A 72,089-nucleotide genomic window follows, 5' to 3' on the forward strand; every position below is an offset into this window, starting at 1 on the left:
AAATTGCTTGATCAGGGGACTGTAGAGTGCGTACACTCGTACCGGGGGCATGTGGCTTCCCTACTCACCTTCCCCATTAACGGCCATACCTTTTCCAAACCCCCCCCCCCGTCCCTCTAATAAGACTCAGACACTTGGGTTGGATAAATTTGGCCACAGCAGCCATTTTATTTACAAACAAACATCAAGAACAACAATTTACAAATAATAACAATGGAAGGGGAGTCCTTGGAGTTACAAAAGTCTGTCACGAAACAGCCCACCTGCATAGTATTTTACTCCCAGCCATCACCCTACTGGCTCAGGGGCACCGTTATACCTGCAGTTGGCTGACCTCAACCGCAACCACTCCCCGGGACACCACCCAGCAGGAGCCCAAATTGACCACTCCCCGGGACACCACCCAGCAGGAGCCCAAATTGACCAGACTACCAACCATAATAAATTGGGGAGGGACCATACCCCCTATGAATCCCCCCCCCCACAGTAATTTACCACCAACTCCAAGGACCCCCAATCCGCCACACGAACATACTTAGACACCTTTAAGTATGTGAGCCCCCACCCAACGAGAGGGCCCTTTCGATACCTTCCTGCAGGCGCAGAGTCCACAGGTCGATCCCCACGGCCGACAGGTGCACACCATCCCCTAGCCAATAATTACCCTGGCCATCCTCGAAGTCATAATGACGCACGAGGACCCCCCGTTTCTCACCACGAAACCCGAAACTGCCCGATTAACCTTAACCCTGGCTTTATTTAACCGCTGCACCGATCTTGCATGCCGCCAAACCTTCCGCGGGACAATCTCTGACCACACCACCTTAATACCCGGGAAAACGGACCATAACCTGAGTAGATCGTATTTTATATCCCTGATCAATTCCCGAAAAGGACGACTACCCAAATCGTTACCCCCGACATGTAACACCAAGACATCCGGGGCCCTGTCCATCAACGCAAACCGATGCACGTCCGGCAACACCCGACTCCACAGCATCCCCCTACTCCCCAGCCACCGCACGACTACATCCTCCCGCCGAAAACCCAACTGCCGCCCGTCCGAACGAACATCCGCCCGCTCCACCCCCCAATGAACGTAGGAATGCCCGACGATCCACACCAATCGGCCCGCGGGTCCTGAAAAATAAAACCACTGATTAACAAAACGAGTAATGATGCAAGCGAAACATGGAGGACGAGAGAAAAAACGACGAGGGGAGAGGAGGGAGTGTAGAGAAGGAGGGATTACGACTGGACTATCATATAAACTGAGGGCGCACATACAGCTGGAAGCGGCGGGAATCCCATCGACCTATCTGCTTTACCACTTCCTCACCCAACCCCCATGCCACCGCCTCCGTCGCTGCCCCAATCTGAAAAGAATGGGGGGAAAACAAAGCCTCCTCCAATCCCAACTGCCGCAGACACCTACGAAAAACCCACGTAAACTGATACCGGGACATAAAGGACCCATCCTCATGACACAACAACTGTCCCCTACGCACCGTTGAAACCTCTCTGAACCCCGCAAAGCAGGCGACCGGGCACATCCTGACCCCCTTGGCCACCCCCAACACCACTCTCTTACCCCGACCCCCTTGATCCGTCTTATACCACCGGATCCAGAATTCCACACTCCGATCCGTTACCAACACATCTTCCATTCTCAACCCCCCAGGTCTCCTTGTGCTGGGAGCCACCAGCTCCCCGACCCTCAGGGCCCCAAAAAATGCCCACGAGAACGCCAACCTATACAGGGTCACCTCGTAGCTGGAAAAACAAATGTCACACAACACCCCCCACAACTGTTCCAACAACATAAACGACACTGGGCGCCGCCGATCCGGCAACGTCCTCCCTCTCCTGTACCCCCTCAGGGCCTGGCCAACCAAAAAACATCCGTGTACCCCCGGACCTTAAAACCAAAAGCCAGGGCTGCCACAAAACGATTTACCTTGGACACTGACCAGCCCACGATAGAGACTTGCCCCAGAAAAACTAACAACGCCACCACCCGATCATCATCCGTCACGACACCCTCCAGAACTGCCAACCAACTCTCCCACTCCCACTCCCGCCACACCGAATCATAAGCAGCCAAAGTACCCTGAGCAAGCGAAGCCTGAATCAAACCTCCTGCGGCTTGTAACCCAGCCCCCATAACCATTCCGGGCAAGCGATCCCGTCCTCCTCCGTGTCCGGAGCCACCATCCTGAACCGCTCCCACTGCAAGCGAGAAAGAGAATCTGCAATGTCATTTTTGATCCCTGACACATGAACCGCCACAACCCAAGCGTTCAAAGACAAGCAACGTAAAACCAAGTGCCTCAACAGCCGGACGACCGGGGGGATGACGCTGACACGTTGTTAATAGCCCCCACCATGCCCAAGTTGTCACAATGGAACCGTACCTTGCTGTCCCGAAACCTCTCACTCCAAATTTCCACCGCCACTACTATAGGAAACAGCTCTAGGAATGCCAGGTTCTTCACCAAACCCAACTCCGCCCATTCCTCAGGCCACCCACTGACCCCTGCAGTAAGCCCCAAATCCCACGCCCCCCGCAGCATCTGTAAACAGCTCCCAATCCACGCTGTCAACCACCGGGGCCATGATCAAGGACCTCAAATTATAATGATGCAAAAACTCAAACCAAACTGCCAAATCCGCCCTCAGCGCCTGTGTCAGACGAATGAAATGATGAGGGGCTGTCACCCCAGCCGTTGCTCCCGACAGCCGCCTGCTGAAAATCCGGCCCATGGGCATAATCCTGCAAGCAAAGTTAAGCTTACCCAATAATGACTGTAATGCACGTAAAGTGATCTTACGCAAATGCCTAGCCCGGTCCACCTCCGCCCGTAACGCTACCAATTTATCTTCCGGGAGCCGACACTCCATTCTCAAAGAATCAATGGTGATTCCTAAAAAGACCAGACAGGAGTTAGGTCCCTCCGTTTTGTCCTGGGCCAAAGGCACACCGAACCTCTTTGCCACCCACTCCATCGTGCTCAACAATGTAGCACAAACCGAAGACCCGCCCGGACCAATACACAGGAAATCATCCAAGTAATGTATGACCGATGAGACCCCCGCAACATCGCAAACCACCCACTCCAGGAAAGAACTAAAAGCCTCAAAATAGGCACAGGAAATAGAACACCCCATAGGGAGGCAGCGATCCACAAAATAAGCCCCGTCCCAATAACATCCCAACAGCCGTATGCTCTCAGGATGCACCGGGAGGAGGTGAAAGGCCGACTCAATATCCGTTTTTGCCATTAATGCACCCACACCATAGCGGCGCACCCACGCAACTGCCGCATCAAACGACGTGTGAGCCACCGAGCAAAGTTCCGGAGAAATCCCATCATTAACCGATCGCCCCCTCGGGTAAGATAAATGATGTATGAGCCTAAACTTATTCGGCTCCTTCTTAGGCACCACCCCCAGCGGTGACACAACCAGATCCGGTAAAGGGCAACTCTCAAACGGACCTGCCATGCGCCCCAACTCCACCTCCTTCCGCAACTTATCCCCTACTACCCCTGGATACTGCAACGCTGAACGCAAACTACGCAAGGTAAACGGCACCTTGTGAGCAGGGGCAGGGATACGGAAACCAACCCGAAAACCATCCAACAACAAACTTGCCCTGGACCTATCAGGGTACCTATTTAGAAAGGGCTCCATGTCTTCCCACCTCACCGGTGTCCAGCCCTTGACTAGCGCCCCCGGCCCCTCGTCCTTTTCCCTTCCGAAAACATTTAACCGCTCCGTGAGAGATCCCCCCGCAGGAGGAGCAGCTATGTTTGAACTTACAACCCGGTCCGAACTTACACTGGCCCTCATTAAACTGCCAGCAGAACCCGGATTTTCCTCCTGCCACCCCTGCTCCCCCCCAGAAGGAAATGAGGGGCCACCCCTGGCCAAAACGCACTGGAGCCATGACCCGCAACCATAACCCTATGTCTTTGTTATCCCACCTAATGTTAGGTCTCACTGCGTTCCGCTGCCGGAACTGCTCATCATAGCGCAGCCACGTCTGCCCGCCGTAAACTCGATGAGCCTCTCCGATAGCATCCATATAACAGAAGAGGCCGGAACAATGTTCCGGCCTCTTCTGTCCAATTACGCTTGCCAAAATCGCAAACACCTGCAACCAAATAAAAAAAGTTTGGGGAATCAATCGATACCGACGTTTTTCCTCCTTCTCCTTCTTGCTTTCCAACCACTTCCCTTTATCTAAATTGAACTTCTCCAACGGCAACAATGAAAAAATTTCCACATATTCATCCCTCCATATTTTTTCCCTTACTTCCGGTTTCAGATGCGCCCCCAATGGGCCCTCAAAACAAACATAGACCTCGCCCTTCGCCTTATCAGCCAACCGCACCTCATCCACTGCCCCATCCTTTTCTGTCTGCACCGACACTGCCACACCCGATTCCCTAGACACCACCCCAGCTCCACATAGCGCGCTATCCACCACTGCAGGCCCCGACGGCCCCACCCAAGCTGCAACCGGGGACGGGGAACCCATCGCCCCCCCTCCGCATCGCGCCAAAAGGTCACGCACACCACACAACAATTCCTGAATCTCACCCCCACCACCCGTACTTCCTGTAATCCCCCCGCTACACCCCGGCAACCCCGTAGGCGAAAATGAACCCCCACCCCCTACTCCAGGGGACTGAAATACAGCAGGCAATGAAAAAGTAGGAGACAGCGACTCACCTGGCTGCGCAGGTGCTGTGTCCCCACCAGCCGGGGCGAAGGAACCATCCAGACGTCCCTCTTGGTCATCGAACTCCCGGTCGTCCACTTCATCCTGCCGAGACGGCCCAGGACAAGCACCGCACGCATGACATCCCCGACCTTCTGATGGAGCGCTCCGGACCTGCGCCGATGAACTGGGCCTCTCCGCCCGTCTGTTGGGGGCCTCGTCCACCCCGCGGCCCGCAGGTAGCCGCCCTCCTGCCCGCCGTGTCACCACCGACTGTGGCACACGCCTGGAATTGGTTGCATCATCCTGGGTACAGGTGGGCCGCCCGACTGGAGCATCGCCAGCATGGCCCACCGCAAGTCCTGGGTCCCATCGTCTGGAGGCAGAGGGAGGTCCCAATTGCACGGGCGCCTGCCCTACCACCTCCGCTGAGCCAGGCTGGCTTCCAGGATTCCTCTCAGACCAGGCCGTCCTGCTCACGGCAGCCGAGCGAGGGGCCTGGCCTGGAGGGTCCCTCGTTGGGCTCCTTACCCTGCGCCTGGCTCGCGGCATCACTTCCGGGCTCAACCTCTCCGGAGGCCTCGGAGGAGAGGACGGCACTGCCCGCGCCCCAGATCCAAACACAGCCGCGTCCTCCGTACTCGCCCCTGAACCAGGGGGCTCCCCATCTTCCTCTCCTCGTCTGCTCACCGCCGAGCTCGGAGCCCCAGACAGCTGGCCGGAAAGCCCCAGCCCCTCCGCTAACCAAGCCATGCCTCTTTCTGCTACTGCCGCCCGGAGCTGGGTAAGTAGTGCATCCATTGTAAAGTCCTGGACAAGCTTCCCATGCTGCTACAAGCTTCCCTGTGCTGTTACTAAAGATGGCGACGCCTTCCTCTCTCCTACCCTTAAGTAAACTGACCTCGCCCCCCTCACATACGCCCCCTCCTAACCACACCCCTAACTCCTTAACTGCTTCCCTTCCTAACATCCCTGATCATGGTGGCCTCCCCCTATGGCATTCTGCCGGGTCCAGCCTGTACTTTATAGTGTTTTACACTCATAGTTATCTTCATGCAAATTTGCATCAAAGTGTATTTTTTTGAAAAAAAGAATCCTAAAAATACATGTTTGTGGCCAATGTGACTCAAGCATAACCTTAGATAAACAACATATCTAAATAGTTTAAGATGTACAGAGTTCATACATGCCACTTATATCTATAGCACACATTTTCACAAAATAACCATAACAGAAGAAACCAAAAAGTTGATGCCTTGACAAGGCCCCATGCACATGACCATCGTTTTCATCCGTAATTACGGATCAAATTGCGGACCCATTCATTTCTATAGGCCGCGGACACCTTTCTGTATCTTTACGTATGTGTGTCCATGCCTTAGAAATGATCCGCAAATGATAGAACATGTCCTATTCTTGTCCACAATGGTGGCATGGACTCGCCCATACATGTCTATTGGAGCTTTCGCATTTGCGTAAGGCCTCCCACACACGAGTGGGTTTGGTCCGTGATATACGGTCCGAATGTCAGCCGAATTTCCCGGACCGAACACACTGCAGGGGGCCGGGCTCATAGCATCATAGTTATCTATGACGCTAGGTGTCACTGCCTCGCTGCGGGACAACTGTCCCGTACAGTAATCATGTTTTCAGTACAGGACAGTAGTACTGCGGAGAGGCAGTGACACCTTTTGTCATAGATGACTATGATGCTAGGAGCCCGGCTCCCTGCAGTGTGTTAGGTCCTGGAAATGCGGCCAACGTATGGACCGTATATCACGGACAGAACACGCTCGTGTGTGAGGCTCCTAAGGCTAAGGATGTGCATCCATATTTACATATCCATATTTGCAGACAGTAAAAACCCTTACGGTCGAGTGCATGAGGCCTTAGTGAGTACCCCCACACTCTATATATTTCCCGAAATGATAAAACCTGAGGAACCTAAGAAAAATGTAAAATTCCTACGTTGTAGGTTATAATCATGACCACTTCATGCAAACTAAATTTAGCAAAAATTGAAGGAAAGTTCAAGTGTGTAACTAAAGAACTGACCCAAAAAGAACCTGTATCCTCAAAAGTTTATCCTTTATCAATCCAAAAATGAAAATTCATGGTGTGCAAAGTTCACACAACCCCAGATGTATGCATCCATATGCACAAACCAAAATAGTAGCATCTCAAAGTTTGGTTATAATATAATTTTGTAGACGTAACAATATCAACATAAAAAGGATTATACAACTCAAAAAGTGAACATAACCCCCAAGAAATCCTGAAAGTAGACTACCTGGAGCGTGCAGTATTCTTACTTAGTTAAATACACCCATAACCATCTTTATGTAACACACAAACTACAAGCAAAAAAGAGCCCAAACAGATCTCTATTTCTACTTTAGTGTTTTTGTTGATCTCACAATTGAAGAATGCTGAAATACGGGCATCAACTTCATCTAAGCAGTTAGCCATTATAAAAAATAAAAAACATTTAAAAAAAGGGGGGGGCGGGAAGAAAAAGATTTTTGAGGGGAGGGGAGAGGCACCTTCCACCTCCTAAAGGGAGATAAGTATAACCTCACAGATACAGAAAAAAGGAGGGAACACCCCTCAAACAGACTCAAAAAGTCATAGAGATCATCCAATAGTGACCCCGCTAGGCATAGATAAATACCATACGGTGCGGTCCCAGGTAAATTACAAAAAAATATATGGGAAAAACAAACTACATACTGGGACATATAATTCTGCTAAAGACCTGTGGGGTCTAAATGCTCACTATACTCCTAGATAGATTTGTTAAAGAGGTGTAGTTTCCCAAATGGGGTCACATTTGGGTGGTTTCTACTGTTTTTGCCCCCCAGAGCTTCCCTTCTGAGACCTGCGGTGTGTTGAAACAGCAGTTTATAATCACATATGGGGTATTGCCATAATCGGGAGAAATTGCTTTTCAAACGTTGGGATGCTTTTTTCCTTTATTCCTTGAAAAAATTTACAATTTCCAGGTTTTATCAGAATAAATGTTATTTTCAATTTCACTGCATAATTCCACTAAATTCAGCAAAAAACCTGTGCGGTCAAAATGCTCACTGTACCCCTTGATAAATTCCTCCAGGGGTGTAGTTTGCCAAATGGGGTCACTTTTGGGGGGTTTCCACTGATTTGGTCCCACAGCGGCTTTGCAGATGTGACATGGAGCCGCACACCATTACAGCAAAATTTGAGCTCCAAAACCCAAATAGCGCTCTAACCTTTCTAAGCCCTGCCGTGTGTCCAAACAGCAATTTATTACCACATATGGGGTATTGCCGTGCTCAGAAGAGTTTTCTTTACAAATGTATGGGGTGCTTTTTCTTCTTTATGCCTTGTAAAAAATTTAAATTTCTACGTTTTATTGGAAAGAAAATGTAGATTTTAATTTTCACAGCCTAATGCTCACTATACCCCAATATAAATTCATTCAGGGGTATAATTTGCCAAATGGTCTCTTTTTGGGGGTCTTTCCATTGTTTTGACACCACAAGACCTCTTCAAACCTGACATGGTGCCTAAAATACATTCTAATAGAAAGGAGGCCCCAAAATCCACTAGGTGCTCCTTTGCTTCTGAGGCCTTTGTTTCAGTCCAGTAGAAAACTAGGGCCACATGTGGGATATTTCTGAAAACTGCAGAAACTGGGCAATAAATATTGAGTTGTGTTTCTCTGGTAAAACCTTCTGTGTTAGGCTGGGTTCACACAACCTATTTTCAGACGTAATGGAGGCGTTTTACGCCTCGAATTACGTCTGAAAAAACGGCTCCAATACGTCAGCAAACATCTGCCTATTACTTTCAATGGGTTTGCCGATGTACTGTGCCGACGTCGCTGTCAAAAGACGGCACATAAAATTACAGCCTCGTCAAAAGAAGTGCAGGACACTTCTTGGGACGTTTTTGGAGCCGTTTTCTCATAGACTCCAATAAAAACAGCTCCAAAAACGGCCGTAAAAAACGCAGCGAAAAATGCTGCGAAAAACGCGAGTTGCTCAATAAACGTCTGAAAATCAGGAGCTGTTTTCCATTGAAAACAGCTCCGTATTTTCAGACGTAATTGCAGTTATCGTGTGCACATACCCTTACAGAAAAAAAAAGGATTAAAATAGATTTTCTGCAAAAAAAATGAAATTTGTAAATTTCACCTCCACTTTGCTTTAATTCCTGTGAAATGCCTAAGGGGTTAAGAAACTTTCTAACTGCTGTTTTGGATACTTTGAGGCTGCAGTGTTTTAAATAGGGTTATTTATAGGGGGGTTCTAATATATATAGAGCCCTCAAAGCCACTTCAGGACTGATCTGGTCCCTAAAAAAAAAGGCTTTTGAATTTTTTTTTAAATTGCTGCTAAAATTCTAAGCCTTGTAACGTCCTCGAAAAATAAAAGGACATTAAAAAACTATTCCAACATAAAGTACACATATAGAAAATGTTAACTGGAAACTATTTTGTGTGGTATTACTATCGGTCTTACAAGCAGATACATCTAAATTTATAAAAATGCACATCTTTGCAAATTTCTCTACATTTTGGGGTTTTTCAAAAATAAACACTGAATGTATCGACCAAATTTTACCACTAACTTAAAGTACAATGTATCACGAGAAAACAATCTCAGAATCGCTTGAAAAAATAAAAGCACCTTAAAGTTATTAAAACTTAACCCGTTAGTGACCGCCAATACGCCTTTTCACGGCGGCCACTAACGGGCTTTATTCTGATACATATGCCTTTTCACGGCACTGCATCAGAATAAAATTGCGGCGCCGTAAAGAGGGATAGCTCCCTGCTTTCAACTACCGGAGGTAGCTGAGGGCTTGGAGCACAGTCTGGGGACCGTTGTTTGCGGTCCCCAAACCGGCGATCGCCGGTATTCAACGAATACCGGCGACCACCGTTACAATGAATGTAGCCTTGTAAATCATCCTTTTTATCTCCTCTCACCATGAATGTTTGGTGAGAGGAGATAAACCTATCGCAGTGACCATAGTCCCATATTTACCAAATACAGCACAGGATTTGTGCTCTTTCCCTCCCTCCTCTCACTTTAGTTGATCTGTGAGAGGAGAGAGAGAGATACTATACAAATAATGTGCTGTTTTACTGTGAAAAACGCACCAGATATTCACGTTCCTATATTACCCGTAATCACATCCCAGATTACCCGTAATCACCCCAAATTGCCCGTAATCACCCCAGATTACCCGTAATGACCCGAGATTACCCGTAATCACCCCAGATTGCCCGTAATCACCCCTCTCGGTTTTTTTTTGTTTGTCTTCTAAAAAAAAAAAAAAAAGTGTTATTATTAGTGTAGTGAACATGAATCGCAGAAGCCGCAGAATGTTCTCTGCAGAGCAGGCGTACACCATGCTGTGCTCTAGCAGTTCCGGCAGCAATACGGACACTGCGTCAGAAGCAGAACTTGGCTCAGAAAGCGACACAAGTTCTGCTTCTGCCACTTGACCCCCGAGCCATATGGTGGTGGATGCAGCTGTCACCATTGAAGCGTCAGGAGCAGGAACTAGTTGAGAAGGATCTGGAAAGCATTTCCGAGTCTAGTACATCATGCAATCTCAATTATAAGGAGAGGCAGGCCATTCTAGAACTTAGAAAACTGAGGGATGTCATTATTAAACCAGCTGATAAGGGGGGCAATGTTGTATTATGGCCGGCACAGATGTATGAATGTGAGTCCTTTCGTCAACTTGATATGAGCCATTGTTATCGTAGGTTACCATCGGACCCCACGCTAGCTTTCAAAGCAGAACTAGACAGTTTATTACAACGAGGAGTGGATTCAAATATTATCAACTCTAAATTAAGAGAGGGTCTTTCTGTGGACTTTCCCATTAAGCCCACGTTTTATTTACTGCCCAAAGTGCATAAAAATGTCATCTGCCCCCCCGGACGTCCAATAGTATCAGGGATTGGAGGCTTATGTGAGAACATCTGCAGATTTGTAGATTTTTATCTACAGAAATGTGTGGAAACCCTGCCATCGTATATCAGGGATACCACGGATATGTTACAACGTCTTGATGGGCTGCATCTTGAGGATGATATGCTACTTGTCACATGTGACGTGGAGTCCCTGTACACGTCTATATGCCATGACCACGGGATCCGAGCATCTAGACATTTTTTACAGATGACTAATCATGACCCGGACCTTGTTGAGTTTATTTTATGCCTTCTCGACTTTGCACTAACACACAATTTTTTTGTATTCAAAGATCGTCTCTTCCTACAGCTCCAGGGCACAGCAATGGGGGCTACTTGTGCGCCCTCTTATGCTAATCTGTTCCTGGGGCTGTGGGAGTGGGAGACTGTGCAGCAGACCCCGGGTCATGATTCAGTGCTCCTGTGGTCAAGGTATATAGACGATATTCTATTCATCTGGCAGGGCTCCACGTCTAGCTTGGAATCTTTCCTCGGTTCCCTTAATAGGAATGATATCAATATCAAACTTACGTGGCAGTTTAGCTTAACTCGCGTTGACTTTCTGGACATCTGTATTTGCAGAGATGATAGCGGTTTTATTTCTACCGATATTTTCAGGAAAGAAACTTCCACAAACGCCCTCCTCCATGCTACGTCTGCCCATTATCCGAAGGTTACAACATCTATACCTGTGGGCCAGTTTCTGAGGGCAAAACGTATCTGCTCCAGTGACAGCAATTTTGAGCGCCAATCATTGGATCTGACGGCAAAATTTAAGAGTCGTGGGTATAGTCAGAGGGTTATAAAGAAAGGCTATCTCAGAGCTAAAAATTCGACTCGCGATGGACTTCTGGTGAGTAGACCAAAGAGACATACAACAGATCAGAATGTCAGATTTATCACTACTTTCAATCCCCATTGGACTGAGATTCGTGATATCTTGCAAAAGCACTGGCAGGTCCTTCTCACTGATCGTGACTTGGCAGGGGTCTTACCCAGTTATCCCTCCATTACCTGGAGGCGGTCTAAAAATCTTAAGGACCTTTTGACTGCTAGTCACTATATCCCTAGTGCTCCCCCCAATCCATTTGGGAGTAGAGGCCCTCCCTGGGGCTTGTATAACTGCGGTCATTGTTCTGCTTGTAAATACATTCTACGTACCTCTAACTTCCATAGCTCAAACGGAAGGAAAGATTATAAAATTGTCTACCACATTACGTGTAACACCGTAGCTGTGGTGTACTTTGCCACCTGTCGGTGTGGGCTTATTTATGTTGGCATGACCACCAGGCAATTGAAGGTGCGGGTGCTAGAACACGTGAGTAAGATTAAATCGGCATCTAATGTCGTGGATATCGATAAACTCCAGCCTGTTGCGCGACATTTTCGCGAGTTCCACTCCTGTAATCCTAAGGGTTTTGAGGAACGTGGAATTGACAAGATCTCTCTGGGCTGTAGTGGTGGGGATGTACGTATGGCGTTATTGAGAAAAGAGATGAAGTGGATCACGTTACTCAATACTGTAGCCCCATTTGGCTTAAACGAAGCCACGAGTTTCAGGCCTTTCTTGTAATTTTTTAACCATGCATGAATTTTATTTTCTCTAGGGTTTTTTTCTTGTGTTTTATATCTATTTTTGTATGTTTCAGTCTATCCTGTCCAGTGAGTGGGTCTACTTCTCTATATATCTACGAAGATCGCATATGGTCGTTTTTGTAAACCAGAAGTGGAGAAGATTTACATCTGTTGTCCCTATATTGAATATGATTTCGATGTATTGTGTACTTTCTGTATTGCTATTGCTGTTAATATATGTATTTTTCAAATATGTGGAGTGAGTGCTGCGATATGGATCATTAACTATTCTTGTAAAAATATATTTTTTATACACTATATAGTATTTTATATCTATTTCTGTTGCAGCTTTTTGTTCATCCACTAATGTATCTATATGTTGTATTTATTGATGGTACTATGGATTCTATTTTATTATCATATATTGGGTTTCATATTATTTGTTATTTTTTGTATATAATTGGATGGATTATATTGATTTATTTTATTCATATATCTTTATGTATTTCACTCTTTTATGTCTGTTTTATGTACCGTATATGTCGGCGTATAAGACGACTGGGCGTATAAGACGACCCCCAACTTTTACCCTTAAAATATAGAATTTAAGATATACTCACCATTTCGTGCAGGAGCGCTTCACTATGGCCATCGGCGGCAGGACCCAGGACTCTCTGTCTCTTTGAACTCGCGCATGCGCAGATAGGCTGCTTCATCGCGCGAGATCTGAGAGGCAGGGAATGAGAGGAAAGGGCGGGCCCTTTTTACAGCGTACACATCATAAATGATGCAAAAACATTGTTGTCCGCGCCATTACTGAATGTGTGTATTTTATGTATTGAGACTTATTTTAATGTTTATTGTAAAAAAGGTGAAGGTGTATTTTTTTTTACAATTTAACAATACTTTGTTTTTACTTTATTTTTAAACTTTAATGTACTGACATATATCAGATATATGCCAGTACATTAACCTGTGGACGGATAATACACAGGCAGTTGTTAGGACATACTTGGGTATGTCCTAACAACATGAAATATGGTAAGACAGCCCTGGGGTCCGTCAATAGACCCTGGGCTGTCTGCCCATATATGGTATGGCCCTCGGTCGCGTCACAGGAATTCCCTGTGACGCGATCCAGGGGCATCCCCCCTTCTCACTTTCCCCTGAATGCTGCAGTCAGCTGTGATCGCAGCATTCAGGGGAAGAACGGCGGAGATGAGCGGTTTCTCTGATCTCCGCCGTTATACAGCCATTGCCCCGCTCCTGACAGGAAGTGCGCGCGCGGTCAGCATGAGGTGATGCGGCCGGCGCTGCACTAATGAGCGGCAGTTCAGGCACTGAAGACAGAACATGGGGGTGTTTTGTAGCGCGCCCGCCATGTTCTGTCTCCAGTGCCGCCGCTCATTAGTGCAGCGCTGGCCGCATTGCATCATCCTGACCCCGCGAACTTATGACTCAGGAGCGGGGCTGTGGCTGAATTACACAGCCGCAGCCGCGCTCCCATACATTCATGTGTATTATACTGAGCTGTGCGGCTGCAATGTGCATCCCTAATGTAGACAATATCCGGCATATAAGACGACCACACACTTTTGAAATTTTTTTAAGGGTGTAAAAAGTCGTCTTGTACGCCGATATATACGGTATATATATTTATACATGTATATGGATTCACTTGATACACATCTTTTTTATTATATATACTTATTTTTACATGGTGTTTGGTATTGCATATTCACATTAATGTAGATTTATTTCTATTTAGCCATAAATACACTTTTTACATTATGTATTATATAAATATGCCCCTTTTTTTCACCTGTCTTATATACCTATTTGATCATAGCTTATTATTATTTTTCACTTTTTCTTATTGTGCACGTTTTTTTCCTGTCACGTGCGCACTTCCCCTTTTCTCATCATATTTTATTGTTTTCATTTTTATAAACATCCTGCCCTATTTGTATCCATCCTCTATTATTAGATCCCGTTTAATCTATTCCATGTTTTCGTAGTTATTTCCCACTCAAAACTGTCATTGTGATAGTTCTGTCTTATGTTCTCTCCCCTGTGGTGTCCGCACAGACGCTCGGCTGCGCATGCGCAGTGTGGCTTACATCCGGGAGTGCCGCTCAGCGTCCTACGTCGCCATGGTGATTTCTCATCATGCGGCGTCTCTCCATTTGACACGCGGCGCGTCCCGTGATGTGGGCGTCAATGGGCGTGGGTTCCGAGCGCCGATTTGCGCTCATCACAGGTGAGCCTAACTTTATTTGATCTATTTATAACCCTCGAGCACCACTTTAAATTAGCCTCCTGACGAAGCCGGTCTATCGGGCGAAACGCGCGTCGAGGCGTCTGTTCACCCAGTTCTTCTGATCCTCCACGCTCTCTAAACATGTCTCAGGGTATGTGCATGTGCCTCTTTTAAACTTGTGCTAACCTTTGGGCCATACTGTCTAGCTATGGCAGCTATACTTTTTTCTGGCTATCTGAGCCGTAATACCTCCTGATATACGTCAATAGCTGCACCTTTTACCTGTGCTGACTTAAATGTATCATTATATGCATATCCATTTAGCTGCATTGTGCTGACTTTAAACGCATTATTATATGCATATTCATTTAGCTGCACCTTCTATGTATCTTCATATACTGTGCTGGCTCTGACGTATTAGTATTATATGTATGCTGCTTTATGCTATATGTATATTGCCCTTCCCACGCATTATCATATTTTGTGCAGGCTTTGATAGTTTATAGGTTACCATTGTATTGCTATTTTTCAGCCAATAGCACTCTGCTATATGTGGGATTTACATCACATACCCCTGGGCTTGTGCACTATTTAATATTATTCGAGCGTGTCTGAGGTTATCAGTGGACGGTTGATTCTGTCGGTCATGGTCTCTTACATCTGACCCTGCTGTATATGTCTCCGTATATGCTGTATAATTTCTCTTTTTCTATTATTGTGTTATTTTGTCATTATATTTAATAAAGATATTTTTTGTGCTTTTTACATTGAGTACAATATTCTTTTTAGGGATATGTCCCAATTGGTTCGTTTCTAGGTTTAATTGCTATAGGGGACCCCTCTACATGCCATTTCTTTGGTGCGAGGTTTTTGGTTAGGTTGTCTTTTTTTCATTTATGAGGGCAGGGACCGCCACCTTAATCCCCCAGGATGCCCAGAGGATATTGGCATTAGTGAGAAAATTGTCTGGGAACTCATGGTGCCATTCCTACAGAAAGGGTACCATGTGTACACCGACAATTATTACACCAGTGTCCCCCTGTATAAGTCCCTCCATGCTGCTAATACGGAGTCCTGTGGGGCGGTGCGCAATAATAGAGTCGGCTTCCCTCAACAACTGGTGTCCAGGCGACTAGTAAGGGATGTGTCACTCTCATTTGCAAGTGACCAGTTGCTCGCTGTCAAATGGAGTGACAAAAAGGAGGTTTACATCCTGACCACCGTGCATGAGGACACCACAGTGGCAGTGAGAGAGAGGGGCGCTACCTCTGATAAGAGGAAACCGGTCTGCGTGGTGGATAATAAGTTCATGGGGGGAGTCAATCTATCTGACTAGATCCTACAACCGTACCTGGTCAAGCGCAAAACTAGGGCCTGGTATAAAAAGGTAGCAATCTACCTCATACAGGTGGCTACTTACAATAGTTATGTGCTCTATAAGACCCAGGGAACACTCAGTTTCCTCCAATATCAGGAGAAAATTATAGAGCACCACCTGTTTGACTCCTCCGCACCTAGAGAATCCTTTGAGTAAGAGGATGTCAAAAGGCTCACTGGGCGCCACTTCTTTCAGCCCGTCCCTGCATCTGTGAACCAAAGATACCCCCAAAAGAGATGCCGGGTGTGCAGTAAACATGGAAGGAGGAGCGATTCCCGGTTTTACTGCCCCATGTGCCCTTCAAATCCAGGCCTGTGCAACTTCCCCTGTTTTGAGACCTACCACACCGTTTCTAATTATTAATTTTATCTATAATTTAGGGAAAACCAAAAAGGGTGGGGTGGGGGAATTCTTTTTAGGGAGTCAATTTCATTTATGCATATTTTTTTGTTTCGTTTCGGGGCTTTCCAAGGGAGGAAGGGATTCTCATGGGGAGGTAGTAAAGTGTATTTATTTCAGACTGTAAAACTAAATTTCCCCTTTATGATTTTTTTTTATACAATTCTTGGACAATTAAATCCAGGACTTGATCACTCACAAATTAAAAGTTTATTGTGCAGGAGCCCACATCTGTCTATTCAGAACATAGACACCACAAGTGATCTTGAAATAAAAAATAAATGTAGGCATTGCATTTATTAGTAGATAAATCCAACAACTGCGGCCCGTGCCGCCCCTGAATTAATGGAAGTCATGCATTTTAGCAATGGTTACAAGAATAAATTGAGGATGTATTTCCTTTTTCTGATGACTATGTCCTGCCACATACAGCTGTTACATTCCTAATTCTGTACCGTGATATGGGCATGACATTTTTTTTTTTTTTTGGAGGATCTCTAATAATTGAGCTGTTCCTTATCAATACACCATGGACTTTGTTACAGTTTTGTTCAGGTTCTTACTGGACGTAGTACACCCGACAATTCTTCTAGAAATACTGACATCATTTTGGGGATTAGTGATCCTTTACTGATCCCATAGATGGTTTTGGACACTGCCCCTTTATATATACTTTAACCGAATGGTTGTTTTGTGCACATAGCGTTTCCTACCTTGCCGGGCAGGGGTCTGTTATGGTGTACCGTGTCACTTGGCACATTCGTCCCTCATATAGGGATTGATGGAGCCAAAGAGACGTTGTACAACCAGTCACTGAAAAAAAAAACCCTTGTCATAGCAGCCCTGCAGGCAGGGCCGCCATCAGGAATTTCAGGGCCCCATACAGCTAAATTTTCTGGGCCCCCCTTTTACTGCTCGCGGGAAAAAGATGCCGACGCCTCCGATTAAAATCAATGGGAGGCATTTTCGGGCCGTTTTTGACGAGTTTTGCGACGCGGTTTCCGCGTCAAAAAACTCGTCAAAATACTCCATGTGAACATAGCCTTACTGTAATGATGGGTGTAGGGAAACGGACAAGTGAGCCCTAATCTACCCGACACTCTGTCCCTGCCTACTTGCAACGACCCGCCCTAGGCGACGGGGTACAACTGGGCGGCGGTCCCTACGCTCAGTAAGTGCACGAGACAAACAGACAAGGGTACACAAAGCAAAGGGAAAAGGGGCAGTTGCCCACGGCAACACCGTGAGCAACAAGAGTGGTGAACGAGCCGAGTCAAACCAGGAGTGTACGAGGTACCAAATGCAGAGCAGGAGAGTAGTCAGTAAGCCAGGGTCAGTATGGAGCAGGATCAAATAGTCAGAAGCTGTAGCTGGGCCAGGAAACCACACGAGAAGAATCACAAGCAAAGGAGGAACAGGAAAGGCAGGTATAAATAGACAGAGGGCGGGAGCTAGCTCCGTCTGGCCAGGCTGCGATAGGCTCTCCCACTCCTAAGCCTGCCAGCCTGAGTGGTGGAAGCTGGAGTCAGTCTCAGAGACATAGACTCAGGTGCCGACTGATTGCCTATGGGCGTATACACAGAAGTTGTGCCTGGCAGATCCTTTACACTTACACATATAAATTCCCTGCGAGTGGTGCAGCACCCCAGCCTACTGTATAATGACATTCTGCAGCTTTCTGTCTTCCTGCTTCAGTTCCTCATGATTTTCAAGATCTGCCTGCTGTCTGTGAATGAGAACATTAAAACCAGTCCTGGCTTATTACTTTCACAGCTGATGGTCTTGTTACAATGTATCAGTGTAGATAAGAGCCATCTGCCTGGAGTCCAGCACAGGAGAGGGGTTTGTGCTGTTGCTGCGTTTAGCTCACAGATGATTGACTGATACATTGTTACAAACTTTCTTATATACAACTTTAATGCCATACAGCCACCTCTGTAGAGAACTCCTTACAGCCCCCTTGTAGAGAACGCCATACAGCCCCCTCTGTAGATAACACCATACAGAGTCCCGCTCTAGATAACGCCATACAGCCCCCTCTGTAGATATCTACAAAGGGGGCTGTATGGAGTTATCTACAGGGGGTCTGTATGGCGTTCTCTACAGGGGGTCTGTATGGCGTTCTCTACAAGGGGGTCTGTATGGCGTTCTCTACAAGGGGGTCTGTATGGCGTTCTCTACAGTCTACAGTCTTGGCTGTATGGCGTTCTCTAGAGAGGGGGCTGTATGGCGTTCTCTACAAGGGGGGCTGTATGGAGTTCTCTACAGAGGAGGCTGTATGGAGTTCTATACAGAGGTTGCTGTATGGAGTTCTCTACAGAGGGGGCTGTATGGAGTTCTCTACAGGGGGGCTGTATAGCGTTACCCACAGGGGGGGCTGTATAGCGTTACCTACAGGGGGCTGTATAGCGTTATCTACAAAGGGGGCTGTATGGCGTTATCTACCGGGGGGACTCTACAGCCGCCCCTGTAGGTAACGCTATACAGCACCCCCTGTAGGTAACACTATACAGCCCCCTGTAGGTAATGCCATACAGCCCCCTGTAGGTAATGCTATACAGCCCCCCCTGTAGGTAACGCTATGCAGCCCCCCTGTAGGTAACGCCATGCGGCCCCCCCTGTAGGGAACGCCATGCAGCCCCCCCCCTTTAGGGAACGCCATGCAGCCCCAACCCCCCCAAAAAATCTGACCTACAGTGTCTCCTACAAAAGACATGTATCCCCTATCCACAGGATAGGGGATACATGTGTGATCGCTGGCAGCGATATGGAAAACAGGGGACTGAAAGTCCCCCGAAGTTCTCCATGACTAACCTCTGACTTCCGGCGTCTGAGCAGCTCAATAAAAATGAAAGGAGCACTGGTCACGCATGCGCAGTAGCGCGACCGGCGCTCCATTCATTTCTACGGAGCTGCCGACACAGACCCCGGAAGTCCGAGGTTTGTGATGGAGAACTTCAGGGGACTTTCAGTCCCCCGTTCTCCCTATCAATGCCAGCGATCACACATGTATCCCCTATCCTGTGGATAGGGGATACATGTCTTTTGTTTAATGGCAGAGCAGGGAGATACCTCCCTGCTCTGCCGTAGTGTTCAGTGGCGTCCCGCTGTAGCAGCCATAGCGGCTGCTAGCGGAGCCTCTGGCCACGGTGGGGACCCGTGCCGGCAGGCGACACGGGCCCCCTCACACCGCGGGCCACTGGCCGGGCCCCTTACAGAAGTACCCCTAATACCACCCTGATGGCGGCCCTGCCTGCAGGTGTTCTTTTCTATCTAGTGAACAGACTCGAGTTTGCAACATCGTTGGATACATTTTCCTCCATTTATTTAAAGATATTGCCCATCACTCCAGTACAGTTTATTTTTTCCTCTCTGACTGATTTTATATTAGGACAGAATTCTGTCCACAATGAAATCATAAAGGCACAGATGCGGGACAACTGCTTCTTCAGCAAGACATAGTCATAAGTACAGGCAAATACGTCTATTGCAACATATATCCATTATGAATACACGGCTTCACTTCTCTTCCGCACAAATTTATTACTGTGGCACATTTCTAACAGAATAACCTTTTACCACATGTCTCCCCTATTTTATGTGGAAATTTATTAAGAATTTGAAGAAAATATTATATACCCATAGTGTCTGAAATAATACCCAATAATACCTTTAGGGGTCTGGTTTTTAAAATGGGGTCATTGATGGGTGTTTTTTTTTTTTTGTTCAGGCAGCTTAATGCCTCTAAATGCATGATATGGGGCCTAGAATTTATTCAATTGTGCCATGATAGCCAAAGAGTGCTCCCACTTTTTGGCCCAGCCACACGTCTAATAAGCAGAATGGGGCAACAATGGGAGTATTTTTGAAAACAGGAGAAACAGGGGAGTTTCTATTGTTCTGGTAGTTCAAAACCTCTCCAAATGTACAGTGGGGCCTAAAACATTTTCAAGCAAAATATGAGACCTGAAAGCCTCCGGGTGCTCCCTTCCTTTCGGGCCCTGCCGTGTGTCCAGTCAACGCATTAGGGTCACAATGCGGGCATTTTTGAACACAGGAGAAACAGGGTGATAGATTTTGGGGTATGTTTCTTCATTCTCATGGTCGCTTTACAAAGAAATCGGTCTTCAAAGTGATACTTTTATATAAAAAGTGTTTTGTTTTTTTATTTCACCTGCTATGCATTAAATTTAGCAAAAAACGGTGGGGTCAAAATACTCACCTACCCCTAGATAAATACCTTAAGGGGTCTAGTTTTCTAAATGGGGTAGTTTATGGGGAGTTTCTATCGTTCTGGTAGTTCAAAACCTCTCCAAATGTACAGTGGGGCCTAAAACATTTTCAAGCAAAATATGAGTCCTGAAAGCCTCCGGGTGCTCCCTTCCTTCCGGGCCCTGCCGTGTGTCCAGGCAAAGCATTAGGGCCACAATGGGGGCATTTTTGAAAACAGGAGAAACAGGGTGATAGATTTTGGGGTGTGTTTCTTCATTCTCATGGTCGCTTAACAAAGAAATCGGTCTTCAAACTGATACTTTTATGAAAAAAGTGAAATTATATTTTTTTTTGCCTGCTTTGCATGAATTCTTACAAAAAAACTGTGGGGTCAAAATACTTACAACAGGGGCGGAGCTAGCGTTCTCCCGGTGTTCACAGATATCCATCGTCATCTGCCGACCTGAGGAGCTGAAACTCACCCGATTCTGCTGGACGTCAGAGCAGACTCATAAGGAGTTACTAGAAGTGGAGATTCTTTGGCGGGCGCGACGGCTGTGCACCACGAGACAGGCCCACAGATTGCAGCTGAAAGACGCTGACACGTGGAGATCTCTCCTGCTAGCGACCCTCTCCTCCGGATTTCTCCCCCTCCGGAACATACATCAGCGAGTGTCACCGACAAGCACTGACACACTGAGACGGCACACAACGGCCGAGTACAAGCAGCGGAGGCCCGCAGCTGGAAATTACCTGCGGCCTTGATATCTCACGCGAGGAAAAGACGACTGCACGTTCACCAAGCCGACAGCTGCACAAATCGTGAGTACACAGAGCTGACGAGGCTCGTTACACGGTGAAGCAGGGAAACTGCACCTGAGGCCTATCAGAACTTTGCGACCGGGACCTAAATTAATTAGCCTCACAGACACAGAAGGCGCTCGGTACCAACGGAGATACAGGCCTGGTACCATAGCGACAGTGCCCTCTGCTAAAGGGTCAAATTTTTTTAGGAGGTCTCATAAGGCCTCCGATACACTCATCGTCACTCATCCTTACGCTAAATCTACTGGGATCTTAGGCCCAATTTTTTATCCTGCTGGAACTATTTACATGATGGTACCTACCTGAACAGGAGAACTAGGAGGGGAGAGACTTATCGAATACCACACAAAGTTTGCTTCTAACATTAACAAAAAGAGAGATCAAATATGGTCAGAGGCCATAAAACTGATAGTTGGGACACCCCCAAACAGAAGAAAAAATGTCAGACAGACATGGATAAGTTCCTAAATAAAAGATCTCCTACATCAAAAAAAGATGGCCACAAAAATGGGCAAGCGCCACCTCAACAAACAGATCATATAGATTCATCTGCCGATAGCTCTGAAGACGAGGCTCCTAGTGGAGCTGGCTCGATTAATATATCAAAGGCGGTAATGCAAAAGATAATTGAAAATGCTTTGAAACCGGTATTGAAAGAGCTTGTAGACTTCAAGCAAGAAGTGCGACATATGCATAAAAGGGTTGAAGTATTGGAAGAAACCCAAACCAAACTGCTGACTCATAGCGCAGCAACAACTACTGCATTAGAGAACTGCCAAATTCATTTTAATAGTATGCTATCCTATGTAGAAGACCAAGATAACAGAGGCCGGAGAAATAACCTGCGGTTAAAAGGTATTCCAGAGATTATTTCGCCAGCGGAAATCCCACAGACAGTAACCAAAATGCTACAAATGTTGCTGCCTGAGGACCAAGGCAACAACCTAGTGGTGGAAAGAGCACACAGGGCATTGAGGCCGAAACCAAAAGAGGGAGACCCACCAAGAGATGTGATATGCCGACTCTTGAACTTGACACATAGAGATACAATTCTACGGACAGCCAGAGAGGCTCACACGTTATCATACAATGGGTATGCATGCACAATATTTCAGGACATCTCGCCAGTTACCATGAACAAAAGAAGACAACTAAAACCACTGACAGAAGCTCTGAGAGCCAAAGGTATTCAGTATCGCTGGTTGTTTCCCTTTGGGATCGCTTTCGCAGTTAATGGGTCTATGAAAACCATACAATGCCCGGATGACTTAACACCTCTATATGATGTTCTCGGAATGGACTCTCGACGACCGCTGTCCTGGCTTCAAATTGTGGATGTTGCATCGCTTACGAGGCCTTCGAACCCCCCCCATGAGTGCACCGGGGACAACAACACGGGGACACAACAGCAGGAAGAGACTTTCCACCCAAACGGAAGCTGACCCAGAAGCGTCCCCTTGAAGAGATGGTTGTATCCTTACTAGAAAGGCTTGTTTATAAATAGTTTCTAAATTCTCTTTCAGAAATGTATACTTTTGATGCAAGAAGTTAAAACTAATGTGGTTAATACTTGCACACTCGAATGTCTTATACATTCAGTTTATTATTCAGTCTATTATAGGATTTCCTCTCCTGGGTTATCATATATTGTGATATCACTGTATAAGTTACTCATTATACTTATATAAGTTCGCTGTCTTAATTGACACTACACGTATTTACTACCACAATTCCCAGTATTAGCTGATTTACACCAAATATGTCTGACATACACGTAACGACATGGAATGTAAAAGGGATGAATTCACCAACAAAAAGGTCTAGACTTCTCCAGGTCCTAAGATCCCATGATACGGATGTTGCCATACTGCAAGAAACACACTGGGTGCATGGGAAAATACCCCAGCTATCCACAACATACTTTAACAAGTGGTTTCACTCGCCACATCCTGATTTTAAAAAATGCGGTGTGTCCATAGCCATAAAAAAGTCTGTACCTTTCACATACATTTCCCAGATCTCTGACCCAGAAGGGAGATACCTTTTTGTTAAAGGATTAATTGCTAACACGCCAGTCACGATTGCAAACATATATGCACCAAATGCTTAGCAAGTAAAGTGGCTGGAAGCCACTTTGCAACAATTGAAAATATTTCAATCCGGAGTATGCATTATGGGAGGAGATTTAAATGTTACATTAGAACCGTTATTGGACTTGTCCAAAGGTAGCTCACAACAATCATACAGGAGTCTTAAATTACTACGAAAAACACTAGCAGACTTACAGTTAAGGGACGTATGGAGGTAATTTCACCCAACGGTTAAAGATTATACACACTTCTCGGCACCTCACCAATCATATCAACGTCTTGATTACTTATTCGTTCAAGCACCACAACTTGTCATGGTATCCACGATAGCCATACGACAAATTGTTGTTTCAGATCATGCTCCGGTGGTTATGGGGTTTAAGGTGACATTTCTGCCTAAAACATCACACACATGGAGGTTAAATGAAACGTTATTGAGGTCCGCCACAAATACGCAGAAGATCCTAAGTAGCCTCCAACATTACTTTGATGAGAACATAACTGAAGACGTAACAATGGGCAACACATGGGAAGCACACAAAACGGTAGTCAGAGGAGAATTCATTTCTATAGGCACTCATGCCAAAAGAACCCGCATGAAAGAGGTAGATGAAACTATGAGGAAGATAATAATACTAGAGGGACAACATAAATTGACCTTAGCGGTTCAGACCCAAAAAGAACTGGCTACACAGCGGGAACATCTTAAACAGATACTAAACCTTAAAGCCTCTAAAACATACCTAAATGCCAAACATGCCATGTACCTTCATGGAAATAGAGGATCGAAGCTTATGGCCCTCATGGCTAAAAAAAAGGCAGGATCAGGCTTATATCAAAACAATTAAGACAGACAGTGGAAACACAACCAAGGAAACAGAAGTCATCGCTCAACAATTTAAATCCTACTACGAGACTCTATATGACATGAGGGCACAGGAGTCCGGGGGCCAGTTTGCAAAGAGAGTAGAGGCCATAGACACTTTCTTGCAGAACCTTCAACTTCCTTCGCTTGATGACAATCAGAGGGAAGTGTTGTCTCGACCCTTCTCCCGGCCCGAAGTAGAGGCAGCCTTGCAAGGCATGCCTTTAGGAAAGAGTCCAGGCCCAGATGGCCTCCCAGCGGTCTACTACAAAACCTTTCGAGATTTACTATTACCACATATGGTATCGACATTTAATTCAATGTCTAAGAGCAGTGGGTTCACCAGACAGACCTTAGAGGCACACATCACTATCATTCCTAAAGCTGAAAAAGACCCGACTCTCTGTAGCAGTTACAGGCCTATATCATTACTAAATGTAGATATAAAGATTTATGCCAAGGTACTTGCAAATAGACTTGATTAATCCAGAACAGGTGGGATTCGTGACAGGGAGGGAGGGAAGGGACAACACTCTACGAGTACTACATCTGATACAACTGGCCAATAAACGCCGATTTCCTTTAGCGCTACTATCCACCGACGCGGAGAAAGCGTTCGATAGGGTAGATTGGACTTTTATGGTAAAAACGCTGCAAAAGTTTGGCTTACCGGAAGTCATTATCACACATATTATGGCTCTCTACTCTAGCCCTACGGCACGGGTTCGAGTAAATGGCACTCTATCCCCTTCATTTCAGATCTCAAATGGCACGAGGCAGGGATGTCCACTACCACCTCTTCTCTTTGTTTTAACGATTGAAACCCTGATTCAACATATTCGTCAAATGCTCACAGATTAGAGGGGTAGCGATTGGAGGCCAAACACACTTAACGGCATCCTTTGCAGATGACCTCTTACTACTAATCTCAAACCCAAAAATCTCGTTCCCGATACTAACCGACATGTTTGCCAAATTTGAGGAACTCTCTAATTTTAAGATTAATCCTGAAAAATCGATAGCATTAAACATAACGTGCCCTGAAGAGGTGGTGGTGGAGACCCAGCTTATGTCTCCATTTAAATGGTCACCGAAAGCGATAAAGTATTTGGGTATTCAGATTGCACCTTCCCCGGACTCCTGGTTCCTACTCAACTATAAGCCTCTGGTCTCGCAAGTGGACAGACTACTGACAAACTGGAAAATACCATATATATCCTGGCTAGGTAGATGCAACCTGATAAAAATGTTAGTAATCCCCAAGATAACCTACTTATTACAGACAATGCCCATTTCCCTACCACAACATTACTTTCAAAGCATTAACTCTAAACTATTAAGATATGTGTGGGATGGGAAAGGACATAGACTAGCACACAGAACACTAACTAGACCCAAAACATTGGGAGGTCTAAACTTCACTGATATACAAGTTTTCTACCAAGCCATCCAAATGAGCAGAATTCTAGATTGGTTTAAGGGATCACACTTTAAATTGTACGTAACTATAGAAGAAGAGATGTGTGGTAGGCCTTTGACACAAGTGTTGTTACGATCATTACTGCCTGACTTACAAGATGCTTCTGCCAATACACTCACAAAAGCGGTGCTAGCTGTTTGGAAAAAACTGTCATTAAGAGTAGATGTATGTCCCACTCCCACACTTATAACAAAACTAGGCGATTTAATGGGTCTTAGAGAGGAGGGGGAAGGGACCCACACTTCAACAAACTCAGATTTGAAAGACGTGACCTTGGGGGATATTATACACGCTGATAAGTTCCCTTCATTGGAGGAATTAAAAACAAAGTATCCCCATGCACGATTACACTACCTAGACTATATGCAACTACTCTCAAACTATACCTTTCTTGTTAAAAATGGACTTGGTGCAAGACCACTAACGTGGTTCGAGTCATTGCTGTCCTCGCCAACTCCAATACCAAAATCCCTCGCCTTGTTATATAAGAAAATAATATCATTGGAGGGAACAGATGTCTTACCTCACATTGTGTCTTGGGAGAAAGAATTGAATGTTCAATTTACAGAAACTGAAATAAAACATATTTATAAATCTAGTTGCATAAACCTTCAAGAAACCTCATATAAATTAGTAAGTAGATGGTACAAAACACCGGAGTTACTTCATCGCATAGAACCTACGATATCCCCCCTATGCTGGAGATGTAACCAACAAGTAGGCACATATGCACACATCTGGTGGGAATGCGCACTCATCCAACCCTTCTGGAGGGAGGTGCAGCGCATTCTGACACAGCCCAGACTTTATCAATCACTTACGTACTGCTGAACTTACAAGCTGATAGTCCTGCAAGACACTGTAAGGAAGAATTGTGGCCACAATTAGTGCTAGCAGCTAAGGCTCTGATCCCGCTAGGTTGGAGGAAAGTAACCCCTCCGTCTATAGCCCAATGGTTGAATAAAGTGGCACAAATGTCAAGATTAGAGGAACTGAGTTATTTAGCGTTAAGAAATGTAGACAAATACCAAAAAATTTGGCAACCTTGGCTGGCATTTATTACTGATCCTAAGGGATATATAGAATGTCTAGATACTTGAGATAAATGGAGTATGCAGATTCCTTCTGGACCAGGAAAAAGATGTAGACTACTTAAAGCACTCAATATGTTATAGACTCACAAAAATATAGTGTTAGCTTTAAGTATTAGGATGAAAACGGAGATTGATGTAATAATAATGATGTTAATCTCAGTTAATAAGTTGTTGAAATTTGTGGATTCTATCACACTGCATTGGAAGGTTCACTTCTAGTTAGTAAATTTATACTTGGTACTGAGTGAATCATATGTACGTTACTGTATAACATGTATGTTGAAAAATGTAAAAATCAATAAACAAAGTTTTGATAAAAAAATAAAATACTTACAACACCCCTTAAGGGGTGTAGTTTTCAAAATGGGGTCACGTGTGGGGGTTGCCACCATTCTGACACCCATGTTCCTCTGAAAGCCTGGCTTGGTGCAGGAAAACAAAATGTACTTCAAAATGTATAAAATTATTACTAAATTTGTAAGTCTTCTAAATTGCTCAAAATTTATTATTTTTTTTCAAAAGTGCTGCCAAAATAGAGTAAAGAGATGGAAATATATATTTCATTAAAAAAATTGTACAGTATATATGTACATATGTGACATATTGCAGTTAAAAATAGGGAAAAATTATAATTTTACAAAATTTCTTCAATTTTTTAATTAATTTACGTAAATTGTATCAGTCTACTTTTATGACTAAAATAAAGTATAACATGTGACGAAAAAACAATGTCAGAATTACTTGGATCTTAAAAACTTTCGCAGAGTTATTCCCTGATAAAGTCAGACATACCAGATTTGACAAATCTGGCTTGGTCATTAAGGTCCAAATAGGCTTGGTCATTAAGGGGTTAAAGTGACATGTCAGATTTGAAAAAATTGACCTGGTCTATAAGGCCGAAACAGGTTCTCTCCTTAACCCCTTAAGGACGCAGCCTGTTTTGGCCTTCAGGACACAGCCAATTTTTTCAAATCTGACATGTTTCACTTAATGTGGTAATAACTTCGGAATGCTTTTGCCTATCCAAGCGATTCTGAGATTGTTTTCTCGTGACACATTGGACTTTATGTTACTGGCAAAATTTGCTCGATACATTAAGTATTTAATTGTGAAAAATACCAAAACTTTGCGAAAAATTGCAAAAATTAGCATTTTTCTAAATTTATATGTATCTGCTTGTAAGACAGATAGTAATACCACACAAAATTGTTGCTAATTAACATCACCCATATGTCTACTTTAGATTGCCATTGTTTTTAGAACATCCTTTTATTTTTCTGTGACATCACAAGGCTTAGAACTTTAGCAGCAATTTCTCACATCTTCAAGAAAATTTCAAAAGGCTATTTTTACAGGGACCAGTTCAGTTGTAAAGTGGATTTTAGGGCCTTATATATTAGAAACACTCGATAAGTCAACCCATTTTAAAAACGTCACCCCTCAAAGTATTCAAAACAGCATTTAGAAAGTTTCTTAACCCTTTAGATGTTTCACAGGAATTAAGATGTGAAATTTTCAAATTTCTTTTTTTTTTTGCAGAAATTCATTTTTCATCTATTTTTTTTGTAACACAGAAAGTTTTACCAGAGAAACGCAACTCAATATCTATTGCCCAGATTCTGCAGTTTTTAGAAATTCCCCACATGTGGCCCTAGTGCACTTATTGACTAAAGCACAGGCCTCAGAAACAAAGGAACACCTAGAGGATTTTGGGGCCTCCTTTTTATTAGAAAATATTTTAGGCACCATGTTGGGTCTGAAAGGCTCTTGCGGCGCCAAAACAGTAGAAATCCCCCAAAACTGACCCCAGTTTGGAAACTATACCCCTTGTGGAAATTATCTAGGGGTATAGTGAGCATTTTGACCCCGCAGGTTTTTTGCAGAAATTATTGGAAGTAGGCCGTGAAAATGAAAATCTACATTCTTTCAAAGAAAATGTAGGTTTAGCTAATTTTTTCTAATTTCCACAAGGACTAAAAGGAGAAAATGCACAACTACTTTTGTAAAGCAATTTCTTCCGAGTAAAACAATACCCCGCATGTGGTTATAAAAGGCTGTTTGGACACACGGCAGGGCTTAGAAGGGAAAGAGCACCATTTGGCTTTTGGAGCTCAAATTTAGCAGGAATGGTTTGCGGAGACCACGTCGCATTTGCAAAGCCCCTAAGGGACCAAAACAGTGAAAACACCAAAAAAGTGACTCCATTTAGGAAACTACACCCCTTGAAGAATCCATCAAGGGGTGTAGTGAGCATTTTGAACCCACAGGGTTTCATTTTCTCAACAAATAAAGGAATAAAAGAACCCCAACATTTGTAAAGCAACTTCTCTGTAGTACGGCAATACCCCATTTGTGGTCATAAACTGCTGTTTGGGCAAGGATCATTAGGGAAGAAGCGCCATTTGGCTTTTGCAGCACAGATTTTGCTGGATTGGTTTCTTGACACCATGTCACTTTTGCAAAGCTCCTAAGGTACCAGTACAGTGGAAACTCCCCAAAAGTGACTCGATTCATGAAACTACAACCCTTGAGGAATTCATCTAGGGGTGTAGTGAGCATTTTGACCCCACAGGTGTTTCATAGATTTTATTAGAATTGGGCAGTGAAAATAAAAATCCTTTTTCTTCAATAAGACCTAATTTTAGCTGAAATTTTTTCATTTTTCCAACAAATAAATGAAAAATCACCCCAACACTTGTAAAGCAACTTCTCCTGTGTACGGCAATACCACATATGTGGTCATAAACTGCTGTTTCGGTACAGAGTAGGGCTCAGAAGGGAAGGAGCACCATTTGACTTTTGGAATACAGATTTTGCTGGATTAGTTTCTGGGCGCTATGTCGCACTTGCAAAGTCCCTGTGGGACCAAAACAGTGGACCCCACCCCCAGAAGTGACCCCATTTTGGAAACTACACCCCTCAAGGTATTCACATAGGGGTGTAGTGTGCATATTAACCCCACAGGTGATTTGCAGAAATTGGTGTGCACTCGATGTTGCAGAGTGAAAATGGGATTTTTTTCCATAGATATGCCAATATGTGGCGCCCAGCTTGTGCCACTGGAGACACACACCCCAAAAATTGTTAAAAGGGTTCTCCCGCGTATGGTGATGCCATATATGTGGAAGTAAACTGCTGTTTGGGCACACTGTAGGGTTCAGAAGGGAGGTAGCGCCATTTGGCTTTTGGAGCGTGGATTTTGTTTGTAGTAGTTTTGTTTGGAGTCTTACTGGTGTTTCCGTTTATAATGTGGGGGTACATTTAAACTGGGCAGAGTACATCAGGGGCATAGTCAGGTGGTATAATAATGGGGTAAAAAAAAACAATAAAATAATCCATAGATGTGTGTTACGCTGTGACACAATCCTTTCTGCACAGGCCGGTGTCGCACTAAAAAATGGTCTTTACTTATGCCCCTTTTGGTCCACACTCGGGATCTTTGCAGTTTGAGGAATTTTGCTGGGAAGTGTTGTCCTAGTATAATACGGGCACCCTTCCAGCAGATATGTTTGGGCCCTCCTCTTCCTGGTTCCCTAATTTTAGGGGCCTTGATAATTCGCCACTTGAAACAGAAGAAACGTTCCCCTCGGGCTGGCACAACTGCATATTTTTATTTCCTGGCTTATTGGAGCCTTAACTAAGTTTATTTTTTCATAGACGTAGTGGTATGACGGCTTTTTTTTTTTGCGGGACGAGTAGTAGTTTTTATTGGTACCATTTTGGGGTACATGTGACTTTTTGATTACTTGTCATCCTTTTTGTTTGGGAGGCAAGGTGACCAAAAAACTGCAATTCCGGCATATTTTTTTTAATTCTTTTCATACAGCGTTCACCATGCATTATAAATGACATGTTACCTTTATTCTGCAGGTCAGTCCGATTCAGGTGATACCTAATTTATAGCACTTTTTATGTTTTACAACTTTTTGCACAATAAAATAACTTTTGTAAAGAGAATGGATTTTTTCTGTCGCCAAGTTGTGAGAGCCATAACGGTTTTAATTTTTTCGTCGACAGAGCTGTATGAGGGCTTGTTATTAGCTAGACGAGTTCTAGTTTTTATAGGTACCATTTTTGGGTACATGCGACTTTTTGCTCACTTTTTATTTCAATTTTTGGAAGACATAGTGACCAAAAAATAGCAATTATGTCAGTATTTTTTAGTTTTTTTTTACAGCGTTCACTGTGCGGAATAAATAACATAATATTTTTATAGTTAAGGTCGTTACGGTCGCAGCGATGCCAAATATGTATGGCTTTATTATTTTTTTCAATAATAAATGACTTGATAAGGGAAAAAGGGCGATTGTGTTTTTTGTTATTATTTGAAAATTTTCGACTTGAAGGTGAACTGTTTGTTTGATGTTCTAATCCATTGCACTACCTATGTAGTGCAATGTATTAGAACTGTCATTTGTTCACTGACAGCAAGCCGATCAGGCTCCACCTCCGGGCGGGACCTAACCGGCTTCCGTAATGGCAGATAGGAAGCCATTGTTAGGCATCCTGTTGCCACAGTAACAGTCGCCAGCCTTGCCATCGCATGGCAGGGCTGCCGATTTCATACAAACCACTTTGATGCAGCGATTGCATTGAATCGCTGCATTGAAGGGATTAATGGCAAGAATCGGAGATAGCTCCGGTTCCTGGCGATAGATCGGGGTGTCCGCTGTAACATACAGCGGACACCCACTGCTGATGACGCCGGCTCGGCTTCTGAGCCGGAAGCTGAGCCGGCGCCATCTTGCCGATGGTACCGGAAGCCTCCTGGGCCCCGCCGCCGACAGGGCATAGGAGGATTCCGTTACTGGCAGACCAGGAGGTAAGTATTAGCCCTCCGATCGCCTTTGCAGCCACTAGCAACCCAGCGATCACGTTGCTGGGGTGCCGGTGGCTATAAACTCCTCACATGCTGCGATCTCTATTGAACACAGCATGTGAGGGGTTAATCGGTCGGATCGGAGGCTAGCTCCGGTTCTGGCCGATACCTCAGGGTGCCAGCTGTAACATACAGCTGTCACCCGGCGGTGATGTCGCTGGCTCAGCTCCTGAGCCAGCTCCATCTGTTTCACGTACAGTTACGTGGAATTGCGGGAAAACACCATCTCCCATCACGTAACTGTACGTGAAATTGCGGGAAGGGGTTAAGGGGTTACCAAGTAAAATAACTTGTATCGACAAAATAACTTCAATAAAACCAGTTACATTAATCAGATGTCAATAGACCACAACAAAAGAATAAATCCCCCCACAAAATACTGTGTAAATGTTTTTGTTTGTTTTTAACTACTATTTTAATAAGAACAATAAAATATGTTGCACCAAACCAAAACCAACTATCCTCACCAACTACATGGACCTTGAAGAGAAAACAACATATGAGGGAGGGACAAAATCTCAGCCAGAAGAGGAAGAGCGCAGTGAAGCCCCTTCCTATAAGCCCTATCTAATATAAATAACCCCCCCCCCCCCGTCCAGGCAGTTAGCCTAGATTCTGAAGGGGGCTGGTATGTAGGGATGCACTAACAAACCCCACCCCTAGCCTACAGGAGATTAAAATTAACCCCTTACCAGAACAGTCCAAGGCCCAGCGTCTATACGCCTGAGGGCCTACTGGAAGCTCCTGCACGGAATCCTGATAATTATCCTAATATTCTGCCCGAAATACATTATTTTACATACCTGAACCCGTTCATTGCTCCTGCTTACCGTTTGCAAGACCTTGCAATAAAAAACTGATGACTAGACACCGAACAAAAGACTCTCAGAAGACCGCTGAGCAGGACTTACAAAATGGTGCTGTCCATGCACACCAACCAGACTTTGTAGCCTTATGTTACGATCGTGGAGTGGATAGAGCGCTTTGAACATAACCCTGTTACAGGACACTCATGCAGCAACTCTGGATTTGGGTGTCTCCGACTCCGTCTCTTCCGATGAGGATATGGCGGACACTGTGTCTTCCCGCCCCGCTACGCTAAATGCGCTGCTAGGCAACACCAGGCTCCCATACCTTAGGAGACTTCAGGAGACTAACCCACGCTCACAGATGACTTTGCGGTCATTACACATTTCAAGACCACTCTGTCCACCATGAATATTAAGGTTGCTGCTATTAAGGACTACGTCTCCACATGACTTGCAAAAAATTACTGAAAGAATTGGAGCGGTGGAGGGCAGAAGCACAGATCTGGAGAACTAGTATGTACTGTGAGGGAGTATAAAAAGTCAACTCGAGAGATTATTACCTTGCTTAACCCTTTCAGGACCGAGTTCATTTTGGCCTTCAGGACCAGCCCCATTTTTTCAAATCTGACATGTGTCAATTTATGTGGTAATAACTCTGGAATGCTTTTGCCTATCCAAGCGATTCTGAGATTGTTTTCTCGTGACATATTGTACTTTATGCTAGTGGAAAAATGTGGTCAATACATTCCTTGCTTATTTGTAAAAAACACCAAAATGTAAAGAAAATTTGCAAAAATTATGATTTTTCTCATTTTAAATGTATCTGCCTGTAAAACAGATAGTAATACCACACAAAATAGTTACTATTTCACATATTCCATATGTCTACTTTATATTTGCATTGTTTTTTGAACATTATTTTATTTTTTTAGGACGTTACAAGGCTTAGAACTTTAGCAGCAATTTCTCACATTTTCAAGAAAATTTCAAAGGGCTATTTTTCAAGGACCAGTTCAGTTCTGAAGTGGCTTTGAGGGCCTTATGTACTAGATAGACCCCATAAATCACCCCATATTAAAAACTGCACCCCTCAAAGTATTCAAAACAGCATTCAGAAAGTTTCTGAACCTTTTAGGCGTTTCATAGGAATTAATGCAAAGTAGAAGGGAAATTTACAAATTTAATTTTTTTTGCTGAAATTCATTTGTAATGCATTTTCTTCTGTAGCACAGAAGGTTTTACCAGAGAAACACAACTCAATATTTATTGCCCAGATTCTGCAGTTTTTAGAAATATCACACATGTGACTCTAGTGTGGTAATGGACTGATACACTGGCCTCAGAAGCATCGGAGCACCTAGTGGATTTTGGGGCCTCCTTTTTTTAGAATATATTTTAGGCACCATGTCAGTTTTGAAGAGGTCTTATGGGGTCAAAACAGTGTAAATCCCCCAAAAGTGACACGGTTTTGGAAACTACACACCTCAAGGAATTTATATAGGGGTATAGTTAGCATCTTGACCCCACAGGTCTTTTGCTATATTTATTGGAGTTTGTCTGTGAAAGTAAAAATCTACTTGTAAAGCTACTTCTCCCGATTACGGCAATACCCCATATGTGGTACTAAACAGCTGTTTGGACCCACAGCAGAGCTCAGAAGAGAAGGAGCGCCATTTGGATTTTGGAGCGCAGATTTTGCTAGAATAGTTTTCAGTGCCATGTCGCGTTTGCAACACCCTGGAGGGACCAAAACAGTGGAAACCCCCCAAAAGTCACCACATTTTGGAGACTACACAACTCAAAGAATTTTTCTAGGGGTATAGTTAGCATTTTGACCCCACAGTTTTTTTTGCAGAATTTAGTGGAATTAGACCATAAAAATTAAAATCTACTTTTTTTTGAAAAAACATGGAAATATTTAATTTTTACAATCAATAAAGTAGAAAAAGCACCCCAATATTTGTAAAGCAATTTCTCCTGATTACGGCAATATGCCATATGTGGTAATAAACTGCTGTTTGGACCGACCGCAGGACTCAGAAGGGAAGGAACAATATTTGGCTTTTGGAGCTCAGATTTAGCTGGATAATTTTTGGGTGTCATTTTGCATTTGCAAAGTCCCTGAGGTACCAAAACAGTGGAAACACCCCAAAATTGACCCCATTTGGGAAACTACACCCCTTAAGGAATATATCTAGGGGTACAGTGAGCATTTAGATCCCACAGGTCTTTTGCAGAATTTATTAGAATTAGGCCGTGAAAATTAAAATCTAAATTTTTTCCACAAAAATGTTGCATTTTTTCATTTTCACAAAGGATAAAGGAGGTAAAGCAATTTCTCCCAAGTACGGCAATACCCCACGTGGTCATAAATGCTTTTTCAGTAGAAATTCATTAACCGTTTCAGGACTGATCCATTTTTTGCTTTTACATTTTAGTTTTTCCCTCCCCGCTTTCCAAGAGCCATAACTTTTTTTTATTTTTCAATCAATAGAGTGGTGTAAGGCTTATTTTTTGCGGGAGGAGTTGTAGTTTCTAGTGACACCATTTAAAGTACCATTTGATGTACTGGGAAATGGAAAATAAAATTCTTTGCATGCTGAAATTGGAAAAAGCTGCGATTCCTCCATTGTTTTTCGGGTTTCGTTTTTACGGCTTTCACCGTGTGGTAAAAACAACAAATTTTTTCGGAGACTTAATACGATTACAGTGATACAAAATTTATACAGTTTATATTAGATCTTACTTCTTTTACAAAGTAAAAACTGTTTCTTAAAAAAACAAAATGTTTCGTTTCACCACATTCCGGGAGGCATCAGTTTTTATATTTTTTGGTCGATTGAGCGGTGTGAGGGCTTATTTTTTGCGGGACGAGCTGTAGCTTTTATTGGTATAATTTTTTTTTACATGCAACTTTTTGATTACTTTTTATAATTAAAAAAAAAAAAGCTATGGTGACCAAAAAACAGCGATTTTGTCGTTTTAAATTCTTTTTTTTACGGCGTTTCCAAGGGCAAGTTAAATAATGGTATATTGTAATAGTTCAGACTTTTACGGATGCAGCGATATCAACTTTGTTTATTTTTTTATTTCTTACATTACTTTAGAGGAAACATGGGAAAGGGGGATTTTTTGGACTTTGAATATATTATATATTTTTTTCACTAATAATAATTTTTTTTTACTTTTTATATTTTTTACACATTTTATTAATGCCCCTAGTGGACTAGTACAAGTGATCATTAGATCGCTGGTACAATACACAACAATACTAATGTATTGCAGTATAATTTCATTATTACAGGCTCCTGGAACAGCGCGATCGCTGTTCCTGTCCGTTAGTCCCGGGTGTCAGCTGTAATACACAGCTGACACCTGCAGAATATGGAGCAGGTACAGCGCATGAACCCGCTCCATACATCACTTCCTGCACCACGACATGCTATTAAGTCGTGGTGCGCGAAAGCCTTATTGCGCAGCGGATGGTGCAAAGTCAAAATTAAAATTTTCCAGTGATATGCCATTTTAATACACAATATGTTGTGCCCAGTTTGTGCCACTGAAGACAAATACCTCATACAATATTGAGTGGGTTCTCCCGGATATAAAATGTCATATATGTGGACGTAAGCTGGTGTTTGGGCACGCTGAGGGGCTCAGAAGGGAGGGAGCGCCATTTGGCTTTTGGAGCGCAGATTTTGCTTGGTAATAGTTCTGTTTGGGGTTTTGTTAGTATTTCAGTTTATAATGTGGGGGTATATGTAAGCTGGGCAGAGTACATCAGAGAATAATAAGAGGGTATAATCATGAGGTAAATAAATAAATAATAATTCATAGATATGTGGCTGATGTCACACTGAATAATGGTGCCCGATCTTATCCGCTTTTGGACACTCTGCACAATTTCTGTCGCTTTATTCTGTGAGCCAGAACTTTTAGATTTTTTTCCACCGGAGCTGTGTGAGAGCTTATTTGTTGTGGAACAATCTGTAGTTTTCATTGGTACCATTTTGGGGTACATGTGATTTTTTTTAATCACTTTTTATTAGATTTTTTTTGGCAAGCAAAGTGACAAAAAAAGATAAATTCTGACAATGTTTTTTCTCTTTTTTTTTTTTTACAGTGTTCACTGTGCACTATAAATGACATTTTATTTTATTCTGCGGGTCGATACGATTACGGCAATACCATATGTATATCTTTTTTTATGTTTTGTGACGTTTGCGCAATAAAATCACTTTTTTCGATAAAATTATTTATTTTTTGTGTCACCATATTCTGAGAGCCATAACTTTTTTATTTTTCAGTCAAAAAAGCTATATAAGGGCTTGTTTTTTGCTGGACGGGTTGCAGTTTTTATTGGTACTATTTTTGGGTACATGTGACTTTCTGATCACTTTTATTCTATATTTTGGGAGGGGTGATGACCAAAAAAATAGTGATTCTGCCACGGTTTTTCAATAATATTTTTTTGCGATGTTCACCGTGCGGGAAAAATAATATTATAGTTTTATAGTTTGGGTCGTTACAAACGCAGTGATACCAAATATGTGTACTTTTTTTTAACATTTTAATTTTTTTCCTATAATAAATGTCTTATTATAGGAAAAAAAGCATTTTATAACTTGTTTTTACTTTTAAAAAACATTTTTATAACTTAGTTATTTTTTTTTAACTTGTTTTACTTGAAGACCTGCAGCACTGATGGCTGCTATAATACATTACACTACCTAGGTAGTGTAACGTATTATAAACTGTCAGTGTGACGCTGAGAGTCACACTGACAGGAAGTAAATGAGGACCAGCCTCCGGTTGGTACTCATAGGCTGCTGTGCATGGCAGACCCGGAGGCTGTTGTATGGCCTCCGGTTTTGCAATGCAACTGACTGCAGCACCCACAATCAGTCTCCGGGAAAGTTTGTTGTAGCAACAAACTTTCAAGTTTGTTATAGTAACAAACATTCCAGTTCGTTGCTACAACAAACATTCCCTGCGATCACATGATCGGGACCTGAACCAATTAGGTCCCGATCATGTCTCCGGGACCAGAGGCAGGGGTTAACACCACGATCCGGGTGTCAGCGCTACTCTGAGACACCCAGATCTCGCTTCTAACACCCACCGTGAATTCACCTTGGCGCTGCACAGAGCACAGCAAGTGCCGACATGAATTTACTGTGGGCGGTCGGGAAGCGGTTAATAAAACTGACGGCCTAGAGAATAGGCTACGCCAGAATAATGTGAGATTGGTAGGAATACCAGAAAAAGCAGAAAACTGTGCAATACTTTTGCGCAGCCTTCTGCGACTGGCTGCCCAATACTTTTGACACGTTTACTCCATTATTTGCTTCAGAGAGGGCTCAAGTGCCTACTCGGGCCTTTGCCGACTGGACATCCGCCAAGGTCTGTTCTGCTGAAATTGCTGCATGATAGAGATGGAGACATCATTCTCATAAATGGCAGAGACCTTCAGGATGTCAAGAGGCGGCTATGACAATTACATATGTCATACTCCATGTTGTATCCTGCGAAGCTTTGATTAGCAGCCTTAGGATGAACGCAATTCTTTGAGAAACCAAAGGATGGGCTACATTGGTTGACAACCATGAATGGCAATTGAGAGAACCCATGAACTGAGCTACAGTCTACATCTTTTCTTTCCTGCAGTACCTTGTGGACAGTTTGTTTCGTTGTATGTCAACCGGCTAGTGAGTATAATGACTGGTTTGTCATATGTCTCCCTAGAGGGCAGAATTAATGGACACTAAGTCTATTAATTCGACTGTGAAATTAGACAGCAGAATATTTGCTATATCTGTGCGTAATGGAATATTATGCTAACGTTTACTATGGATCTGAGTGCTACACTTTTGGGAATATTGACGACCACTCTCCCGGTGGCAGAGGTCAGATATGTTCGCATTTGTTTCTTTTTGTTAGTAAGGGTTACAGTTGGCACAGTCGACAATTGCGCATATATATATATATATATATATATATATATATATATATATATACATATATATGTATATATATATAAGCAAAGCAAAAGCAGCACCGTTCTTCCAGTGTGGGGTGCAAGTGCCTGTTCAGACACACGACCAGTGTCCCAAATCCACAGCAAAATCCAATACACAGGTCAGCACTCCAGGTTTAAGTGAAAATAAGGATCTTCTATTCACCACATGCAACGTTTCAGCCCTGTTCAATGGGGCCTTTCTCAAGCAATACATTTCAGTAATGTTCTGAAATGTATTGCTTGAGAAAGGCCCCATTGAACAGGGCTGAAACGTTGCATGTGGTGAATAAAAGATCCTTATTTTCACTTAAACCTGGAGTGCTGACCTGTGTATTGGATTTTGCTATGTATATATATATATATATATATATATATATATATATATATATATATATATATAAACCAGCATAGAATATAGTAACGGCACCAGGACTTCAAGGCAGATGAAAAACAGGGTGGATTTATTCACCTCAAACACAGCAACGTTTCGGTTCAACAAGAAACTTTCTCAAGCCATCGGTGACGAGCACATGGCCTGATTTTTTGGAGTCATGGAGTGCTGTGTTTACTTGCTCTTGCTGTGTATATATATATATATACTACCGTTCAAAAATTTAGGGTCACTTAGAAATGTCCTTATTTTTGCAAGAAAAGCACAGTTTTTTTCAATGAAGATAACATTAAATTAATCAGAAATACACTCTATACATTGTTAATGTGCTAAATGACTATTCTAGCTGCAAATGTCTGTTTTTTAATGCAACATCTACATAGGTGTATAGAGGCCCATTTCCAGCAACCATGACTCCAGTGTTCTAATGGTACATTGTGTTTGCTAACTGTGTTAGAAGGCTAATGGATAATTAGAAAACACTTGAAAACCCTTGTGCAATTATGTTAGCACCGCTGTAAACAGTTTTGCTGTTTAGAGAAGCTATAAAACTGACCTTCCTTTGAGCTAGTTGAGAATCTGGAGCATTACATTTGTGGGTTCGATTAAACTCTCAAAATGGCTAGAAAAAGAGAGCTTTCATGTGAAACTCGACAGTCTATTCTTGTTCTTAGAAATGAAGGCTATTCCATGCGAGAAATTGCCAAGAAACTGAAGATTTCCTACAACGGTGTGTACTACTCGCTTCAGAGGACAGCACAAACAGGCTCTAACCAAAGTAGAAAGAGAAGTGGGAGGCATCGCTGCACAACTGAGCAACAAGACAAGTACATTAGAGTCTCTAGTTTGAGAAATGGACGCCTCACAGGTCCTCAACTGGCAGCTTCATTAAATAGTACCCGCAAAACGCCAGTGTCAACGTCTATAGTGAAGAGGCGACTCCGGGATGCTGGCCTTCAGGGCAGAGTGGCAAAGAAAAAGCCATATCTGAGACTGGCTAATAAAAGGAAAAGATTAATATGGGCAAAAGCACACAGACATTGGACAGAGGAAGATTGGAAAAAAGTGTTATGGACAGACGAATCGAAGTTTGAGGTGTTTGGATCACACAGAAGAACATTTGTGAGACGCAGAACAACTGAAAAGATGCTGGAAGAGTGCCTGACGCCATCTGTCAAGCATGGTGGAGGTAATGTGATGGTCTGTTGTTGCTTTGGTGCTGGTAAAGTGGGATATTGGTACAAGGTAAAAGGGATTTTGAATAAGGAAGGCTATCACTCCATTTTGCAACGCCATGCCATACCCTGTGGACAGCGCTTGATTGGAGCCAATTTCATCCTACAACAGGACAATGACCCAAAGCACACCTCCAAATTATGCAAGAACTATTTAGGGAAGAAGCAGGCAGCTGGTATTCTGTAATGGAGTGGCCAGCGCAGTCACCAGATCTCAACCCCATAGAGCTGTTGTGGGAGCAGCTTGACTGTATGGTACGCAAGAAGTGCCCATCAAGCCAATCCAACTTGTGGGAGGGCCTTCTGGAAGCATGGGGTGAAATTTCTCCTGATTACCTCAGCAAATTAACAGCTAGAATGCCAAAGGTCTGCAATGCTGTAATTGCTGCAAATGGAGCATTCTTTGACGAAAGCAAAGTTTGAAGGAGAAAATTATTATTTTAAATAAAAATCATTATTTCTAACCTTGTCAATGTCTTGACTATATTTTCTAGTTATTTTGCAACTCATTTGATAAATATAAGTGTGAGTTTTCATGGAAAACACAAAATTGTCTGGGTGACCCCAAACTTTTGAACGGTAGTGTATAAATAAATATATATATAGTTTTCATATCTATTTCGATTGGATATTTATCTGAGAAGTTCAAATGTATTTTACAAGTATGGCTAGATCAGTTAGCATTATTAGCTGGAATATCCGGGATATGGCAGATGCTACAAAACGCCAAACTATTTTTTAACACTTAGACAAATACCTGCTGTTCTATGTCTGTAGGAGACACATTTAGTAGAAGACAGGTTACAATAGATGCAAAGGCAATTGGTGCGGTTTAGCTGCCGTTCTGCATTTTTCATTTATTCCAGGGGCGTCAGTATAATAGTTCATAGACAGATTCTTTTCCAATGCCTGGAGAAGGAGAGAGAAAGGGAAGGTCAATACATGTTAGCTGTGAACTATATATTTAAAATGTGTGTTTTGGTATCTGTATATATTCCGCTTCCTTTCTCGAATCGGGCGCTACTTAGGGTATGTTCACATACTTAACAAAATACTGCGGAAAATACAGAGCTGTTTTCCCGTGAAAACATCTGATTTTCAGCTGTTTTTTAATTAACTAGAGTTTTTTGCAGCGTTTTTACAGCTGTTTTTGGAGCTGTTTTTCTATTGAGTCAATGAAAAAAAGGGCTCCAAAAACGTGCACTTATTTTTACGGGGCGTCTTTTTACGCGCCGTTATTTGAAAATAAGGCATAAAATAGCGCCCTGTCGCCGATTTTTCCGCCATTTTTTCGTGACGTTTATGGCCAGAAAAACGGCTGAAAATAGCTTGTGTAGTTATAACCTTAAAGTTATATCTTTAACGGCCAATAAGCCTGGGATACCTCTGATTCTCCTTGGGGATTTCAATAATTTATTTGACTCTAATTGGGATAGGTGTAACATGGTGCTAGGGATGAGAGTACAGCCCAAACCCTGTTTGGTTTGCTTTTACAAGAACCTGGTCTGTTAGATATGTGGAGGCTGCAACATCCTAGCGAAAGACAGTTCCTATGGTGTTCCTTCACGTATACATCTTTGTCTAGGATAGATTTGGTATTGGGGAATGATACTACACTACCTTTAGTAACACAATTTTTTTTAACTCAGTAATATTTTATTTGCATTTTAAATTTGCATTACAAGACCTACAAAATAAATAAAAAAAAAAAAAAAAAAAGGAGTACAAAAACACCCATCCCTTCCCTCCCTACTAAAAACCTTCCCAAGTAACACAATTGCCATGTATGGAAATGGTACATTCCATGTGTATACACAGTAGTGCAGAAGGTTACAATTAGAAACACATAGTTATCATCACAAGCAATCATATGTATGATACCGCATCCTCGCACAATTAAAGTATGCCTAAACTGTTGCATGCCTTATAGGGGTGAATTCCAATGCAATTCCCCACCTGAAATCTAGAAGCATTTGTAAAATACCAACGAATAACTAATTTCTATAGGGGGGTCCCACGACCACCAAGCCCGCTTCTCATTCAAAGCCAAAGTCCACATAGGCCTCTCACAACAGTTCCATACGGTACCTAGTTAATTCCCTGGAAGCCAAATTAGAATTGTCCAAACCAAATCTTTTTAAACTTGGTCAGTGTTTCCCTTCTCCAGGTTGATAAGCCAATTAACTTTATTAATATATTCTTGTCTCGAAGGGCTCAATGTATTTATCCAATATTGCACTATAAGTTTGCGCAACATATATAGCAGTCTGGCCACCGCCAATTTCCCAGGCTCCGTGGTTGCCAGACCCTTCACGTATCACAGGACACACAACAGCGGCGTCATATGTACACTGACCCTGAACACATCATTGATAATTTGAATCTCATCCTTCCAGTAGTCCCCCAAACCTGTACATGACCAGAACATATGTAACATACCTGCTGAGGCTTGTTTGCATCTAGGACACTCTAACTCCGTTGTCAAATAACATTTTTGCTGTTCTATATAATTTTGTGCAATAAATATAGATGTGATAATCTATGGGCTTCACTCAGAGATAACTGTGGTACCCTCTCAAGTATTTCTCTCCACTGATTGTCCTCTAATGGTCCCAGCTCCGCTACCCATCTGTCTTTACTCCTCACCTGGTATCTACCCATTACAAGATCCAGGAGACCCGTATAAAACCTAGACATAACTCCCGATGAGCCAGTAGTATAATCTGCCATAAAGGCATGTCGCAGTTGGAGATATTTGTAGAAATCCGTAGAAGTTTTTACATGTAATCCCTGTATTAGTTCGAAAGAGTGGATTACTCCGTCGTGCTCGGACCCCCACCAATCCAATGTTTAGCTATACTTTAAGATTCCCCAAGTACGATGAGACCTGTTCTCCAGTATATACCAAGCGAGATTCAGAAAGATTGACGTAGAATGATTGAAATAAAGGTAAAATTTGCGACGTAGTAAACACTGCCTCTCCCTTCTCATCTCGCAAAGCAAATACATATGAAGGACCAGTCTACGCCCTAGCAACAAGTGCCAACACATGACCAGATTTTTCACCCTCATCATAATATTTTTGTTGTTGAAAGGCCCGTTTGGTTGTAGCCACTTCAATTTTATTGGCAATATACTCATCCTGTGCGACCTGTCATTTATGATTAGGCCTTGTTCATGTGAGCTGTCCTTGCTCGTCCCTGCTGACATCCACTTTGGGCTGTGAGGAGGAGTAATTTTTTTGGCACCCCAACACCTCCGTAGATGTCATCCCCCACCTCCATAGATGTCATACTCCCCCTCCCCCACCTGTACCTAGCGCTATTGTACCTCACCGAAGGAGCGGAATTCAACTGTGGTCGTGGATTCCACTTCCTGGACGCTTCGCTTGATGTCTCTGTCCATATATGGACAGAGACTTCAAGCGATCCGTTCTGGACCGGAATCACCGGCCACAGTGGCGCTATGTACATAAAGGCGGGGGGTGTTTGTGGGGGGGTACCTACAAGTGTATGTAGTTATAAACCAAATAAATGTGCTGGTGCTGACATTATACCTCGTAGACCGGGATAGTCATACGCAGGTGCCGTCCTTGTTCACTGTGAACACGCACAGGCGCGCTCACAGTGAACAACTACATAGGCTTGGCAGGCACTAAAGAACAAGCACCCGCAGAAACGACAAGTCATCAGTGACGTGTCGTATACCATCCGAGGTCTCTCTGGTCCGAGACCATGTGATCAGTATAGGACACGACAGTGGAGGAGGCAGAAAACGTGACGTCGGAGCTCATGTGATGAGCAGGAAAAAGCAGCCAGTGGAGAACCGAAGTGAGATTGCAAGGGTAAGTATATTATGAAATTGTAAATATCTGCAATGTGGTTTTAACTGTAAAAAAAAAAAATCTCGGCTAGATCGATACGCAATAATGAATCGTGTGACCTAGAATGACAGGAAAATTGGCATTCTCCCGGATGTTGTGTATGCCATAATTCAATCAGCGACAATTCCTGAATTAACTCTCCAAAATGAGATAAAGAGTCTGGCGCCAAGGTTCTTTCATTATGAAGACAATCACAATAGGGTCGTATCACATTATTAAAATCTCCCACCATTACAATCGGAACCTCCGGAATACCATCTACCCAGGACATGACCTCTCTAATAACCACAAGAGAGTATGGAGGAGGAATATATACCGATATTAATAGATATTCAGTATTGTTAATTTTACAGTGAAGACAGACATATCTGCCTTCCTGATCCATTCTGGATGCAATACAAATTAATGGAATAGATTTGTGGATCATTATACTAACCCCTCTAGAATTCCCAGAGTAAATAGACTGATATACCTTATTAATCCATGACCTTTTCAGGACATTTTGTTGGTCACCATCCAAGTGAGTCTCCTGGAGACAAATAATCGCTGGACTATGCATGAGGAGGCAGTCAAATAGGGCAAATAGTTTAGTCGGATCGCCTAGACCCCGCACATTCTAGCTTACTATACTAAACTTATCCAACATTGGTAAATCTGAAGTACTAGTATATCAAGGCATCCATTTCTACATAGCATTTTGAGGCTGGGTTCACACGACCTATTTTCAGACGTAAACGAGGCGTATTATGCCTCGTTTAACGTCTGAAAATAGGGCTACAATACGTCGGCAAACATCTGCCCATTCATTTAAATGGGTTTGCCGACGTATTGTGCAGACGACCTGTAATTTACGCGTCGTAGTTTGACAGCTGTCAAACGACGACGCGTAAATTGACTGCCTCGGCAAAGAAGTGCAGGACACTTCTTTGCCACGTAATTTGAGCCGTTCTTCATTGAACTCAATGAAGAGCAGCTCAAGACATACGAGCGTCACAGACGACTCGTATATTACGAGGAGGAGCATTTACGGCTGAAACGACACAGCTGTTTTCGTCTGAAAACAGGCTGTCATTTCAGCCGTAAAAGCCAGCTAGCGTGTGAACATACCCTGACAATAACATAGAAGGATACAAGTTGACAGTAAAGAATCATACATATTGCAACCATATTATACGAAGATCCATTGCACATAGACGTTCCCAAAAGCCCCATGTAACGTCTGCGGTCGCGGACCACCGCCTCCCCTTATCTGCTGACCGCATACCTCTCTCCTCCTGCCGACTTCTCCCTCCTCCTGCCGCTCTGCCCTGTAGTGTCCGCTCTCATTCCGAGACTTAAAGGGCCAGCGCGCGCACATGTAAATAACTAATTAATTATCTCCAGATCACCCTGGACAATAAAAAGGGCCCTGCCCTTTCACTCCTTGCCTGATCGTTGTTGTGTATAACCATGTTAGTCTTAGCAAATGGTCCCTTAGTCGTATCCTGTTCTCAGTGTTCCCGTACCCTGCTACCTGTATCCCGTGCTGTGTTTGTTCCTGTGCCTCTTCTAGTGTTGGAGTCGTGTTGTGCCATCTGTCATGCCTGTTGTCATACACCACGTCTAGTGTCATCTACCACGTCTGTTGTCATACACCATGGCTTGTGTCATCTGACACGTCTGTTGTTGTAAGACCACGTCTGGTGTCATCTGCCACGCCTGGTATCATCTTCCACGTCAAACTGAATCTGTGCCTAAGCCTCTGCTATTGTCTGGACTATTACAGGTACACTTGTACTAGGACTTTACATAGACTTTTTAGACTGTTGTTTGGCCAGCTGCTACTACGTTACGGCCGTACGGCCTAGTGGGTCCACATACCGATGGATCGTGACAATACGCTCAGGCCATGGACCCTACTGGTCAACCCAAGACCATGACGACGTCACAAGCCATGCAGGCAGATATGCGAGACCTCCGGTCACGACAGGACCAACTCCTCCAGGCTGTGAACGCCATTGCACATCGTCTGGATGCGCAAGCTGCAGTCTTCACGGCACCTGCTCCTATGGCTCCTGTTGCTTCTGCTGTTCCTCCTGCTACACCTCCGGTCAGTACGGATCCCCAATTTTCCCTGCCACTACTTCCTCGCTATGACGGAGATGCGAGGACCTGCAGGGTATTTCTATACCAATGCCAGATCCACTTGAGACTGCATGCAAGGGCCTTTCCTCCTGATGACGCAAGGATAGCCTTCATAATTTCTCGCCTTACAGGCAGGGCCCTGGCATTGGCGAACCCCATTTGGGAACTTCAGGGACCAGAGACCCGTGACTTACGGTATTTCTTACAGACTTTCCATACAGTATTTGAAGAGCCTGGGAGAGTCTCTTCTGCAGCTGCATCTATGCTGACCCTTGGCCAAGGCGATATCTCCGTGGGCGAGTACGCAATTTGGTTCCGTACCCTGGCTGCAAAGCTGGCCTGAAACAACTTGGTGGCTACTGTCACGTAGGGTTCGTGGACCCACTGGGCCGTACCGTCTTGGCGGTAAGGCAGCTGGCCAACAGGATGCAGGTAAAAGTCTATAGTTCGTATAGGATACCGGTGGCAGCTCGGACAGTAGCAAGGCAGGCTTGGCAGGAACTTGGCAGCAGGTGGACGTCAGGCGTGGAGAAACAGGACAGGCGTGGTATACAGCACAGCACGACTACAGCTCAGCATGGCACTAGATCAGGATACAAGTATAGGATACAGGAACAGTGGGAGCAGCAAACACTAGGGGGCCATATGCAAGACAGACTAGGAATATACAACAAAGCTCAGGCGTGGGAGGATGGGCTGGAACCTTCTTATAGCCCAGGGTACTCTCAACCAATTAGCTCAATCGCAAACATGCTTGCGCTCTGGCTTCTCAAGTCTGGACTGAGCTCGTGACCGCACCCTGGTGGTCACTGTGGAGCAGGAAAGCCGTATGTGCAAACATCTCTTGAGAAAAGGGCGTCGACTGGATGGAAGGAGTTTGTAGTCAGTGACCACGGACGTTACAGCTACATTCTGGCAAGGACGGTCTTATGAGATTAAAGACGAGCTTGCCGCTCGAGATCTGCCACCTACTCTGGATGATCTTATTCTTCTGGCCACCTGGATTGACATGAAAATTCCCTAGGCTGGCTCCTACTTTCCAGCAACCCCTGCTGCTCTCATCAGTTGTTCCACCAGAGGAACCTATGCAAGTGGACCGGCTCAAACTGTCACTCTAGGAGAGACAATGCAGACGCACTTCAGGACTGTCTGTATTGCGGCCTCGGAGGCAATTTTGTGCATTTGTGTCCCCAGAAGCCAAAAAACTCCAGCGTCTAGGATTGGTTGGAGAGACAACCCTAGGCAGAACGGCTCTAAATAAAAAATATCTCCCAAACTGTCCATTCCTGTGAACATAGTGTCCGGCGAGAAGACGCACCGATCTCTGCCTACCTGAACTCCGGGTCCGTGGCAAACTTTACCCAACAGGACCTAGTAGATCATCTCCAGTTGCCCACAGTCCCTCTGGAGACGCCTCTGGCTGTTGCCTCGGTGAATGGACTTCCTCTGCATGATCCAATCATGTCTGAGACCAAGCCACTGAAGCTCGAAGTTGGAGCCCTTCATACTGAACTGATTACATTTCTTGTCTTGCCTAAAGCCGTCAATCCTATTTTTCTGGGTCTGCCTTGGCTCCGGCTACATGCACCAGTCCTTGACTGGAATTCCTGAGTTCTCAAATGTCTCTACGGCTGCCTGTCACCGATCCGTCCTGTCCAGCCTTCTCTGTCTCAGTCATTAGTGGGATTACCCCCTCATTTTGCTCAGCTTGCGGACGTCTTCAGCAAGAAGGAAGCGGGGATGCGTCCCCTACACCGGTCTTACGACTGTCCGATTGAACTGGTCCCAGATGCATTACCTCCCCTTGGATGGGTATATCCTCTCTCCTTGCCAGAGACCCAGTCCATGTCAGCCTATGTCAAGGAAAATCTGGAGAGGGGCTTTATATGAAAATCCCCCTCCCCGGCTGGAGTTGGGCTCTTCTTCGTTAAAAAGAAAGATGGCTCTCTTTGACCCTGCATTGACTACCGTGGTCTCAACTAGATCACGGCCAGGAACAAATATCCATTGCCACTGATCCCTGCATTATTTGACCGTATACGCAGAGCCAAGATTTTCTCTAAACTGGACTTGCGTGGGGCTTACAATTTGATCCGAATCCGTCGAGGTGACGAGTGGATTACAGCATTCAACACTCGAGATGGGCACTACGAATACCTGGTGATGCCCTTCAGTCTGTGTAACGCTCCCACGGTCTTCCAAGAATTTGTGAATGATATCTTCAGAGATCTCCTCTATGGCTGTGTGGTTGTCACGATCTAGGGGTATGTGGACCCACTAGTCCGCTCTGCCGTAGCGGAGAGGCAGCAGGCCAAATCACAGTCTATGCAAAGTTTATACAAGTAGTTTGTAGTACAAGGGCACCTGAGATAGTCCAGTCGGTGGCAGAGGCTCTGGCATGGATGGGACTAGATGTGCCAGGTTGAGCCAGATGTGGTAGATGGTACCAGGGATGGCAGATGACACCATACATGGTGTGTACAAGCAGGCATGGCAGGTTGCGCCACACGTGGCGGATGATACCAGGGATAGCAGATGACACCAGACGTGGTATGTACCAAGCAGGCGTGGCAGGTTGCGCCAGATGTGGCGGATGATGCCAGGAGTGGCAGATGACACCAGACGTGGTGTATAACAGCAGGTGGCACAACAAGACTCCAACACTGGAAAGGCTCAGGAACAAAATACAGCACGGGATACAGGCAGCAGAGCACGTGAACAGTGGTAGCAGGAAAAAACTAAAAGACCATTTGCAATACGAACATGGAAAAACTACAACAACGCTCAGCAAAGGAGTGAAAGGGCAGGGCCCTTTTTATAGTCCAGGGTGATCTGGGAAATAATTAATTAATTACATATGCGCACGCTTGCCCTTCAAGGCTGACAACCAGCCCACGCATGCCCCCTCGCAGACATAGCAGGACAGAACGGCCAGATGTGCTGACGTTACCTGGGGAGGAGACGTCGACCAGAGAAGGAAGGTCTGCGGTCGTGGACGTCAATAGGTAAGGAAAGGCGGCGGTGGTCATTACAGTACCCCCCCTTACGCCCCCTCTTCTTGGATCCAGAGCGGGAGAGGAATTTTTTAATGAGGGTATGGGCATTAAGGTTCTCTTCTGGATCTCTCCTTAGGACCAAACCCTCTCCAGTCCACCAAATAGAAAGTCCTTCCACCTGCCCTCTTGCAGTCCAGGATTTCCTTTACCTCAAACCCATCAGATGCACCTTTGGGAGTAACTGCAGGACTAGGAGTTTTACTGTAGCGGTTCAGGACCACAGGTTTCAGGAGGGACACATGAAAGGAGTTGGGGATTCTGAGGGTAGGGGGCAGTCAAAGCTTATAGGAGACAGGATTTATCTGTTGTAGGATCTCAAAGGGTCTTAGGAACCTGGGAGAAAATTTGGATGAGGTCACCTTTTAATGAATGTTCCTTGAGAATAGCCAGACCTTGACTCCAGAAGAGAACTGAGGAGGAACTTTTCTTCTATCGGCATGTCTTTTCATGAGGTCCACTGCCTGGAGGATCGCAGAATTAGTTTGCTGCCAGATATGAATAAAAGTCCCAAATGAGGAATTTGCTGCTGGTAATTGAGTCATGGCTGGCACAGGAAGACACACTCTAGGATGCTGGCTCTGCACAATGTAGAAAGGAGACGAGGCAGTAGATTCACTTGTGTGATTGTTGTATGAGAATTCCGCCCAAGGCAGAAGTTGTACCCAATTGTCATGGAAATAATTCTCCAAAATTTGATTGGTCTTCTCCACTTAACCATTGGACTGCGGGTGATTGGCGAAAGAGAAGTCCAGCTTAACATCTCGCAGGTTGCACAGGACTTTCCAGAACTTGGACGTAAACTGTACACCCCGATCTGAGACAATATGCAGAGGAAGTCCGTGCAGACCGAAGTTGGGTAGAATGAACAGACTTGCCAGGCGAGGAGCAGACGGAAGACCAGTCAACAGAATAAAGTGTGCCATTTTAGAGAAACGATCCACTACTACCCAGACCGGAGTACATCCAGCTGAGGGGGGAAGGTCTGTAATAAAGTCCATAGCGATATACTGCCAAGGAGCATCAGGAACAGGCAGGAAGAGGAGCAAGTCAGTAGGTTTGGAGCGGGTAGACTTGTTCGAGGTACAGTTGTATACATGAAGAGACATAGTTCGCAACAACTTTAGGCAGAGTAGGCCACCAGTACTGATGAGCTATGAAGTCCTGAGCCTTTCGAACACCTGAGTGCCCCGCCAGTTTGGAGCTGTGCCCCCAGCGGGGAATTCTCTTCCTGTCTGCAAGGCGGACAAAAGTCTTTTAAGAAGGAATGACTCTAATTTGCAACGGGCTAGCGACAATAATACTAGATGGATATATTGAGGAATTTCCTTAGTCATTAGTCTCAAATGATCGAGACATGGAGTCAGCCTTCACATTGTTATTAACAGGACCGAAGTGGAGCAAGAATTGAAATCTAGCGAAGAACAACGACCACCTGGCTGGGCGAGGATTTAGTAGATGTGCTGACTGTAAGTACGTAAGGTTCTTGTGGTCCATATAAATGATAATAGGGTGAACCGCGCCCTCCAGAAAGTGTCTCCATTCCTCTAATGCCAACTTGACGGCCAGCAACTCCCGATCCCTGATGAAATAGTTGCGTTCTGCCAGAGAGAATAATTTCGAGAAGAAGCCAGAGGCCACCATCTTGCCCTTAGAGGTTTTTTTTTACATAGTAGTTCTCCAGCACTAATGGAAGATGCGTCCACTTCCAGAAAAAACTGCCGAGAAGAATCAGAGGGATGGAGAACAGATGGTGAGGTGAAAACGCTCTTTGGCTTAGTAAATGCTGGTTCTGCCTCCGGAGACGAAACCTTGGCGTTCACCCCCTTCTTGGTTAGGGCCGAGATTGGAGCATGATAAGCTATGAATAATGACACAAGCGTTGTCCGAAACGCATAGGCAAAACCATTATTGCTAACCACCCTTGCATATGGAATTTTTTAAGTAGTTTTGAAATAAAATTGGAACTCTGTTTCCTTTTAAATTACCTGGCGCTGGATCATTGTTTTTCCTCCATTCTTTGCCGAGATTGGAGCAGTCGGAGATGAGAAGTTCGGGATAAATTGCCGATAGAAGATTGCGAATCCCAGAAATCTTTGTATGGACCGAAGGCCCTGTGGATGTGGCCACTCTAAGACGGATCTCACCTTCTCTGGGTCCATCTTGAGGCCACGGTCAAATACAATGTAGCCCAGGAAGGGCAGAGATTTTCTCTCGAACAAACATTTCTCTATTTTAAACATATAGGCTATCCTCCCTTAACCCGACAGAACATGGCGAACATGCTTCCGACGTGTTATCAATCGTGTATAAATCAGGATGTCGTCCAGATAGACCACCACACAGACATACATCAGCTCCCGGAAAATGTCATTTTCAAACTCCTGGAACACAGCTGGAGCGTTACACAGCCCAAAGGGTATCACAAGTTATTCGTAACGGCCGTCTCGGGTGTTAAATGCGGTTTTCCATTAGTCTCCTTTGTGGATACGGATCAAGTTATATGCTCCGCATAGATCCAGCTTAGTGAATACCTTATTTACCGTAATTCAGTTCAGACACCGCTAGTCGATACATGGACTAAGAGATCCGTCTTTCTTCTTCACGAAGAAGAATGTGGCTCCAGTCAGGAAGGAAGATTTCCGGATGAACGCTTTCTTGAGATTCTGCTTTACGTAGGCGGAAATGGCTAAGGTCTCTGGCAGGGAGAGAGAATAAACTCGCCCTCGAGGTGGTGAAGCATCAGGGCAGTCGTACATGCTATGAGGGGAAGGAGTCTCTGTGTCATGCCCATCAGGCTCACTCACAGCGCTGGCCCCAGTCTCCTCCATAGGAGACGCCAGCGCTCACTTCCGCTCATCTTGGCCGGGTCCCGTAGTGTTCGGGCACCAGACTTTTATGATTAACTAGCCCATAGCGCCCTGGACTATAAGAAGGGATCAGCCCCTTCCTCCCACACCTGTGCGTTGTTGTTGTACCCTAACTTTGTCTATGCAAATTGTCTACTAGTGTTTCCCAGTTCCCAGTGTTCCCTGTTCCTTTTACCTGTATCCTGTGCTATGCTGGTCAAGTGCCGTGCTGAGATGAAGTCGTGATGTGCTGTATACCACGCTTATCCTGCTACACCACGCCTAATGTCTACCTGCTGCCTAGTCACAGCCGAGCCTGCCTTTCTACTGTCCGAGCTGCCACAGGTACCCTATACGAACTATAGACTGTAACCTGCGCCCTGTTGACTAGCTGCCATACCGCCAAGGCGGTACGGCCCAGTGGGTCCACGAACCCTACATGACAGTACGTTCAGACCATGGACCCCGCTGGTCGATACAAGACCAAGGTGACGTCACAGGAGATGTGGACGGATATGCTGGCTCTCCGGTCTCAATAGGACCAACTCCTCCGGGACTTGAACTTTCTCGCACATCGGCAGGAGGCACAAGCTGCCGTTCCTCATACTACACCTCCTGGCAGTGTTGATCCCCGTTTTTCTTTGCCCCTTCCTGACTGCTATGATGGAGACACAGGTACCTGTCGTGGATTTTTGAACCAGTGCCAGATCCACTTCAGCCTGTATGCAAGGACATTTTCGTCTGATGACGCAAGGGTCGCTTTCATCATCTCTCTCCTCACTGGCAACGCTCCAGCATGGGCGAATCCTAACTGGGAGAGACAAGGACCAGAGACCCGTGAATTCCAGGGCTTCCTCCGGACTTTTCTCATGTCGTTTGAGGAGCCTGGACGAGTCTCATCTGCAGTGGCTTCATTGATTAACCTACGCCAAGGAGACACCTCCATGAGCGAGTACGCCATCCACTTCCGCACCCTGGCGGGAGAACTGTTGTGGAACAATGAGGCCCTGGTGGCTACATTCTGGCATGGACTGTCTCCTAAAATTAAGGATGAACTTGACGCTCGAGATCTACCCTGGATCACCTCATCCTTCTGCCCGCCCGAATTGATATGAGGATCCGAGAACGCCTCCAAGAGGCTCGTCGGGAGGGAGGCCTTCCTAGTCTGGCCCCTACTTTGCAGCAACCCCTGCTCCCTCAGATGTCAATCCCCCTAAGGAGTCTGTGAGGATGGACCAGTGTAAGCTATCCACCCAGGAGAAACAACGCAGACGCACTTCGGGACACTGTCTATATTGCGGCCTCGGAGGCCATCTTGTGCGTCTGTGTCCCCCAAAATCCCAAAGCCTAGGGTTGCTAGGAGAGACAATCTTGGATAAAAATTTACTTCCGTCTATATTGTCCATACCAGTGCCCATAGAGTCCGGCGAGAGAACGCATCAAGTCTCTGCGTATCTGGACTCTGGATCCGCTGCTAATTTCATTTGTAGAGACCAGGTGGATCTTCTCCAATTACCGACCACCCCTCTGGAGAAGCCGTTGACGGTTGCATCAGTAAATGGACTACCTCTGCCAGAGCCAGTTATTGCTGTGACCAAGCCGCTGAGGCTCCAAGTGGGAGTTCTCTACTCCGAGCTGTTATGGTTCTTTGTCTTGTCCAAGGCCGTTAACCCCGTGCTGCTGGGCCTGCCTTGGCTCCGATTATATGACCCAGTTCTGGACTGGAACTCTGGAGAGGTTCTCCAGTGGGGCCCCGAGTGTCACAACCATTGCCTGGGACAGATTAGTTCGGCTCAGCCTCCTCTGCCTCAGTCATTGCCAGGATTACCTGGTCATTATGCTGCATTTTTGGATGTCTTCAGCAAGAGGGAGGCGGAGACACTGCCCCCACACCGGGCATATGACTGCCCTATCGAGCTGATTCCTGAGGCAGAGTCCACATTTTAGCTTGAAGAATGCCTTCACGTCAGACTCTATCCTCCACCATCCAGATGTTTCCCTACAGTTCTCGTTGGAGGTAGACGCCTCCTCTGTCAGTGCTGGTGCACTCCTGTTCCAGAGAGGTTCTAAGGGTAAGTCAATGGTATGTGGATATTTCTCCAAGCTCTTCTCTTCCGCAGAACGCAACTACTCGATTGGGGATCGGGAGTTACTGGCCATCAAATTGGCTCTGGAGGAGTGGAGACGTCTACTAGAGGGCGCAGCTCATCCTATCCTAATTTTTCCGGACCACAAGAATCTCACCTATCTCCAGACGGCCCAACGGCTGAATCCTCGTCAGGCCAGGTGGTCGCTGTTCTTTACCAGGTTCCAGTTTGAGCTTCATTATCGCCCAGCTGACAAAAATGTGAGGGCCGATGTCTTGTCCAGGTCTTTCAAAACAGAAGACACCATGGAGATTCAAACAGAACATTATTGATCCGTCGTGCATTGTCTCTGTCAACCCCCTGCAAGTTGGGGACATTCCTCAAGGGAGGACTTTTGTGCACCTGGCTGACAGGGGGAGAATCCTCCGCTGGGGACACTCCTCTAGACTGGCAGGTCACGCAGGTACCCGTAAGACCCGAGATCTGATTGCCCGTCATTTCTGGTGGCCCACACTGCTCAAAGACATTATGGACTTTGTGTCTACCTGTTCAGTGTGTGCAGCTAACAAGGTCGCTCACTCCAGACATGCTGCTCTGCTCCAGCCATTGCCTGTGCCCGATGCTCCCTGGCAGCATATAGCTATGGACTTCATCACTGACCTGCCTCTCTCTGCGGGATGCAGTACTGTCTGGGTGGTGGTGGACCGATTTTCGAAGATGGCCCACTTCGTTCCTCTGACCGGCCTTCCTTCTGCTCCTCAACTGGCCAAGCTTTTCATCCAACACATCTTCTGCCTGCACGGCTTGCCGCAGCATATTGTGTCTGATCGGGGGGTTCAGTACACCTTGAAGTTCTGGAGAGCCCTCTGCGGACTCCTAGGTGTAAAGTTGGACTTTTCCTCAGCCTATCATCCTCAGGTCGAGAAGATCAATCAGATCTTGGAGAACTACCTACGCCATTTCATCTCCAAGCAGAATGATGACTGGGTGCAGTTGCTCCCAAAGGCTGAATTTTCTTACAATACTCACACCAGCGAGTCCACAAGGAAGACTATGGCCAACACCCACAAATTCCTCTCCCGGTGCCTGATACATCCGAGGTGGCGGCTGCTGACACTGCTTTTGTGGACTTTTTGCAGATCTGGCAGCAGACTCGATCCTTCATCCTGCTGGCGGTCGACCGCATGAAACGGAAGGTGGACACAAGGAGAAGACAACCCCCTCAGTTTCTCCCTGGCACGAAGGTCTGGTTGTCCTCCAGGAATATCCGACTGAGGGTGCCATCTTACAAATTTGCTCCCAGGTTCCTCAGACCCTTCGAGATCCTGCAGCAGATCAACCCTGTCGCCTACAAGCTTCGGCTGCCTCCTACCCTCAAGATTCCCAATTCCTTACATGTCTCTCTCCTGAAACCGGTGGTTCTGAACCGCTTTACCAAAACTCCTAGCCCTGCGGTTGCCTCCAGCGGTCCTCAGACACCTTCAAAGCTAAGAAGATCTTTGACACCAAGAGATTAAGAGGAAAGACTTTTTATTTAGTGGATTGGAGGGGGTTTGGTCCTGAAGAGAGGTTCTTGGAGCCAGAGGAGAACCTCAATGCTCCCACTCTTCTGAAGAAGTTTCTCTCTCGCTCCGGTCCCAAGAAGATGGGGCATAAGAGGGGGTATACTGTCATCCCTATGGCCGTGGGCCATCAGGCTCACTCACCTCCTGATGCCCGCAGCCATGTATCTGCAAGCGCTGGCCCCAGTCTCCTCCTCAGGAGACGCCAGCTCTCACTACCGCTCACCTCGGCCGGGTCCCGTAGGAGCAGCGCGCGCACCGGACTTTTATGTTTAATTAGCCCATAGCACCCTGGACTATAAGAAGGGACCAGCCCCTTCCTCCCACGTCTGAGCGTTGTTGTCGTACCCTAAGTTTGTCTATGCAAATGGTCTCCTAGTGTTTCCCAGTTCCCAGTGTTCCCTGTTTCCTGTTACCTGTATCCCATGCTATCCTGGTCAAGTGCCGTACTGAGCTGAAGTCAAGCTGTTCTGTATACCATGCCTGTCCTGCTACACCACGCCTGACGTCTATCTGCTGCCTAGTCCCAGCCGAGCCTGCCTTGCTACTGTCCGAGCTGCCACAGGTACCCTATACGAACTATAGACTGTAACCTTCGCCCTGTTGGCCAAGGCGGTACAGCCCAGTGGGTCCACGAACCCTATGTGACACTCTGCTTCCCTCTTACTGAATATGTCCGCAAAACTAGCATAATAAGACGGTAGATCGGAGAGTGACTGAGGCAGTGTAGGGAAAACAGGACGAACCTGTTTCAGGCAGCAGCTAAGGCATCTGCGCCCCTATTGGAGAATTTCTCCAGAATCAGTCGAGAACCGGAGCGTGTAGACGAAGCCAAGGCCGAACAAGATTGATAGCTTTAGGTAGGACAAGGAAGGTGATCTGTTCCTAGTGAAGAACTCCGATTTGTAACGTCAGTAGTTTAGTGACAGACACAATAGGGTCGGGCAATGGTCCATTCACAGGGGCAACAGCCAGGGGTCTCTCCACAAGAATTGTGGGCAGATGTAGATGATCCATCAGATCCTGCTGGGTAAAATTGGCAGCTACTCTAGAGTCCAGATAGGCAGAGGAGGAGTGTGATGTCTCTACAGAGACGATGGTCACAGGAATAGATAACTTGAGAGAGGCTTTGATGTTTGGCGTTGTCCCACCTAGGATTGTCTCCCCAACCAACCCTAGGTGCTGGAGTTTCCTCGTTTTTGTGGACATTGGCGCACGAAATGACCTTTAAGGTTGCAATACAGACACAGACCTTAAGAGCGTATGCTCTGTTTCTCCTGAACTCGGTTTGATTCTGTTTACCTGCATATGTTCCTCAGGTAGAGCAACAGGTGGAGGCAATTGTGGTCTCGGGAACGATGGTGCCAATCCTGTGGAAACGTCTCTCCCACCGAACCTCCAGAGCACGTTCCTGGATCCTCATGTCGACCTGGGTAGCCAACAGGATCAGAGCATCCAGGGTAGAGGGAAGATCGCTGGTTGCTAGCTCGTCTTTGATGTGCAAGGACAGTCCCTGCCAAAAGGTCGCCACCAACGCATCATTGTTCCATGCCAACTCTGCTGCCAGGGTACGAAAGTAGATAGCCTACTATCCTACTGTGGACCCTCCTTGCTTGAGGGTTGGCAGAGTGGCCGCTCTAGAGAATGTACGACCTGGCTCCTCGAACACAGTATGAAAAGTCTGTAAGAATAAAGCTAGGTCCGACAATTCAGGTCCCTGTCGTTCCAAAATGTCAGGACCTTGCCAGTGAGAAGGGAAATAATGAACGCTACCTTAGCCTCATCGGAGGGGAAGAGTTGAGCATGCAGTCTAAAATGGATGGACCCTAGGGTCACCGTCATAGCAAGGAGGAAGAGGCAGTGAAACTGTGGATCCAGGACATACAGCAGACGTAACAGGCAGTGGAACGGCAGCAGCATCTGGAAGAGGAGCAGGGGGAAGATCCAGTAGTGTGATGATGGAGTTTACAGCCATGAGGAGTTGATCCTGGCGTGCACGTAGGTCACGCATATCCGTTTGTATCACCTGTACTGCTGTCTGAGATTGGCCAGCGGGTTCCATGGCCTGAGCGTACTGTCACAATCTAGGGGTATGTGGACCCACTAGGCTGCTCCGCTGTAGTGGAGAGGCAGCTGGCCAAGTTACAGTCTATGCAATGTCTATACAAGTAGTTTGTAGCACAAGGGTACCTGAGATAGTCCAGACGGTGGCAGAGGCTAAGGCATGGATGGGACTAGATATGGCAGGTTGCACCAGATGTGGCGGATGATACCAGGAGTGGGAGAGGACGTGGTGTATACCAGCAGGCGTGACAGGTTGCGCTAGACGTGGCGGATGATACCAGGAGTGGCAGAGGACACAAGACGTGGTGTATTACAGCACGACTCCAACACTAGACAGGCTCAGGAATAAAACACAGCACGGGATACAGGATACAGGTAGCAGGGTACAGGAAAACTGGGGAACAGGATAACACTAAGGGACCATTTGCAATACGAACATGGGAAAACTACATCAATGCTTAGGCAAGGAGTGAAAGGGCAGGGCCCTTTTTATAGTCCAGGGTGATCTGGGAAATAGTTAATCAATTAATAACATATGCGCGTGCTGGCCCTTTAAGGCCAGGAACCAGCGCGCGTGCCCCGTCGCAGACATAGCAGGACAGAGTGGCCGGATGCGCTGACGTCTTCTGGGAAGTAGACGTCGGCCAGAGGAGTAAGGTCTGCTGGTCGCAGCAGTCAATAAGTAAGGAGAGGCGGTGGTCCACGACCATGGCCATTACAGTGGTGGTCTATGCAGATGATATTTTGATCTTTTCCCCAGATCCGACGACTCATCCGAGGCATGTCCGTCAAGTCCTGTAGCGATTAAGGGAGAATCGCCTGTATGCCAAGCTGGAGAAATGCCTTTTTGAAGAAGTTCTCTGCCCTTCCTGGGCTACATCTTCTCTGACCTAGGCCTCAAGATAGACCCTGAGAAAGTAATAACCGTCCTGGAATGGCCACGTCCCGAGGGTCTGCCGTCCGTACAGCGTTTTTTGTGATTCGCTAACTTCTACGGGCATTTTATCCCAAATTTCTCGTCACTGACGGCTCCCATGTCTACCCTTACTAAGAAAGTTTGAAAACGCCAAGGTATGGACTCCGGAGGCAGAATCAGCATTTAATAGCCTTAAGAGTGCCTTCACTTCAGCCTCAATCCTCCATCATCCTGATGTATCTCGACAGTTCTCATTGGAGGTGGACGCTTCCTCTGTTGGTGCAGGTGCACTTCTTTTCCAGAGAGGCCTTAAGGGAAAGGCAGTACTGTGTGGCTATTACTCAAGGCTGTTTTCTTCTGCAGAGCGCAATTACTCTATTGGGGATCGGGAGTTAGTGTCCATCAAGCTAACCCTGGAAGAGTGGAGACATCTGCTAGGGGACACAGTTCACCCCATCCTGATATACACAGACCACAAAAATCTCACCTATCTCCAGTCGGCTCAACGGCTAAACCCCTATCCAGCCAGGTGGTCACTGTTCTTCACCCGTTTTCACCTTGTGCTCCACTTCCGGCACGCTGACAAGAATGTGAGGGCCGATGCCCTGTATAGTTCATTTGAAACAGAGGACACTGTGGAGACCCCTCAATGTATCATAAACCTGTCCTGCATTATTACTGCTAATCCTCTGCAAGTTAGAGACATCCCTACAGGGAGGACTTTTGTTTGTTTGTCTGGTAGACAGGAGGAGAATTATTCACTTGGGACACAGCTTTAAACTGGCTGGTGTTTGCAAGACTCGAGACATGATAGCTCGTCATATCTGGTGGCCCACGCCGCCCAAAGATACTGTCGACTATGCCACCTCCTGCACGGTCTGTGTTTAGATTAAAGTTGCAGACTCCAATCCTGCCGGACTGCTCCAACCTCTGCCTGTGCCTAATGCTCCCTTGCAGCATATTGCATTGGACTTTGTCATAGATCTTCCTCCCTCAGCAGGATGCAATACTGTCTGGGTGGTGGACCGCTTCTCCAAGATGGCACATTTTATTCTGCTGACTGGCTTATCGTCTGCTCCTTGACTCGCAAATCTCTTCATTCTACATATCTTCTGCCTGCATGGCTTGCCTCTTAATATCGTGTCTGATCAGGGGGTTCAGTTCACCTCAAAATTCTGGAGAGCCCTCTGCAAACCCCTCGATGTGAAATTGGATTTTTCCTCGGCCTTCCATCCTCAGTCTAATGGTCAAGTCAAGAGGATTAACCAAATCATAGAAAATTCTATTTGTCACTTCATCTCCGTGCAGCATGATGGGTACAGCTTTTTACATGGGCCGAATTATCGTATTACAACCACACAAGCGAGTCCAATACTTCCACGCCATTCTACATTGTCTACAGCCAACAGCCAGAAATTCCTCTTCCTGTTAAGGCTACACCTCAGGTACCCGCAGCTGACTCTGCGTTTGGGGACTTTCTACAGATCTGGCAGCAGATCAGGTTCTCTATTCTACTGGCAGTCGATCACATGAAGCAAAAAGCTCATAAACGAAGAAGAGATCCGCCTCAGTTTCCTCTGGGTACCAAAGCTTAGCTGTCCCCAAGGAACATTCGTTTGAAGGTGCCCTCATACAAATTTGCTCACAGGTTCCTCGGACCCTTTGAGATACTGCAACAGATAAACTCTGTTTCCTATAAGCTTCGGCTGCCTCCTACCCTCAGAATCCCCATCTCCTTTCATTGGTCCCTCCTGAAACCTGTGGTCCTGAACCGCTACAGTAAAATTCCTAGAACCCAGCAGTTCTTCTGATGTGTTCGAGGGGAAGGAGATCCTGGACTGCAAGAAGGTAGGAGGAAGGACTTTCTATTTGGTGAACTGGAGAGGGATTGGTCCTGAGGGGAGGTCCTTGGAACCAGAAGAGAACCTTAATGCCCCTACCTTCATTAAAAAATTCCTCTCTTGCACCCAAGAAGAGGGGGAGTAAGGGGAGGCGGACCGCCGCCTCCCATAAACTGCTGACAGCCGCATCCACATACCTCTCTCCTCCAGTCGACGTCTCCATTCTTCTTGCGGCCGCTCTGCCCTATAATGTCCGCTAGGGTGTTCATGCGCGCTCGTTCCCGTCCTTAAAGGCCCAGCACGCGCACATGCAAATAATTAATTATCTCCAGATCACCCTGGACTATGAAAAGGGCCCTGCTCTTTTACTCCTTGCCTGAGCGTTGTTGTGTATTTCCATGTTAGTCTTAGCCAATGGTCCCTTAGTCGTATCCTGTTCCCAGTGTTCCCGTGCCCTGCTACCTGTATCCCGTGCTGTGTTTGTTCCTGTGCCTCTTCTAGTGTTGGAGTCGTGTTGTGCCATCTGTCACGCCTGTTGTCATACACTACGTCTGGTGTCATCTACCACGCATGTTGTCATTCACCACGTCTTGTGTCATCTGCCACGCCTGTTGTCATACACCACGTCTGGTGTCATCTGCCACGCCTGGTATCATCCACCACGTCTGGCATCATCTTCCACGTCTAGCTCCATCTGTGCCTAAGCCTCTGTGCTACTGTCTGAACTATTACAGGTACTCTTCTGCTAGGACTTTGCATAGACTTTGTAGACTGTTGTTTGGCCAGCTGCTACTCTGCTACGGTGGTGCAGGCTAGTGATTCCACATACCCACGAATCGTGACACCCCATTAAACAAAAATAAAAAATAACTATAACTGTATAACATTGTAGCCGCATTCGCTTAAAAACAGAGAGCAATGCAGGGCACCAGTCCTAACTGCAACCAGTCATGAGAACGTCAAAAAGTCACCAACAAAAAGCAACGGGCCTCCCACCCTTGAAAGGATACATGTGCTCCTCGGGCCATGCAAGCACGTATTCTGTTGTAACCTCCATTTAAACACTCAGGAGAGTCCTAAGGGCACATTCTTATTTTGAGATGCAAAGTCAGCTGCTCTCCTCCTGTCGTAGTTGCTGTTCATTTTGATCCAGCCAGTGAAACGCCTCCTTAGGATTCTCTAAATAATGCGTAGTATCTGATGCTGCGAATCTAAGTCGAGCCGAGTAACGCATCGCATAGGGTATATCCATGGATCTCTATCAGAAACTTTCAGAAACTGTGCCCTTCTCTTTTGAACGTCTGCTGAGAAATCTGGGTAAAAAGCAATACGTTTGCCATTGACTGCAATATCTGTTAGTTGTCTGGCAACTTTAAGAATGGCATCCCGATCCTTATACTGGAGCAATTTAATGAGAATTGGGCGTGGGGGGTCCCCTGCAGTAGAGGTCTTGTAGGAACTCTGTGTGCCCGTTCTACCACATACAGCAGGGATAAATCTTCAGGGCCAAATAGATTTTTAAGCCGGTCCCTAAAATGAGTGGTAAGATTAGGCCCCTCCACCTTCACTATTGCCCAGTATCCTGGCGTTGTTGCACCTCAGGCGATTTTTCAGATCGTCAGGTTTAGCAAACAAAGTGGCAATTTGTTGATCATGTTTGCCGCTGTCAGCAACCAGGGATGGTAGTTTATCATCAACCTCACTCACAGGGCCCTCCACCTCCCGTTCATTAACCTTTTTCAGATTATGTCTCATAAAGGGCAGTTCTTGTCTGAGAGATTACATTTTAGAGTCAAATGAGCCATTACATTGGGTCACAGCATGTAATACATCCTTAAGGATAGGTTCACCAGAAGATCTAAGATGGTTGCCACTCTCATTCTGAATTGGTACAGAGGAGTTTTTAGTAGTTACAGCGCTGTTATCAGCAGTAGCCAGGGCATCATCCATATTTCCACCATCCTCCTCCTTTAGATCATCAGCAATATCCACAGGGAGTGCCTCATAGCGATTAGGCACTCCCTAGCAAATGCTGCCAGGTTAACAGCTGCCCCAGCGGCCATCCCCTTCCCAACTCTAGTGCCTGATGCAGGTGTGCCGGCGCCATTTTGGCTGGCCCGGTCCGTCGCTTCCGCCGGCTCCTTAGAGAATTTTCCCTGTCCCACCGCCATAGTATTCACACCAGTGGTGGCAGTGAATGATAGCAAAGTCGCAGCGGCAATCTGTCAGCTCCAACTGTGTATAGTGGAACCCGGGGAGCAGCGATGTTTAGCGGCAGTAGCGGGAACTTTTCTTTGCTGCCGCTCAAGTGCCTGGCCAAGACAAGCCCCTAGTAACACAATTTGAATATCCTCCGAGGACATTGTCCGACCACTCCCTGCTTAAGATTAACATTGGTTTTGATAACCATGCTCTGACTGGACCACAGATGTGAAAGTTAAATCCCTCCTAGATCACGTTAGTAGACACACACAGAGCTATATTGCTAAATTTATTGTAGATTATTTTGAAATTAATCAAGGCTTTTCCTTTATTCCTTATGTCTGGGATGCTATTAAAGAATGGAAACTCTTCATTAAACATAACCTTTATTCATTATTCAGATTAAAATCCCCCTGACACAACCAGGGTTGAATCAAATAAGCAAACCACAATAATCACCTGGAGTATACAGAAAATTATATCTAGATGGCGTGGTACTATACGCCACCTATAGACAAACTCCAGGGATACAAAAATTTCTATCACATACAATTAGTGTAATTTCTAAGCACCAAATATTGCACAAAATTACCACAACACTGACACCTCATAACCATCCCAATGCGCTTTCCCAACCTAGTTGGTTCATCAGGGGACAATATTGGACAATTTGTGTGTAATTGGAGACCTATAAAAGGTATATATACATTAATAATAAATATTTGCTTGTATCGGCACATTTGTGCCAGGTTACAACTCCCGACTCCTGTGAGTAAAGATGACAATTGGTTGAGGAAGGAACAAGTGGATGAAGATGATCCATTTTACAAAACATGCTGGTTTGTAGAAGCGGTAGATGGAGGCTTGGCATTCCACATGGTCTCTGTTAACTTCGTGAGGGGGTGAGGTGTAAACAGTACTGGGCTGCTGTGATTTAAATAAGCAGTTCAGAAATGCCCCCAGGTTAATTAGCTAATGGGAATACCAGCCATCCAAATTAACAGCAACAAAGTAGGGTGTAAAACTACAATTAACCATTGCATTATAGATAAGTAATAGGTTCCTACCATAGTAAACACAAAGGAAACTGGTCCATAAACGACTATCTAAGATCGCAAATCCATATCTCTATGTCAAAGCACGCTCTGTAAAAAAGTGTAGTGTCTAAATAATTACACTCCAAATCCCCCATTGATATCGTGGTCCGTTTATAAACAAAAGCACGTGGTGTGTATTACACATGACGCATAACAGCCCATATGGAGAGCGTGATGACTGCACAAGCATGGGGGTGTGGGTACGTAGTGATCACTAAGAACGCTTGGGGGCATGGCCATGTGATGACGCAACTACAGGTGATATCACATAACAGCAGTAGCGCTGTTTAGTGATGCGATGTTCATCAATCACATGATGACACAATTGATGACGCCCTAACACAATTGTCCTAAAAGAAACGTGACTGATGTTAGTCAGTAGGTGAATAAATGATATAAATACATTGTAGCGCCATCTAGCGTTAGCAAATACAAAAGGCGCAAATGGTCAGCAAGATCCACATAACTAAGATGAAATAGTTATTTATGACCACTGACTGAACAAATGCTCATATTGGGAAAAGGAGAAGAGGAACTCATGGACCAATAAGTACTGAAATGTTAGGAGGGATCAATAGATGAGTATAATTAGAGGTGTAATGTCACATTGATCCACAACCATAAATTCACATTCACAGTCCAGTTAGAAAAAAATATTCTAAACATATATAACCAATTTTTACAATAAAGGAGTAAAGGGTCAGGGGTAAAACAGAAGCAAATAAACACGAACGGTCTAAATCAGATATAGATAGACCAATACTCACTGGGGCTCATTTCCGAGCCTTACATCAACAGAGTTATTTCATCACGTATGCATGGCATATATCAGTCAAACCTTACCCAATCAAATTAAGAACATAATTAGAGAGGGAATAACGAAGCTACAGGAAGCTTACAAAGGAAAGCAACTCAGTAACTCCATTTGGATTAAAATATCTAAACCTATAAATCCACTGGGTCTCTTTTTGTAGAATTCTTCTATCCCTGTCTACACTGCGGTGGGAGGGTCGAACCAATTCAATTGCTGAGAATGAAGATTGATGCTGGGTTACCATTGTGGCACTCATGTATATGTCTAGGGATAGTTTTATCACGTTTATTTTCTATGTCATTAAGATGTTCACCTATCCTTCTATCGAATTCCCTAAAAATCTTTCCCATATAATCTTTAGGGCAGGTACACTGACACAGATAAATTACCCCCCTACCCCAACAATTGCAAAAATCATGTAGGTAAAAGATCTGTCCAGTAACCAAACTCTTTACCATTTTTGTGCGTCGAGGGACAGGCTACACAACCACTACATCTAAGATTTCCCACAATGTTGGAACTGTGCCCGTTGCTTTGTGGTGTGGGTCTGGTGTAGTGGCTATGCACCAATCTATCTTTTTAACACCATCCCTTCCTGAATGTTATGGAGGGTCTACATGGTAGGAGCATACATTAATCAGCAATAAAGCAATCAGATGTACAGTTCCAATAAAACATACAGACATATATATCCCAATGTTTCAAAAAATCGATCATAGAGTGCACATATTTTTTCAATATAAAACATACATAGACAATAAAATATGCATGTTAGTGAAGTGTATATATCTCATAAATAGTGTAAATAGGGGCAATTAGGATGATTGGGAGAGGGGCAGAGGCCAATTCAGTTTTTATAATAGTAAACTTACTATTTAACGATCAGTCTATACAGAGATAGAGCTACCAGCATGTTGTATTCGCGCGTATCTACTGCGCATGCTCCAAGATGGCGCCCAAACTGGATGTTCAATCCGGTGGAACGCATCGAGCAGAAAATCACTACTGCGCATGCGCAGAGACGGAACTTGCGTTCCAGTCCTACTGCGCATGCGCCAGTGGCGATAACAGTACAGGTAAAATAAAAAATATTAAAAACTGTGATAATTATAGCTGGACATAGTCCAGGTGATCAAGTGGACAATATAATGCATCACCCAAGAAGTTTAATGTGTTTTGCAGTGTATTGTCCGCAAATAGAAAAAATAAATGTAATATTAAATGTATATTAATTTTTGTTCTTTTTTGTTTCCTTATTCTACACTTTTTAGATACACAATTATATGTCAAGCAATATGAGGGATGTTGGAAAGCGACAGAGGCCTTTTTTTGGGACTATATTGTCCCATTTTGGAATATACATCAGCAAATCTTTAATAATATATTCAATCTAAAATACAGCGATGCAGTACACTATGTGTGTTTTTATACTTTTTGTATAGTTGGAATGAGATCTATAGTGGAACTTCTCTTTTATGTTATGAACTATGTCTTCTTCTATAAAAGTGAGCTTTATATTGATAATTAACGCATGTCTGATATATTTGTAACATGCGGTCTTTTCCATGATACAGTGTTTTGGAAATGTTTTGATATCCCTGTTTGGGATGATAATATTCCCACTTATCATATTAGCTCTACTTGCTCTAATGGTGACTACAGTCACACTATATTTATTTAGGACAAGATTGATTCTGAAATCTAGTTTTTCTAAAGGGAAGTTAGATCTCCACTGACAGTTCTGTCACTTTCACTTACATTTATTTTTTCTATTTGCGGACAATACACTGCAAAATCCATTAAACTTCTTGGGTGATGCATTATATTGTCCACTTGATTACCTGGACTATGTCCAGCTATAATTATCACAGTTTTTAATATTTTTTATTTTACCTGTACTGTTATCGCCACTGGCGCATGCGCAGTAGGACTGGAACGCAAGTTACGTCTCTGCGCATGCGCAGTAGTGATTTTCTGCTCGATGGGTTCCACCGGATTGAACATCCAGTTTGGGCGCCATCTTGGAGCATGCGCAGTAGATACGTGCGAATACAACATGCTGGTAGCTCTATCTCTGTATAGACTGATTGTTAAGCAGTAAGTTTACTATTATAAAAACTGAATTGGCCTCTGCCCCTCTCCCAATCATCCTAATTGCCCCTATTTACACTATTTATGAGATATATACACTTCACTAACATACATATTTTATTGTCTTTGTATGTTTTATATTGAAAAAATATGTGCACTCTATGATCGATTTTTTTGAAACATTGGGATGTATATGTCTGTATGTTTTATTGGAACTGTACATCTGATTGCTTTATTGGTGATTAATGTATTCTCCTCTTATTTATACTTGGCACTATGTTTAGTTTGTGATGGCTTGAGAAAGGTTCCTGTTGAACCGAAACGTTGCTGTGTTGAGGTGAATAAATCCACCCTGCTTTCATCTACGTTGAAGTCCTGGTGCCGTTACTCTGTTCTATGTTCTTCTCTATTTGAATTGGGGAATTGATTTATCCCCTGGTGACGAGCACATGGCCTGATTTTCTGGATCTGTTGGAGTGCTGTGTTCATCTGTGTTTGGATTGTATATATATATATATATATATATATATATATATAACGCTATGAAAGCATATTTATGTGGGTTGTTTATACAGGCAATTAACAGGACTAAAGGCGCTTTTACTCTGACCAATTATTGGGCAAACGAGCGTTCACAGAATGCTCGTTCCCGATAATTGCCCTGTATCAGCCGATGAACAAGCAAACGCTCGTTCATCAGCTGATCGTATTGTTTTACATACTGAAACTATTATCATTGTTGGCAGCACACGATAATAATGTATGGGGATGAGCGATCAGAGTAACGAGCACTCGTCCCCATACTAACTGTCTCGTTGATCGGCGCTCGTTTACACAGCCCAGGGCGGGCCATGTAAAAGTACCTTAAGACCACCCCATGACAGGGAATTACATGAGGAGCTTCAAAGGTCAGGAACAGCCTTTAAATAAGACCCTAGTATAGATCACCAGACAAGATTGAAAGCTGCACATGATGTACTGAAACAGCACCTTTTAGAAGTTGCTGGTAGATAGAAACAGTTTCTCACGCATAGAAATTTTGAGGAAGAGGAGAAAGCTGGCCACATGCTAGCAACGATAGTGAAAGCACAAAAAGTTATCTCTCATATATGGAAATTGAAAAAAGGGAACGGTAACAAAGTTACTGGAACATCAGATATATTGAATGTCCTGGAGGATTTTTATTCTGACCTATATGCCGACTAGGTGCACCCCTCGGAGGGTGATGTACACCTGTTCCTGGCTAGGGCACTGCTATCTCAGTTGTCTACTGAGTCTAAAGGGCTTTTAGATGCTCTACTTAAATAGGAGGAATTGGAAGAGGCAGTCAAGTTGATGGCTAGTGATACAAGCAAAGATTTATAAAAATTACACTGCTGTTCTGCTCCCTAAACATTTGGAAGACAGGCTCTGTCACCACATTATAAGTGGCCTATCTTCTACATAATGTGATCGGCGCTGTAATGTAGATTACAGCAGTGTTTTTATTTAGAAAAACTATCATTTTTTACGGAGTTACAAACTATTTTAGCTTTATGCTAATGAGTTTTATAATGCCCGACTGTGCATGTTTTACTTTTTGACCAAGTGGGCGTTGTGGAGAGAAGTGTATGACGCTGACCAATCATTGACCAATCAGCATCATACACTTCTCTCCATTCATTTACTCTGCACATAGTGATCCTGCGTTGTTCACTATGTGCAGTCACACATTAACATTACTGAAGTGTCCTGAGAGTTAATAGACATCACTACTAACCAGGACGTGATGTCTATTCAGAATCCTGACACTTCGCTAATGTTTGTGTGTGATTTACAGCACAGCACATCGAGATCATGCTGGGCTGTCATTTACAGCGTGATCTCGCGAGATTACGCTTGAGGTGCTGTATATCACACATAAACGTTAGCGAAGTGTCAGGATTCTAAATAGACATCACGTCCTGGTTGGTAGTGATGTCTATTAACTCTCAGGACACTTCAGTAACGTTAATGTGTGTGTGTATGTGGCTGCACATAGTGAACAACGCAGGATCACTATGTGCTGTGTAAATGAATGGAGAGAAGTGTATGATGCTGATTGGGCTAAATATTTCTAAATAAAAAACACTGCTGTAATCTACATTACATTGCCGATCACATCATGTACAAGATAGGCCACTTATAATGTGGTGACAGAGCCTCTATAACTCACAGCTCTCTACTGGCTTGAATGCAGGAAGCAATCATAGTAGTCTTGCTGAAGCCAGGGTAGGATCCACAACTTCATGAATCGTACTGTTCTATATTATTGCTCACAGCAGGTAATAAGATATTAGCAAAGGCTTTGGCCCTATGGCTAAATAAAGTTGTTACTACTATCATACACCCGGATCAAACTGGCTTTATGCCAGTGAAATCCACTTTCCAATCTTCAGATGGAGGCAGATAATATAGGGGAGAGAACAATTTTCTCACTCGGTGTTGCTGAAGTGTTTGGTAGCATAGAATGGCAATATCTCTGTTGCACCTTGAAGGCTATGGGCAGGGCTTGCATTAGGGGGGCAAACTAGACAACTGCCCATGGCCCCTACCCGCAAAGGAGCCCCCTGCCTTCTGCGCCACTACTGTTGTTTAGCTGCCTGCCCGACCATCTGTGGCAGCTACATCAGATTGTGAGGGAGAAGAGGAATCAATCTGAACACTTTGGTGAACTCTTGGGATTCAAAATAATTTGGGATAAGTCAACCTTGGTCCCCATTGATACACTGCAAGTTACTCCAATGATGCATGATACTCCTATCATTTTCATGACTAATTTAAATATTTGGGGATTGAACTTTCAGTTTTCCCACTAGACTACATATCCCTCAATTTACAACTCCTTCTGATGAAATGCAAAATGAAAATAGTGGCATGGTGTAATCTATATTTATCCATAGTGGGTAGAGTTAATCTCATTAAGATGATCCTTACGCCTCAATTATTGTACATCCTACACAATGCCCCTGTGTGGATTCCTCTACATTGTTTATGTCATATTAATGCTGTCTTTCGAGATTTAATTTGGCAGAAGGGAAGCAGGGTGGGTCAGTGGATAGCACTATTGCCTTGCAGCGCTGGGGTCCAAGCTTGAAAACGTCGCTCACTTGAGGTGAATAAAGCAATTCTTTTTCATATTCATTGAAGTCCTGGCGCAGTTCCTCTGTCCTATGGTTCTTTATATATATATATATACATATATATATATATATGTATATACATAGATATATAAAGATAGATAGATAGATCGATAGATAGATAGATAGATAGATAGATAGATAGATAGATAGATAGATAGATAGATAGATAGATAGATAGATAGATAGATACACTACCGTTCAAAAGTTTGGGGTCACCCAGACAATTTTGTGTTTTCGATGAAAACTCACACTTATATTTATCAAATGAGTTGCAAAATGACTAGAAAATATAGTCAAGACATTGACAAGGTTAGAAATAATGATTTTTATTTGAAATAATAATTTTCTCCTTCAAACATTGCTTTCGTCAAAGAATGCTCCATTTTTCAGCAATTACAGCATTGCAGACCTTTGGCATTCTAGCTGTTAATTTGCTGAGGTAATCGGGAGAAATTTCACCCCATGCTTCCAGAAGCCTCTCCCACAAGTTGGATTGGCTTGATGGGCACTTCTTGCGTACCATACGGTCAAGCTGCTCCCACAACAGCTGTATTGGGTTGAGATATGGTGACTGCGCTGGCCACTCCATTACAGATAGAATACCAGCTGCCTGCTTCTTCCCTAAATAGTTCTTGCATAATTTGGAGGTGTGCTTTGGGTCATTGTCCTGTTGTAGGATGAAATTGGCTCCAATCAAGCGCTGGCCACAGGGTATGGCAAGGCGTTGCAAAATGGAGTGATAACCTTCCTTATTCAAAATCCCTTTTACCTTGTACAAATCTCCCACTTTACCAGCACCAAAGCAACCCCAGACCATCACATTACCTCCACCATGCTTGACAGATGGCGTCAGGCACTCTTCCAGCATCTTTTCAGTTGTTCTGCGTCTCACAAATGATCTTCTGTGTGATCCAAACACCTCAAACTTCGATTCGCCTGTCCATAACACTTTTTTCCAATCTTCCTCTATCCAATGTCTGTGTGCTTTTGCCCATATTAATCTTTTCCTTTTATTAGCCAGTCTCAGATATGGCTTTTTCTTTGCCACTCTGCCCTGAAGGCCAGCATCCCGGAGTCGCCTCTTCACTGTAGACGTTGACACTGGCGTTTTGCGGGTACTATTTAATGAAGCTGCCAGTTGAGGACCTGTGAGGCATCCATTTCTCAAACTAGAGACTCTAATGTACTTGTCTTGTTGCTCAGTTGTGCAGCGATGCCTCCCACTTCTCTTTCTACTCTGGTTAGAGCCTGTTTGTGCTGTCCTCTGAAGGGAGTAGTACACACCGTTGTAGGAAATCTTCAGTTTCTTGGCAATTTCTCGCATGGAATAGCCTTAATTTCTAAGAACAAGAATAGACTGTCGAGTTTCACATGAAAGCTCTCTTTTTTTAGCCATTTTGAGAGTTTAATCAAACCCACAAATGTAATGCTCCAGATTCTCAACTAGCTCAAAGGAAGGTCAGTTTTATAGCTCCTCTAAACAGCAAAACTGTTTACAGTGGTGCTAACATAATTGCACAAGGGTTTTCAAGTGTTTTCTAATCATCCATTAGCCTTCTAACACAGTTAGCAAACACAATGTACCATTAGAACACTGGGGTCATGGTTGCTGGAAATGGGCCTCTATACACCTATGTAGATATTGCATTAAAAAACAGACGTTTGCCGCTAGAATAGTCATTTAGCACATTAACAATGTATAGAGTGTATTTCTGATTAATTTAATGTTATCTTCATTGAAAAAAAACTGTGCTTTTCTTGCAAAAATAAGGAAATTTCTAAGTGACCCTAAGTCTATCAGTGTGTTTGGTGCAACTTTCTAATTCGTTTTTATTAAAAATAATTTTTACTTTGAGATACAGCTGCTTTGTATTCTGTACATAGAGCAGTTGTATTGTGCGCTAAGACGTGAATCTGTCTCTGAATGCAGGATCCACCTGTAATCTATCACATCTAAGTTGTGAACTTAGATGCGATCGATAGCAGCCCGACACAGGACCCGCTGTCACTCAACCCGTCAGTCCTGATGGATACAGAATTCAGCGTAAGATACAGCTGCTCTGTATACAGTATACGAAGCAGCTGTATTTCAAAAAGTAAAAATAATTAAGAAAAGCTATTAAGAAAGTTGCACCAA

The sequence above is a fragment of the Rhinoderma darwinii genome, chromosome 1 (assembly GCF_050947455.1).
Source record: "Rhinoderma darwinii isolate aRhiDar2 chromosome 1, aRhiDar2.hap1, whole genome shotgun sequence".
NCBI lineage: Eukaryota > Metazoa > Chordata > Amphibia > Anura > Rhinodermatidae > Rhinoderma > Rhinoderma darwinii.